Here is a 72,089-nt window from a genome sequence, read left to right on the forward strand (position 1 = left end):
CTGTGTTGGCTGAATTTCCCTTCAGCCTTTGCCATTCGCCATTTTAAATCTGGACTTGGCCAACTCAGGTGGCTACAATCCATCACCTTACAGCAGAGGGCAGTAGAGCGGAGCTGCTGATTGGCTGTTGCGGGGAAGATTTGCATCAGTGGATTGCGATCACCGTATCTTGAAGGTGATTTGTGGAGGAGCTGTTGGCAAATGACAGTTAAACCCGAAACACTCCTTCAGCATTTCCCTCCCTACCTCCTCCTCTAAACAAAAAGAAAAGACAATCACTGTAAGGATCCCAGCCGAGTAAAGATCAAGGGGGAGACTCGAGGGCAGGTAGAAGTAGAAAGAAGTTGAACCGTGATTACACAGCCTGCAGTGAAAGAGCACGAGGAGAGCGACGGGGATTCAGTGAAAGAGCGCGAGGAGAGCGGCGGAGACTCAGTGAAAGAGCGTGTGGAGAGCGGCAGAAACCCAGTGAAAGAGCTCGAGGAGAGCGGCGGGGACACAGGATAAAAGAGCCCGAGGAGAGCGGCGGGGACACAGTGAAAGAGCGCGAGAAGAGGGGCGGGGACACAGGATAAAGGAGCGCGAGGTGATCGGCGGGGACACAGCTGCCGGAGAAGCGGCCTTCAGATTTTCGGCGGGAACAGTGGCCAGGGGTCTATCGGCAGGGTAAGTTTTCCTCTTTGAAAACTTAAAAAACTTACCTTGAAGAGTGACGTCACAGCAAAGCAGTGACCTGATTGGCTGGTAAGGAAAGTGCTCCAATTAGCAGTAGCTGGGAGAAATTTAACTCTTCGTGTGTTGGTAAGTACCGTGATTGGGAAGTTTTAAAAAAATCTTTATTCCTTTCACTCATTCATTATTTGATATTATATTTGTAATCAGTTGAAGTAAAGTGTAAAAATGGCAGGAGATCCCAGACCAGTGTTATGCTCCTCGTGCTTAATGTGGGAGTTCAAGGTCGCAGCCGATGCCCCTGACTCCTTCATGTGCGGGAAGTACGTCCAGCTGCAGCTCCTGTTAGACTGCATGACAGCTCTGGAGCTGCGGATGTACTCACTTTGGAGCTTCCGCGATGCTGAGGAGGTCGTGGATAGCATGTTCAGTGAGTTGGTCACACCGCAGATTAGGATTGGTGAGGGAAACAGGGAATGGGTGACCAAAAGGCAGAGAACGAGCAGGAAGGCAGTGTAGGTGTCCCCTGCAGTCATCTCCCTCCAAAACAAGTATACCGTTTTGGATACTGTTGGGGGAGATGACTCACCAGGGGAAGGCAGTAGTAGCCAGGCTCATGGCACCGTGGCTGGCTCTGCTGCACAGAAGGACGGGAAGAAGACTGGCAGGGCTATTGTCAGAGGGGATTCAATCGTAAGGGGAGTAGACAGGCGTTTCTGTGGTCGAAAACGAGACTTCCGAATGGTATGTTGCCTCCCGGGTGCACGGGTCAAGGATGTCTCAGATCGGCTGCAGGACATACTAAAGGGAGAGGGTGAACAGCCAGTTGTCGTGGTGCATATAGGCACCAACGATATAGGTAAAAAATGGGATGAGGTCCTACAATCAGAATTTAGGGAGTTAGGAGATAAGTTAAAAAGTAGGACCTCAAAAGTAGTAATCTCAGGATTGCTACCAGTGCCACGAGACAGTCAGAGTAGAAGTTCAAGAATAGTCAGAATGAATACATGGCTTGAGAGATGGTGCAGGAGGGAGGGGTTCAGATTTTTTGGACATTGGAATCGGTTCTGGGGGCGGTGGGACCATTACAAATTGGATGGTCTACACCTGGGCAGGACTGGAACCAATGTCCTAGGGGGTGCTTTTGTTAACACTGTTGGGGAGGTTTTAAACTAATGTGGCAGGGGGATGGGAACCAGATTAGGAAGTTAGAGGTCAGTAAAGAGGCAGCAACTGAAGCCAGTAAGGTACTAGATAATAAACTCAGTGTGACTAAGGAGAAGGGTAGACAGGGAAGAGATGACGAACGCAAAGGGACAGGTGGTCTGAGGTGCATTTGTTTCAATGCGAGAAGTGTAGCAGGTAAGGCTAAGAATTTAGGGCTTCGATTAGTACCTGGGAAGATGATGTTATTGGTATTACTGAGACTTGGTTGAGGGAAGGGCAAGACTGGCAACTAAATATCCCAGGCTATAGATGCTTCAGGAGGGATAGAGAGGGAGGGAAAAGGGGTGGAGGAGTTGCATTACGGGTCAGAGATCATATCACAGCTGTGATTAAGGAGGGCACAATGGATGATTCAAGCACTGAGGCAATATGGGTAGAGCTAAGAAAAAGAAAGGGTGCAGTAACATTGTTGGAACTTTACTACAGGCCTCCCAAAAGCGAGCGTGAAGTAGAGGTACAAATATGTAGACAGATTATAGAAAAATGTAGGAGCAATAAGGTGGTCGTGATGGGAGATTTTAACTTCCCCAACATTGAATGGGACTCATGTAGTGTTGGAGGCGTAAATGGAGCAGAATTTATAAGGAGCCCAGGAGAGTTTTTTAGAGCAGAATGTAAATAGTCCAACTCGGGAAGGGGCCATACTGGACCTGGTATTGGGGAATAATCCCGGCCAGGTGGTTGAAGTTTCAGTCGGTGATTTATTTGGGAATAGCGATCACAATTCCGTAAGTTTTAGAATACTCATGGACAAAGATGAGAGTGGTCCTAAAGGAAGAGTGCTAAATTGGGGAAAGGCCAAGTATCACAAAATTTGGCAGGAGCTAGGGAATGTGGATTGGGAGCAGCTGTTTAAGGGTAAATCCACATTTGAAATGTGGAAGTTTTTCAAGGAAAGGTTGATTAGAGTTCAGGACAGACATGTCCCTGTGATAATGAGGGATAGAAATGGCAAGATTAGGGAACCATGGATGACGGGTGGAATTGGGAGACTGGCTAAGATGAAAAAGGAAGCATACATAAGATCTAGGTGACTTAAAACTGATGAAGCTTTGGGGGAATATCGGGAAAGTAGGACAAATCTCAAACGCACAATAAAGAGGGCTAAAAGGGGTCATGAAATATCTTTGGCTAACAGGGTTAAGGAAAATCCCAAAGCCTTTTATTCGTATATAAGGAGCAAGAGGGTAACTAGAGACAGGATTGGCCCACTCAAAGACAAAAGAGGGAATTTATGCGTGGAGTCAGAGGAAATGGGTGAGATTCTTAATGAGTACTTTGCATCGGTATTCACCAAGGAGAGGGACATGACGGATGTTGAGGCTAGGGATGGATGTTTAAATACTCTAGGTCAATTCGACATAAGGAAGGGGGAAGTTTTGGGTATTCTAAAAGGCATTAAGGTAGACAAGTCCCCAGGTCCGGATGGGATCTATCCCAGGTTTCTGAGGGAAGCGAGGGATGAAATAGCTGGGGCCTTAACAGATATCTGTGCAGCATCCTTGAGCATGGGTGAGGTCCCGGAGGACTGGAGAATTGCTAATGTTATCTCTTTGTTTAAGAAGGGTGGTAGGGATAATCCAGGGAATTATAGACCTGTGAGCTTGACGTCAGTGGTAGGCAAACTGTTGGAGAAGATACTGAGGGATAGGATCTATTCACATTTGGAAGAAAACAGACTTATCAGTGATAGACAGCATGGTTTTGTGCAGGGAAGGTCATGTCTTACAAATTTAATAGAATTCTTTGAGGAAGTGACTAAGTTAATTGATGAGGGAAGGGCTGTAGATGTCATATACATGGACTTCAGTAAGGTGTTTGATAAAGTTTCCCATAGCAGGTTGATGGATAAAGTGAAGTCATATGGGGTTCAGGGTGTACTAGCTAGATGGATAAAGAACTGGCTGGGCAACAGCAGACAGAGAGTAGTGGTGGAAGGGAGTGTCTCAAAATGGAGAAAGGTGAAGAGTGGTGTTCCACAGGGATCCGTGCTCGGACCACTGTTGTTTGCGATATATATAAATGATCTGGACGAAGGTATAGGTGGTCTGATTAGCAAGTTTGCAGATGATACTAAGATTGATGGAGTTGCAGATAGCGATGGGGACTGTCAGAGAATACAGCAAAATATAGATAGATTGGAGAGTTGGGCAGAGAAATGGCAGATGGAGTTCAATCCAGGCAAATGCGAGGTGATGCATTTTGGAAGATCTAATTCAAGAGCGGACTATACGGTCAATGGAAGTGGCCTGGGGAAAATTGATGTACAGAGAGATCTGGGAGTTCAGGTCCATTGTACCCTGAAGGTGGCAATGCAGGTTGAAAGAGTGGTCAAGAAGGCATACACCATGCTTGCCTTCATCGGACGGGGTTTTGAGTACAAGAGTCGGCAGGTCATGTTACAGTTGTATAGGACTTTGGTTAGGCCATATTTGGAATACTGCGTGCAGTTCTGGTCGCCACATCACCAGAAGGATGTGGATGCTTTAGAGAGGGTGCAGCGGAGGTTCACCAGGATGTTGCCTCGTATGGAGGGTGCTAGCTATGAAGAAAGGTTGAGTAGATTAGGATTGTTTTCGTTGGAAAGACAGAGGTTGAGGGGGGACCTGATTGAGGTCTATAAAATTATGAGAGGTATGGACAGGGTGGATAGCAACAAGCTTTTTCCAAGAGTGGGGGTGTCAATTACAAGGGGTCATGATTTCAAGGTGAGAGGGGGAAAGTTTAAGGGAGATGTGCGTGGAAAGTTTTTTACGCAGAGGGTGGTGGGTGCCTGGAACGCTTTGCCAGCGGAGGTGGTAGAGGCGGGCACGATAGCATCATTTAAGATCCATCTAGACAGATATATGAACGGGCGGGGAACAGAGGGATTAGATCCTTGGAAAATAGAAGACAGGTTTAGATAAAGGATCTGGATCGGCGCAGGCTGGGAGGGCCGAAGGGCCTGTTCCTGTGCTGTAATTTTTCGTTGTTCTCTTTGTTCTTACTCGCTCGGCCGTCGCCGCCCAGTGGTAGAATTGTAGGTTTGGGAGGGCTAGCCCTCCCCTTGATTTTGTTTTTTTGTAAGACCTTCTTTGTGATCCTAGCATTCTCCACCTCCACCCCCCCCCCCACCCCCCCACCACCCAATATGAACACCATGATTAGTTTGTCTACTGCTTGGAAAAAGGCCTTGGGGATGTAGATCGGGATGGCTCTGAATAGGAAGAGGGGGCCTTGCCATTAATGCCCAAATCTCATGAAAGGATACATTTTTTTAAACTGTCAGGGTGCTTGACATTAACCAGGTGGCATGTAGAGCAGTGATTAGCACTGCTGCCTCACGGCGCTCTGTTCGTGTGGAGTTTGTACATTTCCCCCGTGTCTGCGTGAGTCTCAACCCCACAACACAAGGATGTGCAGCATAGGTGGATTGGCCACCTTAATTGGGAAAAAAAGAATTGGGCACTTTAAATTTTTTTTTAAAAATATATATGATATTAATAAGTGGCAAAGTGCATTCCTTTCACAGTCTATGGTTGGAGTTTAACAGGCCCGTTCGGCAGGGGCACAAATCCTGTTATGGCCGCAAAATCCCACGAGAGGGATCTGGCGCGATCTTCCCCGCCGGCATGAACCTGATTAAATATGTTTTAATGTCATCAAACGGCTTTATGCCATAGCCCCAGCCACATTCAATCTTCAACCCCCACCCACCGGCGCCTGGCAGCAGCGTGACAACAAGCTGGCGCGAATCACTGCTGGTTTTCGAAAACGGGTGCAAAGGTGAGTGTCGCCCCTGGTGATGAGGGACATGGTTGGACAGTGCCAGGCACTGAAGCTTTGATTCTACACACTTATCTTTCATGCAGGACTTTGTAAATAGCCTTCTGAAAGTCCAAATACACCACATCCACTGGCTTCCCTTCATCGATTCTACTAATTACATCCTCGAAGAATTCCAGTAGATTTGTCAAGCATGATTTCCCCTTCATAAATCCATGCTGACTGTCTGATCCTGCCATTGTTTTCTATGTGCTCTGCTATAAAATCTTTGACAATGGATTCTAGAATTTTTCCCACAACTGACGTCAAGCTTACTGTTCTATAATTCCCTGCTTTCTCTCAAGCTCACTTTTTAAAAACATCTGTCTCCAGTTGAATTTTAAAAAGCATCCATCTCCAGTTGACCTCAAATGTTCCTCAGCTGATGTTAGAGAGGTGTCGGCCAACAGACTGTCTGGAAGGAGCCAAACCCATAGGAATTGAGAGCCCCGATCACCTATGTTTCTATTAACTAGGCCTTGGTGTGGTAGACTGAGTTTTTGGTCATCCAAGAGAATTTGGCAGAGATGTCCCATTGCTTTCTTTGTGAAGCACAACTTTTTGTGCACAGTTCCTCTCGCAGCGTCTTGCATAGCCTCTGGTGGGAATAAATAATCGTGAGTTTGATGCTGTGCCTGGCCATGGGGCCATATAGGCCATGTCTCCTCTTTTTGTCCTTTCATCAGGCCACCCTTGGTAATGAAAAACAGTAGAATGTCCCTTGAAGAGACCATTGAAATCCTTTCATCTTCTTGATGCATTGTGGGGGAGAGGGGGGTGGGGAGGATGCACTGTCGGGCATTTTGAAATGGATGACTGTGGATGGCAATACTGAGAGAGAATCTGGGAAGAAAATGGCAATTTCCGGACAGTGGGCTTGATGCTTCGCAGTTTTCTCAGTCCCTTTTTTGGCTTTCCAGGACAAGAGCCATATGAGGGGCATAAATCACTCAAAATTAATTTAATAATGTGGCAAGAAAATGTACATAAATTAGGAGATTTGCAGTCACAATTGACCAAAGGCAGGCCTTTGACAATGGACATTTCACTTTCAACAAGTGTAATAGTATGAGTTTCTCTGTTAATTATGGCACGGTGTAATCAATACCTTAATTCCTCTAACTTCAACATCTCAACAAGCAGGCACAGCCCATATGCAACATTACTATGCTATTAAAATATGCAGGCTCAAGCAGACTGCTGACTCGCTATCCTTTTCAAATTGGGAGAATTTGGTTAATATGTTTGCACCCATGTGAACACAACAGGGGCGTCATTCTCCGACCCCCCAGCGGGTCGGAGAATGGCCGTTGGCCGCCGTGAATCCCTCCCCCGCCGGTTGCCGAAGTCTCCGGTACCGGAGATTGGGCGGGGGCGGGAATCGGGCCGTGCCGGTTGGCGGGACCCCCCGCTGGATTCTCCGGCCCGGATGGGCCGAAGTCCCGCCGAGAAATTGCCTGTCCCGCCGGCGTAAATTAAAGTACCTATTTACCGGCGGGACAAGGCGGCATGGGCGGGCTCCGGGGTCCTGGGGGGGGGCGCGGGGCGATCTGGCCCCGGGGGGTGCCCCCACGGTGGCCTGGCCCGCGATCGGGGCCCACCGATCCGCGGGCGGGCCTGTGCCGTGGGGGCACTCTTTCCCTTCCGCCTCCGCAGCGGTCTCCACCATGGCGGAGGCGGAAGAGACTCTCCCCACTGCGCATGCGCGGGAAACTGTCAGCGGCCGCTGACGCTCTCGCGCATGCGCCGCCCCGAATGTCATTTCCGCGCCAGCTGGCGGGGCAACAAACGCCGTTTCCGCCAGCTGGCGGGGCGGAAATCCCTCCGGCGTCGGCCTAGCCCCTCAATGTCGGGGCTCGGCCCCCAAAGATGCGGAGCATTCCGCACCTTTGGGGCGGCGCGATGCCCGTCTGATTGGCGCCGTTTTGAGCGCCAGTCGGCGGACATCGCGCCGTTGGGGGAGAATTTCGCCCCAGGTTGTGAAGTTAGGATGCTTCTTTGGAAAATAATACAAGAGCTCACATTTATATAGTTCTATTATGGCAATAAAAAGTCCTAAGACGGTTCACAGGAGCAAAATCCGAAATAGAATTGACACAGTGACCAAAACAGAATGTAGGCTGTAAAGAACCTCGTAGAGAGAGAGAGAGAAAGAGAGAGGAGCTAGAGTGGTAAAGCCTGCAGAAGGGCCCAGAAAGGAGTAGTAAAGCCTGCTGATGGGCCCAGAGAGGAGTAGTAAAGCCCACAGATAGGCCTAGATAGTTTACAGAGTTAACTCTCTCTAATTTTGCTGATCAAACTTTTTTGATCGAAGTCCTGAAGTGCTCCACATGAGCCAAGTTCATTTTTCTGATTTTAAAAACACAAACACCTTGTTTACATTATTAACTTGCCTATTCAAACAGTAATGCACCATTGCCAACATTATAAACATCCAAATTGCTCTCGCTTCTGGTCAAAAATCAAGTTCTGCTAAACATACGGCCAAATCTTTTTCTAACAGTGTTATCACTTTTGAAAGTCGAACCTGTAAAACTTTCCCCGGCTATTTTTGTACAGCGATCGAGTGTGATTAATAATTAATAAACTGTGCAATGCCTCAAAGTACCAGAGCAGTTGACTTTAAATTCAGCAGCAGAAAGAAAATGGAAGGTGCACCCTTCAGTTTCCACTGTCCCTGTTGCTAAAAAGGTTTTTTCAAAAAAGAGAAATAATCCCTCTTTTGTCACACGCTTTGCACATACATGAATTTTGGCGAACATGTATTATTTAATCCATTTTATTTTAACCTGGAAGGTGGATTAACGTACATGCTTCCTTTTAACATGGTCAAAACTGACAGGAAAGAAAGCATGTCAGGCAATCTCATCCAGTGTTTCTGCTGGCGAGATGTCCAGGGGTTTATTAAAACCTTCTCCTCAACCCAGTAAGCGCAATGCTTTATTTACCTATTCAAAAATTTAGTGGCGTGTTTATATTTAAAGCAACTTACCTCCCAGATGATTTAAATGGTGTTATTTAGATATAATTAAGCCCCTGTTGTCACTTATTGTTTGTGTACCCAGTCCGCGATATGCTGATTATTTTCAGGCCTTTATATCCTTCTGCAACTTTTTAATATCTTTATTTCTTTTCCTGTTGGTTTTTAGTGTTGACTTAAAACTGTTTTATCGTCGTTTACTGATAGACTGTATTTTATTGGCCAATTTAATTGCAGAGGCTTTGGATTTGAACACATCGCAGTAATATATAAATATAAATATTTGAACAGTATATGACAGTCTGCAGCCGAGTTGCAACCAGAGCAAGGAGTAAAAATTGGAGATACCACTAGGTGGACTGTGGAGCCCTACTTGGACAATGCAGTGTTACAAACTGTGCCTTTTAAGCGTGGCAGAGAGCAGAGTATCTGAGCCAAAGGCTCCACATCACAAATTCACCTCTATTTAACTTCACTGTTCCCTGTGACCCTTATAAAATATCATCAAGAAATAGAGTGAGTGCCGCAAGATTTAAAATCTCCGCCACTTGTGTTTATGCCCTGGTCGTTGCGTCCCCAATGTTTGGTTAGGGGCAACAAAATTGTCCCGCTTGAGAAAAATAAATTTGTTTTCATCCCTGGGGTAAACACTTCAATGTATTCATTACTTCACCCGGGCCATCATGTGCATTGGGTCGCCAAACTTTGCATCTTCAAAGGAGCGTCTGTCTCTGCCCCACTTTTATTTTCAGGGGGTGGGGGGGGGAATTTTTTTCATTGTCCTTCTCAGCTGTGCGTGAATGAATGAAGTTGGGGTGGCGGGTGGGGGAGTGGGGGGTTACGCTGGTGGTGAGAGGCGTTGGACTTGAAATGTAAAATCGCCAGGAAGCAGAAAGGGAGGCAAACAGTGGAGCTAATTTAGCCAGGCATAGCTGCTGCTGTTTGTGGTTGTCCCTGACAGCACTGCTGACTCCAAAGCACCTGTGTTTGCTCACTAGCTTTCCTCAATCTGCTAGAAAATGGCCTCAGCATGTCACATGGTGGCGAGATAGTCCACGCACCATGGGAATACAAAAGCTTGGGCTTTTAGCACAGTTAATCATTAACACAGCTTTTTCTTTGTCCCATTGAAGAGTGCTGACAAGCTTTGATATTTCATATTTGCCATCAGGTTATTGCAGTTCGACGCAGGTACTTATTGAACAGATCGACTCCTGACGTGTAGCTAGCGACCTCACATATTGCCGGGTAGATTGTACTTTCCGGATGTGGGATATTATAAAGTTAATCTTTTCAGCTGCAGGTTGCATTTACCTGGAAATTTTTTTTTAAAGTAATAATGAAAGACAATAAAAGTGTCTCTTGTTTTTTTTAACGTGGTTCATTTTCTGCCGCCTTCAGCTCACAATTGCTGATAAGTCTCCACCGTCAAGCAAAATAGTACAAAGGTCACTGGACAAAGCAACTGTTGTTCATGTTTTTAAAAGACTGTATTGCCTCTGTCAAGATTAAGGAGAGCAGTGTCAGTCTTTTCATTACAATGTAACAATAATTTACAAACACGCAAAATATTTTTAAAATGTTACTCCAAATGTACACCCCTCCTCTTATCCTCCCCACTCTGCACCTCTTGCTCTTCTTTGCTCTCTGCGTCCCTCTCTACCTCACTCTCCACTCCTTTCCCCTGCCCGCTCTACTTTTCTTCATTTTTCCCTTCACCTCACTCCTTCCCACTTTTCTCCTCCTCTTGACACCACCCCCCCCTTCCTCCCAGTAGCCCTCTCTCCTCTTCTGAAGGTACTCATACACTGATTCTTAAAGGTCACACGCACTCTCCAATCTGTATGAACCCAACCAATGAGCAACAGAGGCTATTATCCACGCGGGGACATCTCAGCCAGACCGACCCTCCCTTGACATGGCCTTTGACCTTTGCCCTTCCAATGGGGCTCATTGACCAGCTGCTGGGAGTTGCAACTCCAGCTGAATCCCCAAACACTCCCCACTTCCCCACTCAGCGAGGAAGACCTTCAATTAACAATTTATACCAATGAGATCAGCTAACTTCTTGGGTGAGATTTGAACCCACTGAAACCCCATTAAAATTAGCCCCACTCTCCCCCCACCAGCCCCTGCCGCCAGCTTGCATGGCTTATCAACAACAGCCAACGGAGCTGCTGAGGAGCTATTTACATTTTTTAAAAGATGCAATTGATTTATTATGACATAGCTTCAATTTGCAATTTAAATTTTCTTCATGTCCAAGACCATGATATATTATGCCATTACATGTTATGAAAATTATTTCAAAAGAGATTTGAGTAAAACCTAATATTTTGACAGGCATGTAGAATCAAAGGGAAAATTGGATATTCATAACCAGTCAGCATAGAGGAACCAGATCCCATCTCACCATGTTAAAATCGGGGGGGGGGGGGAAACTAACTAATCACCAATTTTTTTTCCACGGGATGTGGGCATCGCTGACAAGACCGGCATTTGTTGCTCATCCCTAATTTCCCTTCAACAGTCATTTCAGAGGACAGTTAAGAGTCAACCAACTTGCTGTGGGCCTGGAATCACATGTAGGCCAGATCACATAAGGATGGCAGATTTCCTTCCCTAAAGGACATTAGTGAACCAGAAGGATTTTTACAACAATCAATGATGGTTTCATGGTCATCACCACCGAAACTTATATTCCAAATTTTATTAATTGAATTTAAATTCTACCAGCTGCCATGGTGGGATTTAAACTTGAATCAGGAATAAGAAACAATTCATCATCCAGCGAGACTACTTCGGCTCCACTATCTCCCCACTCATATATATATATATATATATATATATATATACACACACACAAAGGAAATATAACCAATGTAGTAAAATCAGTGGTTATGTCTCGAGACATGTAACATTGCCATTGTAAGTTCATGTGAAATTGAATTTGATTCAATGGCGCAGATCACTGACAAATTGGTTTTAAAAATCCAATTAGTTCACTGATGTTCAGAAATCTACCACCCCTAACTAACTTAATATACGTGTCACTGCATTCCCACATAGTCCAGTTGGCTCTACATGTTCTCCGGGTAACTGGGCTTAAGTAATGAAGTACTGTTTGCCTAAATTTGAAGAGGAACCATACTAATATGGCTGGACCTTTCAAAGGGGCATTAAAAAAATTAATCAAGCGCTCGGGTGTGAAAAATTGTTCTGGCATAAATTGCAGTAAACGGATTCATTGAATCATTTACAAGTTGTGACAAAATTGGCACAATCTCTGAATGCCCAAACAATCTGCGGGATCCTCCGCCCACCAGCAGTGCACTCACGCTCTTGTGTTTCCCGACGGTGTGGCGTGGGCGTGAAGGAAGAACCCGCTGCCAGCGGGGGCACACCGTGCTGGAAAACGGGGATGACGGGACGGAGAATCCCACCCAATACGTTTACCAAGCATTTACTTATGAAGTCAGGGATTCTCTGCAATGGGGGAATGGAGGGTCCCGGGGTGGAAGATATCACTGGTTGTCAGTCTCACACCCTCTTCAATCCCTTACAGGTATTACATGGGATGGATGATATCTTAGACCCTCGGAGGCTGCCCTCCCGATGCTGCTGGCAGGCCAGGCGACCAGTTGTTGGAGAAAGCAGAGACTCGAGGTGGCAACCCATGTGCAGGGCCTCGCCCCACACCCTGAGGACGAGGCTGCCCCCAAGGCAGGGACGGACCCAGCGAGGGAGGGCAGCGACGGCCCAAGGTGTACAAGCGTCGCTGGTCTTTTGAACAGATGAAGGACAGCGGGTGGCGCAAAGGGCTTCGCCTCAACCAGGGGATGATTGTGGAGAAGGAGGATACTCGGTGGCCATCAAGGTCACCGCAGCCCATTTTTTAATGCTGTACATATGCACCCCCAACTGTCCCTAGCCCCTGATGGTGCCGCCCCATCTTCTCCACCCCTCCCGACACTTACCCCCACCCCTTCCCCCTCACCCCACCCTCCCCCCCCCCCGTACCCCCAGTGATCCTCCACCTGCTTAGCCTTCCATGCTCTACCACTGCATCTAGGTGTTTCCCCAGGATACTTTTCAGAGGTGGAGGCAGCCTGCTGCCTACCAGGTCCCATGATCTTTGATGCCCCCGGCGGGCGTCCTCTCAGAGCCTGGGGCTGGAGGGACCCGGCCCACTTACCTGCGGTACATGCAGTGCTGTGCTGGGTGCTGATTCCGAGACTCGCTGTTGTCAGGGGGTTGGAACTCGGGGGAGCTGGTGGCCGCCCTCGTCAGTCCGTAGGGTGGCCCCGGGTTGGCAGCCAGCACCCCCTCCTCCTGGTCAGTGCCATAGGGCCCTGGGTCACCTTGGGACGAAGAGGCAACTGGATTGAACCCTGTTTGCTCCTGCGTCACCAGGCTCTACCAGCCCTGGCGGCTCCCCAATGTCTGCAGCATGGTGTCGAGGCCCTCGGTGATGCTCCTCATAGAATTTACAGTGCAGAAAGAGGCCATTCAGCCCATCGAGTCTGCACCCGCCCCTGGAAAGAGCAAGAGCATCCCACTGAAGCCCACACCTCCACCCTAACCCAGTAAGCCCACTTAATTTATTTTGGACACTAAGGGCAATTTAGTATGGCCAATCCACCTAACCTGCACATCTTTGGACTGTGGGAGGAAACTGGATCACCCGGAGAAAACCCACGCAGACATGGGGAGAACATGCAGACTCCGCACAGACAGTGACCCAAGCCAGGAATCGAACCTGGGGCACTGGAGCTGTGAAGCAACTGTGCTAACCACTGTGCTACCTTGCTCAGACTGGGACATGGTCTGGAGTGCCACTGCGATGCCCACCTGTGACTGGGACATGCTCCGCAGCACCTCATCAAAGTTCACCTGGGACTGGGACACGCCTCCCAGCAGGTCGGACATTCTACTGAAGCTCTCAGTCATGGCCGTCACTGACTGAGCCACGCTTGGGCGCCTCCACTCATGCTGCCGACATCGTGCACCAGGCTCTCCACTGCGGCGGCCACCCTCGCAGTGTTGGCCTCGTTGCCACACATTGCCGGTGCCATCTCCTGAGCCTGTAGCGTCCAGGACTCCTCCAATCGGCAATGGATCTGCTGGAGGGTCGCTGACATCCCCCTTGGATATCACGGGCGCACCCTATTGACTGCATCAGCTGCGGGTAAATCTGGTTCAGAGGCTCAGCATCTGACTGGGACCGAGCTGGGTCCTGGGATCCAGCAGACCTCTGACTGCTGCCTCGCCTGGGGGTTCCTGCCTCCACCTGATGCACATCAGTAACTGTGAGGTGATCACCAGAAAGTGCCACTGAAGTCTGACTACTACCATTACCCACCGATATGTGTGTCTCTGCACTGGTGGAGGATGGGGATGACTGCTGTGCTGCGGATACGGTGGCCTCCTCAGATCTCCCCTCCAAGGTACTCTCATGGCAATTCCCACCCGCTAGCACACTTAGAAACATTTCTATTAAATCTCGTCCTAGGCCTCAATGAGGTTGCCTCTCATTCTTCTAAACTCCAATGAGTACAGACCCAGCCTAAGAAAATTCTCATAAGAAAATCCCTCCATACCCAGGATTAACTGAGTGAACCTTCTCTGGACTGCCTCCAATGTCAGCAAATTTTTCTTTATATACACGGCCCAAAACTTTTCACAGTATTCCAGGTGTGATCTAATTAGTGCTTTGTATAGTTCAAGCCAGAGTTCCCTGGGCTGGATTCTCCGCACCCCGATGCCGAAATCGCATCTGGCGCCAAGGCGGAGAATCCATTTCCACGCATGGAATTGGGACCGGCGCAGGTTCCTCGAATCTTCGGTCCCCGAAAAACAGTGTACCCGGGAAGTACGCCGCGCCGCGTATCACCCACCTGCGGCCATTGCCAGAGCCTCGCCCCGCTATTCTCCACCCCCAACCGGCCGAAATCCAGACGGCGTAGATCTAATCTGGTCCTGCCTGTTAGAGTACTCGCGTAGCGGCTGCGGACTCAGTCCGCGGCCGCCATTGTCGGGGACGGGCCGATCAGAAGGCAGGGGGGCCTCATACGGGACCGGGCTATTTTTGAGCGGGTGTTCCGGGACGGGCACGCGGCCGATCGGGGGTACTATTTACGCGGTCCAGCTCTGTGCTCTGAGTCCGCCATGGAGCACGGCGTGGCCATTGCCGGCCGCTGCCTTGCGCATGCGGGGTCTCTGACCTGGAAGTGCGGGGTCCCGTATCTGCAGCTGGAGATGCGGATTTCATGATGGGTCCCTGCTAGCCCCCTGCAGGGCTGTGAATATGAGGCCTTTTGTCGCCAGTTTTTCTGGCGTAAAAGGCCACAGTTTTCACGACTGCGTGGGGACATAGTCCCTGAAACGGAGAATCCAGCCCCCTATTTTCATACTTCATTCCCTTTTAAATAAAGGTGAACAATCCATTTGCCTTCCCTATTACCTGCTGAACTTGCATGGTAGCTTTTTGTTAGCTATGCACAAGAACCTCCAAAATCTTCTGTGCTGCAGTTTTCTGAAGTCTTTCGCCATTTAAATAATATTCAATCCTTTATTCAAGTTCAGCAGGTGCAAAGTGCATGGACTGGATTCTCTGCTCCCCGACGCCATAATCCTGAGAATCGGAGAATCCGTTTTGCCGCCGAAATCGGGACTCTTGATCACGGCTTCAGAGAACAGCGTCTATTCCCCTAACTATGCTATCCTCTCGGATCCCTCTACCTGCCTCACTTGTAGTAGTAATAATAATAACAATAATAATAATTAATAATAATCTTTATTCTTGTCAAAAAAGGCTTACATTAACACTGCAATGAAGTTACTGTGAAAATCCCCTGGCCGCCACACTACAGTGCCTGTTCGGGTACACAGAGGGAGAATTCAGAATGTCCAATTCAGCTAGCAAGCACATCTTTTGGGAGGAAACCAGAGCACCGGAGGAAACCCACGCAGACACGGGGAGAACCTGCAGCCTCCGCACAGGTCACTAGTGCTGTGAAGCAACAGTACTAGCCACTGTGCCACCATGCCGCCCTCCTGAAGTCACATCCTCCTGTCTTTGATCACTGATCGAATTCAAGATAGTTGATCTAAGGGGTGTGACTGCCTCCTGAAGCATCGTGTCCAGGTAACTCTCCCTCTCCCTGACGTGTCACAATGTCCAAAGCTCAGACTCCAGTGGCTGGATTCTCCCAAAATGGGACTATGTCCCCATGGCAGCGCAAAACACTGGAGTTTTACTCCAGAGATTCCTGGTAAAAAGTGCAGCTAATTCAATGCCCTGCAGGGAGCTAGCAGGGACCCGCAGTAATTCACGCAGCTTTTGCTGCAGTTACGGGCCCCTGCACTTCCGGTTTCGAGTCCGCGCATGTGCACGGCGACGGCCGCCAGCTCCATGGCAGACTCAGACTACGGAGACAAACATAAAAATTAGACCCCCCCCCCCCCCCCGATCAGTTGTGCGCCCGAGCATCTGACAGCACGGATCTAACCCCCGGCCGCCTACAAGGCCCCCCGGGTGTCCAATCCCCCCCGCCCCCAACAGGGCGGCCGAGGACTGAGTCCACAACCGCCACGCCAGCATCCCGACTGGCAATACCAGGTTAGTTCCACGCCGTCGGGAACTCGGCCGGTCGGGGGTGGAGGATCGCTGGGTTGGCCTCTGTCAATGGGCCCCAGTCGCGCGGCGTACTCCACGATCATGATGATTCTCGGGTCCCGGAGAATCGCTAGATCGGCACCGGGCCTGATTCTGGCGTGAAATTGGGTTCTCCGCCCCTGCGCCGAACGTGATTTCTCCGCGGGGCTGCGGAGAATCCAACCCCAGATCATTAACTCTGAGCCGAAGTTCCTTGAGAAAGCAACACTTGCTATAAAGGCGGTTGCTATAATAATCTTTATTGTCACAAGTAGGCTTACATTAGCACTGCAATGAAGTTACTGTGAAAAGCCCCTAGTCGCCACATTCCGGCACCTGCTCGGGTACACAGACCTAACAGCACGTCTTTCCGGACCTGTGGGAGGACACCGGAGCACCCGGAGGAAACCCACGCAGACACAGGGAGAACATGCAGACTCCACACAGACAATGACCCAAGCCGGGAATCAAACCTGGGGCCCTGGCACTGTGAAGCAACGGTGCGAACCACTGTGCCACCAGATGGGATCCACCAGCTCCCAAATTCTGCAGCCACGACACATCGCCTGGCCCTGCATCGCTATTTTATTTAATTAAGTTTTCAATTTGCTTTTAATTTTACTACTCATATTTAGTTTTCACACTAACTTTTTTCTCCCGAACCTCCAATCTCAAAGCAAGTCCGAAAAGGTCGAAGAGAAAAATACTCAACGACCAAACACTTACCTGTAATATTACACGGGCATGTTCATCGATGTTGTAGGACTTCTCCCAGATGTCCGGCCTTAGTCTGCTCCTGCTCCCACTGACCTGTGGACGTAGTAAGGGAAACAAGACAAAGCAATACCTCCCTCTCCCAACAAAGAACAAAGAAATGCACAACACAGGAACAGGCCCTTCGGCCCTCCAAGCCCTTGCCGACCATGCTGCCCGACTAAACTACAATCTTCTACACTTCCTGGGTCCGTATCCCTCTATTCCCATCCTATTCATGTATTTGTCAAGATGCCCCTTAAATGTCACTATCGTCCCTGCTTCCACCACCTCCTCCGGTAGCGAGTTCCAGGCACCCACTACCCTCTGCGTAAAAAACTTGCCTCGTACATCTACTCTAAACCTTGCCCCTCTCACCTTAAACCTATGCCCACTAGTAATTGACCCCTCTACCCTGGGGAAAAGCCTCTGACTATCCACCCTGTCTATGCCCCTCATAATTTTGTAGACCTCTATCAGGTCTCCCCTCAACCTCCTTCGTTCCAGTGAGAACAAACCGAGTTTATTCAACCGCTCCTCACAGCTAATGCCCTCCATACCAGGCAACATTCTGGTAAATCTCTTCTGCACCCTCTCTAAAGCCTCCACATCCTTCTGGTAGTGTGGCGACCAGAATTGAACACTATACTCCAAGTGTGGCCTAACTAAGGTTCTATACAGCTGCAACATGACTTGCCAATTCTTATACTCAATGCCCCGACCAATGAAGGCAAGCATGCCGTATGCCTTCTTGACTACCTTCTCCACCTGTGTTGCCCCTTTCAATGACCTGTGGACCTGTACTCCTAGATCTCTTTGACTTTCAATACTCTTGAGGGTTCTACCATTCACTGTATATTCCCTACCTGCATTAGACCTTCCAAAATGCATTACCTCACATTTGTCCGGATTAAACTCCATCTGCCATCTCTCTGCCCAAGTCTCCAAACAATCTAAATCCTGCTGTATCCTCTGACAGTCCTCATCGCTATCCGCAATTCCACCAACCTTTGTGTCGTCTGCAAACTTACTAATCAGACCAGTTACATTTTCCTCCAAATCATTTATATATACTACAAAGAGCAAAGGTCCCAGCACTGATCCCTGTGGAACACCACTGGTCACAGCCCTCCAATTAGAAAAGCATCCTTCCATTGCTACTCTCTGCCTTCTATGACCTAGCCAGTTCTGTATCCACCTTGCCAGCTCACCCCTGATCCCATGTGACTTCACCTTTTGTACTAGTCTACCATGAGGGACCTTGTCAAAGGCCTTACTGAAGTCCATATAGACAACATCCACTGCCCTACCTGCATCAATCATCTTTGTGACCTCCTCGAAAAACTCTATCAAGTTAGTGAGACACGACCTCCCCTTCACAAAACCATGCTGCCTCTCACTAACACGTCCATTTGCTTCCAAATGGGAGTAGATCCTGTCTCGAAGAATTCTCTCCAGTAATTTCCCTACCACTGAAGTAAGGCTCACCGGCCTGTAGTTCCCTGGATTATCCTTGCTACCCTTCTTAAACAGAGGAAGAACATTGGCTATTCTCCAGTCCTCCGGGACATCCCCTGAAGACAGTGAGGATCCAAAGATTTCTGTCAAGGCCTCAGCAATTTCCTCTCCAGCCTCCTTCAGTATTCTTGGGTAGATCCCATCAGGCCCTGGGGACTTATCTACCTTAATATTTTTTAAGACACCCAACACCTCGTCTTTTTGGATCTCAATGTGACCCAGGCTATCTACACATCCTTCTCCAGACTCAACATCGACCAATTTCTTCTCTTTGGTGAATACCGATGCAAAGTATTCATTTAGTACCTCGCCCATTTCCTCTGGCTCCACACATAGATTCCCTTGCCTATCCTTCAGTGGGCCAACCCTTTCCCTGGCTACCCTCTTGCCTTTTATGTACGTGTAAAAAGCCTTGGGATTTTCCTTAATCCTATTTGCCAATGACTTTTCATGACCCCTTCTAGCCCTCCGGACTCCTTGCTTAAGTTCCTTCCTACTTTCCTTATATTCCACGCAGGCTTCGTCTGTTCCCAGCCTTTTAGCCCTGACAAATGCCTCCTTTTTCTTTTTGACGAGGCCTACAATATCTCTCGTTATCCAAGGCTCCCCAAAATTGCCGTATTTATCCTTCTTCCTGGCAGGAACATGCCGGTCCTGAATTCCTTTCAACTGACACTTGAAAGCCTCCCACATGTCAGATGTTGATTTGCCCTCAAACATCCGCCCCCAATCTATGTTCTTCAGTTCCTGCCTAATATTGTTATAATTAGCCTTCCCCCAATTTAGCACATTCATCCGAGGACCACTCTTATCCTTGTCCACCAGTACTTTAAAACTTACTGAATTGTGGTCACTGTTACCGAAATGCTCCCCTACTGAAACATCTACCACCTGGCCGGGCTCATTCCCCAATACCAGGTCCAGTACCGCCCCTTCCCTAGTTGGACTGCCTACATATTGTTTTAAGACGCCCTCCTGGATGCTCCTTACAAACTCCACCCCGCCGAAGCCCCTGGCACGAAGTGAGTCCCAGTCAATATTGGGAAAGTTGAAGTCTCCCATCACCACAACCCTGTTGTTTTTACTCTTTTCCAAAATCTGTCTACCTATCTGCTCCTCTATCTCCCGCTGGCTGTTGGGAGGCCTGTAGTAAACCCCCAACATTGTGACTGCACCCTTCTTATTCCTGATCTCTACCCATTTAGCTTCACTGCCCTCTGAGGTGTCCTCCCGCAGTATAGCTGTGATATTCTCCTGAACCAGTAGCGCAACTCCGCCTCCCCTTTTACATCCCCCTCTATCCCGCCTGAAACATCTAAATTCTGGAACGTTTAGCTGCCAATCCGGCCCTTCCCTCAACCAGGTCTCTGTAATGGCAACAACATCATAGTTCCAAGTACTAATCCAAGCTCTAAGTTCATCTGCCTTACCCGTAATACTTCCACTTCTCTAAAATCCCATACATACCTCCACTCCAGAAGTTCACTCTCTGCAGCTAGCACTTGACACCATCCAGCATAAAACAGTCCACTTGAATGGCATTCCATCCACCACAATAAACATTCACTCCCTCCATCACCAACGGACAGTGTCAGCAGTGTGTACCATCTGTAGGATGGTACTCCTTCTGCGGCACCTTTCAAACCACAACCTCTACCATCCAGAAGAGCAGTGGTAGCACATGCATGGGAACACCGCCATCTGCAATTTCCCCTCCAGGTTACACACCATCCTGATTTGGAACAATACCGTCCTTTCTTCATTGTCGCTGAGTCCAAATCCTGGAACTCCCTCCCTAACAACACTTTGGGTGTTTCCCACAACACATGGACTGCAGGGGTAAAGAAGGCTCACCATCACCTCCTCAAAGGCAAACAGGGACAGGTAATAAATGCTGACTTAGCCAGTCATACCCAAATTGCATGAAGGAAAAGAAAATCTCTAGAAATTTCATTAATTATGCATCATTCTGTAGGCAGGTTAGGGAAGCAGAATGATTCCAGAAAACAACTAAATAACATAAGCTAGATGTTGGTTCAACAGGATCAGAACTTTGGTGAAACCTTTAATATTTTTCTCCTTTCCAATCCTTCCATGTTCAGGCCACTGTTATAGACAGGAGAGAGAGGCAAAACACAACTCCTTTTTTCCTTTGGCCACCTGTCTCTTAGCAGGGTTTCCTTATTTTAAAGAGAGATTGGTGCTTATTCCAAAAACCCCTTTGTTGGTGTCGTCAATTTTTAAAGTGACTCGCAGTAAACTCTCTTTGGATTAAATCAGACATTTAATTTATTCACACATTCAAACCCAGGCGGTATGATCACACTCACAAGTATGCAGTAAGGGATAGGAAAAAGAGGTTTTGCAACAATGAATAACTTAACAGTACAATAGAACCACAGAAATGGATATCAGTTCATGTGATTGCCAGTATGCAGAAGGTCCAAATTCAGAAGAGCTTCCCTCACGGAGAAGTTCCAATTTAAGCTGAAGGCAGGAGTGCAGAATCCCTTTGAAGATGATGGTGGTGCAATAAGACGAGGTTGATATTCAGAGACTTGTTCTGCTAGAGAGGTGATGTCCAGAAACCTCCAGTGAAACAGGCTATGAAGAGGATCAGAATGATAGCAGGCTACTTGGTCAGAATGGTAGCAGGCTGCTTGGTCAGCCTGGAGTCCAGCTTTTGATGTTTTCCGGTTGGAGTTCAATCAGGCCCTTGCTTCTGATTTCCTGACTGTTTACAGAAATTTCAAAATGGTCACTCCGGTCATTTTGAATTTGGATTTGATTTGTAACCGAGGTACAGTGAAAGGTATTATTCTGCTACAGTCCAGACAGATCATTCCATACATGAAATAACACAGGACATACGATAAGTACACAATGTAAATACATAGGCACAGGCATCAGGTGAAGCATATCGACTGTAGTACTACTCAGTAGAGAAGATGTGTGAAGAGATCAGTTCAGTCCATTAGAGGGTCACTCAGTAGTCTGGTAACAGTGGGGCAGAAGCTGTTTTTGAATGTGTTAGTGCGTGTTCTCAGTCTTTTGTATCTCCTGCCCGATGGAAGAAGTTAGAAGAGAGAATAACCCGGATGGGAAAGGTCTTTGATTATGCTGCCCGCTTTCCCAAGGCAGCAGGAGGTGTAGATAGAGTCAATGGATGGGAGGCGGGTTCACGTGATGGACTGGGCTATGTTCAAAACTCTCTGTAGTTTCTTACAGTTTTGGCTGAGCAGTTGTCATACCAACCTGTGATGCAGCCAGATAGGATGCTTTCTATGTTTCATCTGTAAAAATTGGGAAGAATCAATGTGGACATGCTGAATTTCCTTAGTTTCCTGGGGAAGTATAGGCGCTGTTGTGCTTTCTACTTCCTTTCTGCTTGTGACCTATTCCCTCCACAATGATTTTGTAAAAGGATGTTTACCTGTGGCTGGATCTGACTTTTGCATCATTATTTATAATGTCCCACTGATTAACCTATGAAAGTGCCATTATCAATATTGATGACCCTGTTCTTTCTTGGTGCTTTCTTGGTCGACACTCAGACTCTGTTAGCGGGGTAAGCTTATAAAGATGCGAATGACCCCCGAACCCACAAGGCCTGCAACAGAAACCTCTAAAGGAAGGGTGGGAGGAAAGGGGAGAACAGGAGCTCTGGGACAGAACACCCAGAACGAAAGAGGGGGATGCCAAGGAGGGGTCAGGGAGGGGGAAGAGGAAACATCCTAAAAGATTGTATGTACATAACAACTCCATAAACTGTAAATATCGGATGCAAAGTTTAATTACGTAAAATTGAAAATGCCAATAAAAGTATTCAAAAAAATAAAAAATAAAGATTCAAATGGCGACCATTTCCTGTCAACAGTTTATTTTTGAAATGGACCTTCACAGTCTCAGGTATGAGAGTCCATGAGCAATACGTCAGTGCATGTCTCCAGTGCAATCATATTGAAGTAAAGTCGCCATAGTCCCAGATAACTATCGGCTGCTTTTCATCTTTGAGGGGAAGAGCTGACTGGTGGGGACTTAACCTGAGGACTACCACACTTCAGATGAGGGGCAAGGATGAAAAGGCAGGTCTCCATGAATAACCTCAGCCGGTAAAGGAAGCGAACCGGCGTTGTTGGCATTGCTCTGCATTACAAACTGGCTATCCAGCCAACTGAGCTAAATCAGCCCCACATAATGCTTGGTGGTCACCTTCCAATTCCAGACATCAGGTGACTTGTGGTGGCCATCATTTCATTCAACAAAGTTAATTCCAAAATAAGCAAAAAAAGAATACATTTTGACTTACCTAGTTTACAATCTCTTCCATGCCTTATTGACATGTCACTACCCAGCTTGTTTGGGTAGTCAAGCCAATGATATCTACACTTGCCAATATCACTATTTGTTTAACCACAGAAAACAGGCCAAGAGTGCTGCCTGAAGAAACGTCAGTTTTGCCTGACTCTTCCATCGCAGCAGGTCAAGGTGTGACCTCCTGTCTCCAGAGAATTACTTTGAGGAAATCTACAGGAATATTGTGTGTGGGAGGGGGTGGGAGGGGGTGGGAAGTGGAAAAGGGAGGGTTACTGGCACTTGTGATCAGGCATGAGAGAAGAAGTAACTCCTTGTGCCTTGCTGGGGAGGGATTTGGGACAGGGCCTGCATGATTGCGTAGCATGGAGGGAAGTGTCAGGAATAAGCTCTATTATGATCCTGGACCAGACTCCAACATTTGCTGGGATACCAGACAGGAACCCCAATACATTTTTTTTAAATTTGTAAAACTGTGAGGAAAGGATATTTCACTCCAAAAATGGTTCCATGCAAAAGTATATTAAAACAAACTAGTATTAATGCAGTATTAAACTACTTTAACATTACAGAAATATAGCTGACAAGTACTAGTTAAATAATGCTTAACAATAAAAAGAAACACTTTAATTGATACCTTCTTTTATCTCCAATCAAGCAAAATCCATCACAGGTCAAGAAACACTTTTAAAAAGAGTTAGATCTTTCGAGAGTGCTTGAAGAGAGAGAAAGTTCCCGTCAGATGAACACAATCTCTGACAGCCTTCTGCAAAAGTTGCTGTTCAGTTCATGGACAAAACCAAACTCAAACTCTGCCTGCTACAGCCCTGGCTCCTCCCATTAATTACATTACCCCCATTTCCACTCAAATCCCATGACCTATTTGCTTCAGTTTAAACACAATAGGCTGGATTCTCTGTTTGGGAGACTGGGTTGGATTCTTAGTTTGGGAGACTTCTCCCACCAGAGAGGAATTGCAACTGATTCCGATCCCCCTGGTAGTGCAAATCGGTGTGCCCCCCTATATCCCTTGCCATGCAAATTCATGCATGGCAAGGAAAACAAGGGATTCCAGAGGGAATCCCGCTATCGGGCCGCCATTTTGAGCAGACAGCCTGATAGCAAAGACCGGTGGCGGGCAATCCCCCGCACTGCAAAGCAGGTCCCAACTCCCAGATTACCTGGGTGCCCCCCCTGCTTTGTGCAAGTGCGGGGGTGACCCACTCCGCCCCATGCCCCAGGACTCCCTAATGATGGTAATCCCCCAGGGACCCCTGTAATAGGGTGTCCCTCTCCATGGACCCCTGTAATAGGGAGACTGCACCAGGGACCCGTATAATAGGGAAACCTCCAGAGGCCCCTGTTATAGGGAGACCCCCAGAGGCCCGCTAACTGAAGGAACCCCCACAGAGACCCCCTTACTAAAGAGATGTCCCCCAACAGAACCCTCCCCTATTGGTGAGCTGTGATTGACAGCTTCCACAAACCACCTGCAGTCTTGGTTCATTCATCTTCATTCATGGATGAGTGACTCTAAGTGCTGAAATCCAAATGTTCACAAACATAAACCACATCAAAGAATGTTACGTGCTTTGCAATCACATGATTGAGTGATTGGAATGCAATTTGTGTTTGTAAACATTGAGGTTTCAACACTTAGAGTCACTCATCCATGAAGGGAGATGAATGAACCAAGTCTGCAGTTGGTTTGTGGAAGCTGACAATCATAGAATTTAAAGTGCAGAAGGAGGCTATTTGGCCTATCGTATCTGCACCGGCCCTTGGAAAGAGCACCCTACTTAAGTCCACATCTCCACCCTACCCCCCCGTAACCCCACCTAACCTTTTTGGACACCAAGGGCAATTTAGCATGGCCAATCCACCTAACCTGCATATCTTGGATTGTAGGAGGAAACCAGAGCACCCGGAAGAAACCAACGCAGACAAGGGGGGAAATTGCAAACTCCACACAGACTGTCACCCGAGGCCGGAATTGAACCCTGTTCCTTCGAACTGTGAGGCAGCAGTGCTAACCACTGTGCCACCCCCACAGCCCACGACAAGAAATTGATGAATGGCGTGATGGTAATGGACCTGAGGGGTTGAAACACAAGTCACAGCTCCTCTCCTTTGAGGAATAGACACATGGAGCCTCGAAGTAAGTGGTACAGCTGTAATTATTTGCACTGCCCCTGTCTGGACTGCTCTCTAACTTCCAGACATGGGTCTCTTTTCTGGGGAGCGGAGGGTCTGTGGGGGTGTCTCTTTAGTCAGGGGTTCCCTGTGGGGAGGCTCCTTCAGTTACGAGGTCTCTGTCGAGGGTCCCTTTAGTTTGGGGGTCTTTGTGGAGGGGGGGGGTTCTTTCAGTTTGGAGGCCCAGAAGGGTCTCCTGATCAAGGGGGTCCTGGGTGCTCACCCTATTAAGAGGGTCCCTGGGAGGGGGGGTTCCCCATTAATGGGGTCCCTGGGATCAGTCTCGATATTAAGGGGGTCCTATGGGGTTTCCTTATTAAAGGGATGCATTGAGGGGGTCTGGTAGAGCAGTGGTGGGCAAGTAGTGCAATGTGGGGGGTGAGGGTGTGAGGGTGGCCCTTGGATCGCCTTTTGGGCAACTCCCCGAAGAAGTTACCCCCTTGGCCCACCACGAGGTTTACCACATCAGGGCCACGCTGGTAAATACCAGAAGTGATCTACGCTCATGTGATTCCCAGCCCAGGGGACCGGATAATCACAGAGGGCTGGAGAATAGGCTGCTGAGCATACTAAATACATGCAAATGTGTCAGTAGGACTCATTTACATCTTCCCGCTGGCAAGCGTTCGTGAACCTCAATCCCGCCTCCAGCGAGGGTCCAGCGTTAATCCTAATTTTCCCCTGATGCCCAATTCTCTGTCCCTTCAATAAACGCACTTTGGGCATCGCGGGATGGAGCTTCAAGCCAAATGTTTCTCATTATCTACTCCCTTTGGAACCCCAGAAATCATGACAAGAACCCATTAGGCCCCCCTTTATGAACATATACAGGATGGAAAGGAGGGTGATCACCCTTTTATGACATCTTAATTGCACCTTTTGTAGACACCAAGTCTGGCTGTCTTTCAAACTAGGATTTAAACAAATGACTGTAGCAGATACATATAATACAATATATATACCAATTTCTTCCATTCATCATAGGTCCTATATGGCAATTAAGTTTCTGAATATGTGTGTGCTCATAAAGGTTCATGGTGGAGCATAGCCCTTCATCTCCTGAATTTATTGGCCAATTTGCACATCAATTCCTGAGCTATTAACATGTCATTAATTTTCCAACAAGACTCACCCATTTTTGTAAAAATTATTGCATGCTATTTGCAATAGACACAAGTGGACGTGCTGCCAGAGAAGGGGGCAAGGATAGCGGAAGTGCCAGCTCGCTAGTGGGTGAGGTCTCACCTATGCGCTGCTATAGAGGAATGAGATAAAGACACCGATGAGCCAGGCTACAGAAGAATACTGATGGGTTTGCACAACAAATTTCACGATGTATTGGGAAGCTTGACAGCAAGCCTCCATGCAACGTCAAGGTACAAGGAGGAGCCTGGCACAACTTGATGTAGCGACTTGTACAGTGATTGAAACACATCCTTTTCTTCCCTTGGGTACCCAAGCATGATGCAGCGACTTTTTCACACAGTGAGTGGTTAGGTTCTGGAATGTACTGCCTGAGAGTATGGTGGAGACAGGTTCAATTGAAACATTCCTGAAGAAATTAGACTGTTATTGAAAAAGGAACAATGTGCAGGGTTACGGGGCAAAGGCAGGAGAATGGGACTTGGTGAAATGCTCATTCAGAGAGCAGACATGATGGGCCGAATGGCCTCCTTCTGTGCTTTAACAATTCTGTGATATTTCAATACCATTCTGTTCCATTATAATTAATGAATTCATAGGATTGCCATAATGTACACAGCTCCAGGACTCTGAATAAACTCAGGTGGCAAAGGCAGATCTTTATCTGTGAGGCAGTCCTGGCATGCCATCGAATATTTTAACATATGAGGCTAACACCAAACCGTGCTGGAGACTTGTAAAGATGCACTTTAACAGACTTCATTGACAAACACAAAAGGTATTTACTAATAAGAATTGTACAGCAGCCTCATGGCTGTAGCTAGCTCCCAAAATGTCTCTGGCAAGGTGCCTTTCTCACCATGGGGTGATTCCACACTCTGAGTCCCGATTCATCGCACAGGCCATGTAACCCTTACTCTGCTGTGTTGGTCTTAAAGGGACATCACCACAGGACTGTACTCATTTTCGTGTCCTCCCATCAATGCACCGAATTACATCAACTTATCCTCAATAACAGGATATTCAATCATGTTCTCCAGTTGATTTAGGGGTCTGAACTCATGATCTTAAGATTCAGGTTAAAATTTCACCACAGCAGGTATAAGTAAATACACAGTACAATTTAAATTCAATTCATTGATAAATCTGGAATAACAGTTACACTCAGTAATGGTGGCAGCAAAAGTTTTGAATTGTTTTAAAAGCACATCTCGTTCACTGGATGAAAGAAATCTGCCATCTTTACTTGGCCTGGCCTATGTATGATTCCAGGCCCACAGCAACAATGTAGACTATTAACTGCTCTCTGAAAAGGCCCAGCAAGCCTTTCAGTTTGGAGGTGGTCCACCACCACAATGTCAAGAGCGATTAGGGATGGGTAACATATGTCTTCACGTCCCATGAAAGAATAAAATTAAGCCACCTAAGGGCAGCAAAAAGGAATTTTGCAATCAATTCTTTGACCAAGGTTTTTGTCTATCCTAATATCTCCTTGTGCGGGATTCACCGACCCCCCGCCGGGTCGGAGAATTGCCGGGGGCTGGCGTGAATCCCGCCCCTGCCGGTTGCCGAATTCTCCGGCACCGAATATTCGGCGGGGGTGGGAATCGCGCCACGCCAGTTGGCGGGCCCCCCCCGGCGATTCTCCGGCCCGCGATGGGCCGAGTTCCCGCTGCTGGAATGCCTGTCCCGCCGGCGAGAATCAAACCACCTCTCTTACCGGCGAGACAAGGCGGCGCGGGCGGGCTCCGGGGTCCTGGGGGGGGCAAGGGGCGATCTGGTCCCGGGGGGTGCCCTCACGGTGGCCTGGCCCGTGATCGGGGCCCACCAATCCGTGGGCGGGCCTATGCCGTGGGGGCACTCTTTTCCTTCCGCCTTCGCCATGGTCTCCATGCGCCGCATGGCAAAGTCATTTCCGCGCCAGCTGGCGGGGCACCAAAGGCCTTTCCCACCAGCTGGCGGGGCGGAAATCAGTCCGGCGCGGGCCTAGCCCCTCAAGGTGAGGGCTCAGCCCCTCAAGGTGCGGAGAATTCCGCACCTTTGGGGCGGCGCGATGCCGGACTGATTTGTGCCGTTTTTGGCGCCAGTCGGCGGACATCGTGCCGATTGCAGAGAATCCCGCCCCTTGTGTGGCTTTGTGTCAACGCTTCTCCAATAATGGGCGGTACGGCTGTGCAGTGGTTAGCATTGCTGCATCACAGCGCAAGGGACCTGGGTTCAATGCTGGCCTTGAGTGACTGTCTGTGTAGTTTGCAGGCTCCCCCTGTGTCTGCATGAGTTTCCTTCGGGTGCTTCAGTTTCCTCCCACAGTCCAAACATGTGCATGTTAGGTGGATGAGCCTGATAAAATTGCCCCTTAATGCCCAGGGACGTGGAGGCTAGGTTACTGGATTAGGGCAGGGTGGGCTGTGGAGATGGCCCAGGTAGAGTGTTCTTTCGGAGGGGTCGAATAGTTTCCTTCTGCACTGTATGGATTCTGTCATTCTATGATAATGCTCGCATGAAGCTTCTTGGAATGTTTATTATTTTAAAGACCCTTTTTAAATAAATGCAAGTCATTGTGATAATCTTTCTCCTGAAACAAAATTAATGATTGGTCCATCTGTTATTGAGACATAGATTTGTTCAGGCTCAAAAGGAGGCCATTTGGCCCATCAAATCCATGCCAGCTCTCTGCAGAGCAATCCAGTCAGTCCCATTCCCCCACTCTATTCCCATAGCCCTGCAAGTTTATTCCGCTCAAGTGCCCATCCAATGTTGCTGAATGTGTTCCTGTTGAAACCTGTGTAAAAGCACCTAGGTGCATACATTAAAGGTCAGTGGATAATGCGTATCAGTCACGTGACATGGCTGCTTTGTTATAATTGACTTTTAATTACATCATGGTTTATAACCTGAAAACACTGGACAGGTGGTTGCAACTGCATATTGTTCACATGAACCAGGATATACAGTGATCAAATTAACTGTGGTCTGTGAATAAATAAATAACCAAAAAATTGCAACTAAATTGTTTAAAATGAAAATAATTCAGAATAAATTGGTCTGAATCAAGGTAGCTACATATGGCTTCACATTTTCACTTTAAATGTAAATATAAAATAGGCTTTATTATGAATTTAATATGGTGGTGATAAGGAGATTAATCTCCTTGATAACAGACTGCAAATAAGCCTAATGGGTCCGTGGTTCAAACAAGGGTTTCTGTTTATTGGGAACAGGCAAGAGATGAATGGCTTGTTAAACATTGCCAACATACTTGCTTGGTGCCATTCAACGGTCACAGCAAGTGGAAACAAGGACCTTGCGCTGTATATCCATTTGCTAATTCAGACCAACTTTGTTTCTCTATCTTATCTCTTCACCTTCCTTACCTCAGTGTGATTGCATACTTTTAATGCTCTTTGTCTCTGCTGAGTGCCTCCTGCTCTGACCAGTGTAAAAATACATGCCCGCGTGGGTTTAAAAGCTTTCATGAGCTGATTGTTTCACTACGTTTGCCTGTTATAAAATTATATGATTGTGGACATTTAACCTGTTACCCACTGTAAGTGGCAGGAGTTTCCACTCTGATATTACAAAATGAAAGCATATGTCTGACAAAAGCTTTCCCAATCCAACAGAAGTGAACAGGCGGCACATTGACACTGTGGTTAGGCCAGTGGTTTGCCTCACAGCGACAAAGACCCAGGTTCAATTCCAGCTTTGGGGGATCCCTTCTGCACTGTAGGGATCCTGTGGATTGTTATCTTGTTTCAACGCGAAGTGGCCAAGGGAAGACCATGAATCCACATTAGCCATTCAGCCCATCGGGTCTGCACTGGGCCTCCGAAAGAGCACCCCAACTAGGCCCACTTCTTAATCCTAACCCCATAACCTACACATCTTTGGACACTAAGGGACAATTGAGCATGGCCAATCCATCTAACCTACACATCTTTGGGCTGTGGGAGGAAACCAGAGCACCCGGAGGAAACCCACGCAAACAAAGGGAGAAAGTGCAAACTCCACACAGTCACCCAAAGCTGGAATTGAACCTGGGTCTTTGTCGCTGTGAGGCAAACCACTGTGTCAATGTGCCACCTGTTCACTTCTGTTGGATTGGGAAGACTTTAGGAACTTTTGTCAGACATATGCTTTCATTTTGTTATGTTTGTCATTATTATCAATGGATTACAACATAAATAGGGCAGACACAAATTTCAAAATTTGATGAGATCCAATTAGGGTTAAACTGGGGTTATTACGTTAAGATTAATACACTGGGACCCCATTATAATACAGTCCATATTCTGAGGTCCGGAGTCGTCTTCTCCCATGCCCTTGCCAGCGGGTTCAATGGCATGACCGGGGGGGGGGGGACTCATCGGGAGGCCCAAAAATCGGTTTTACGCCGGTATGCTGTCCATCATGGCAGATCAGGAGGTCCGCTGGTGGCTGGTGGGAAACTGATTTGCATCCCGCTAATGGGGCTCAGTTAAAGGCCTGATTGGACGATTCTCCGCAACGTAAAACCGTGCCGGTCCGGATCACATCTGGAAGAACGTGGTGCGCAGAAGTCAGGACTTACCTGGAAAATGCATGCAGTTACTTCTGGAGTTCGGAGTGAAGGCCACCAGCAACCCTGGAACACCACAGCAGTGGGTGGGGGGGCGTATCTATCAGGTGGATCATCCAGCTTCAGGTGTCATTGGGAAGGTCCAGCTTCCAGTCCCTCAGTGTTCCCGGAGGTCCATCTTCTTTCTTCAATGGTGAGGCAGTGATGTTGGGCACCTTTTAAACAAATATGGGAACAGATATGACAGCAGCATGTAAACCATCAAGTCTGCTCCTCCACGGAATATGGTGCTAAATCACCGTTATGGGTGAGACCACATTATTGATGCCTCACACTCAGGCTTGGGCCACCTCTGCCAGGCCCAATATTGCCTGTATGTCCTTACAGATTGCAGTCCTCATGCTCCAAAAGAAACAAATAAAGCAAGTGGAGTGTAAAATCAACCCAATAATTAAATGGCTCTTTCCTTTTTAACGTGGATGGCTGTGTTTGTAGTCGGGTGGCCAACTGTGATTGGACATATTCCGGAAGAGATAGGTGGAAGTGACATTACGGAAATCCGGCAGCAAGGTGTGAGTGAGTTCTTATGGAGGGCGAGAGAGGAAAGGATATTGAGGCCTCTGTCAAACGCACTGCAAAAACCCATTTCATATAAGCTAAAATTTCCTGTATTAATCTCAACAATTTGCGAGCAAGCTTCATTTTTTCCAAAAAAAATCAACTCGGACTGAATCCACCTCTATAACGTTCAACATACATCTTGCTAGCAGTCACTTGTGTCATTTTTCTTGCAGCAGGGCTTGCTCCTTTACCTCTTCAAGTCGATCAGTGGGAAAAACAAGGAACAACGTTCATGAGCACATTACACGTGTGCGTCAGTACTAATTTACGTTTTGTGGCATCGCCTGCCAAGTGCGCAATTAGATCATCATTTTACAGCGAGTGGTGAGCTTCAATACAAATTATGCACATTATACTAATTTATTTGCTTAAAATATCATTTTAAAATCTCCTGGACAGTTTTCAATGGCCACTGGGAGATTGATGCCGATTCTGGTAGAAAGCTGGCCATACTGGGAGAGTTGGAGATGGCTTATGGCCACATTTGGAGCTTGATAATTCTGGGGTCCTGCGTTACATCGTGTTCCATGCTATAGTGGGGCTCTGGTGTACAAATATTATTCGTTGGCTTGTCTTTTAAAAAGCAACATGGTGAAGTGTGCCTGATGTCCTCACTTAGGTCAATCTTAGCACAATGGCAGTATTCTCACCTCTGAATCAGATGATCAAAGACTCAAGTCCCAGTCTAGTGACTTGAGTACAGCATCGAAGGAGTGCTGCACTGCCTGGCGATCTGTTTTTTAGAGGTGACATTAAACTGAGGTCTTATTTACCTTTTCAGATGGATGCAAAAGATTTTGTGGCATTTTGAAGGATTTGTTTTTGCAAAAATATAAGTTATTCACAAAATATCTGAAAGAACATTACAAACATTTCAAAATGGCCATCGCACAAAGTGCAATGATATTCAAGTTTTCTACATACATCATGTTGCACTCTGAGATGTTTCAATACAGTCAAAAAAAATGACAGACATTTCAAAATGGGCGTAACAAATGATATAATGGGGCGCGATTCTCTGACCCCCCAGCGTAAATCCCACCCGGCCGCCCCGCGATATTCTCCGGTCCCCCAAAAATCCCGTCGTCGTGAATCGCGCCGCGCGCCTCGGAGAATGTTGAGGACCGGCGCAACGCAACGTGCCCTGGAGCCACCCCAATTCTCCGGGCCGGATGGGCTGAAGTCCCGCCGACGTGACCACGGGTCACGCCGGCGTAATTCAAACCACCTATTTAACGACGTCAACCAGTCATGATGGTTGACGCTGGCCAGCGCGGAGGTGGGGGTCGGCGTGGGGCGGCCACCGGAGAAGTTACAGCATGGCCGCAGGTGGTGCGGGGGGGGTCGCAGGAGCTGGTGGATTGAGCGTGCCGGGGGGGCGAGGAGCTGGGGGGGAGGGAGGGCCTGGGGGGAGGGCGGGGCTGGGGGAGGAAGGGGGAGTGGCAGGGGGAGGAGCTGGGGGGAGAGACGGAGGAGGGGGCGTTGGGGTGGTGTGTGCCGGGGAGGAGAGGGGGGGAGCCAGGGAGGGCAAGTGATGGAGATGGTGCATGCAGGAGAGGAGGGGGGTGGGGGTTTGGGGGGGGGGGGCGTTGGGGAGGGTGCGTGCCCGGGAGGAGAGGGGGTTGCTGGGGAGGGTGCGTGCCGGGGAGGAGATGTGGGGGCTGAGGAGGGTGCGTGCCGGGGAGGGGGGGGTGTCCGCCTGGCCGTGCGCCAGCTGGCAACAGTCGCGACCATTCAGCCCATGGCACCTGGCTGCGGGGGGGGGGGGGGGGGGGGGGGGGGGGGGGCAATGGTGACATGTCGTCTATCTCACCCCCACCCCCTGCAGGCCGTTATGTTTAGTCATCACCCAGCGATATTGGCCGCCATGGCGGGAACCGCACTTCTACATGTTGCCCTGTGGGAGCTGGAGCAGGAGAGTGCCGTAGGGAGGCAGGTGGCAGCCGCCCAGGCTGGAGGGCAGCCCGCACGACAGGACGAGGAGGAGGAGGAAGTGGTGGTGCCGCCACGGCAACGGAGACGCCCGATGAGGCCCCGTGTGTACTGGCCCCGCTCGTCGTACCAGGATCTCACGGACCGGGCATGCAGGAGGAGACTCTAGACGAACCGGGAAAACGTGGCACACATCTGCCACCTGATGGCACACCTGGCACCGCATGGCACTAGGGGAGGAGACCCTCTCCCCGTGGCCGTCAAGGTTACGGTGGCCATGAATGTCTATGCCACGGGGCCATTCCAGGCGCCGAGTGGGGACATGTCCGGCATCTCGCAGGCATCGGTGCACCGGTGCATCCTATATGACACCCTATATGACATTGCGGACCGCTACATCCAGTTCCCTGTGGACCTGGCCAGCCAGGATGCCAGGGCTGTGGGCGCTATCGATGGGATGAACGTGGCCGTGCGGCCACATGCGGATAACAGGGCCGTGTTCTCGAATAGGAAGGGGACCTATTCCATGAACATTCTGGTGGTCTGCGATCACTGCATGATGATCCTGCACATCTGTGCCCGGTACCCGGGCAGTGTTCATGACTCATTCGTATTGGCGCTATCTTTCAATTCCACCATGTTCGAGTGTGCCCCCCCCCCCCCGGCTGAGGGGCTGGTTGCTGGGCGACAGGGGTTACCTGTTGCAGTTGTGGCTGATGACGCCTATACGGAGGCCACAGACTGACATGGAGAACCACTACAACGATGCCCATGCAGCGACCAGGGGTGTGATAGGGAGGTGCTTTGGGCTGCTAAAGATGTGCTTCAGGTGCCTGGACCATACGCACCCTGGCTGCCCTGACAAGGTCATTGATCTTCTTGTGACACTGGACGCCTATCCTTGCTGTCACGGCCACAGCGCTGACGGCCTCTGCCACCTCCCTCCATAGGTGCCGGCTGAGGCATGGTGCGACCCTGCGGCCGTGTCCGGGGTACAGGGCCTCCGCCCTCTGCTCCACTGCGTCCAGGAGCGCCTCGATGTCCCGCTTCTGGAACTTCGGCGCTGCGCGGTGGGCAACCATTTTGACGGGACTCCGGGGGGCGGGGGGGGGCGTCTTTTGTGCTGCGACGTGGGGGAGGGGGGCATCTTTTGTGCTGCGATACGGGGGTGGGGGGGTGGGGGGGGGGGTCTGTCCTTTGTGCTGCAACGCCGCACGGCATCACTGACGGCCCACGCGTCCATGACGGGTGACGCCATCACGAATGGCGTCACGTCGCTGCTAGCCCTTTACGGGCCAGATAATTTGCGATGTTTCAGGGGGCCTGACACCGGAGTGATATGGGGGAAGGGGGATATGGGGATATGAGGGAAGGGGGATATGGGGGAAATGGGGGAAGGTGGATAAGGGAGATATGGGGGAAGGGGGAAAGGGGGGCAGGCAGTGGGGGGTCTCACTTGGTGGTGCGAAGATGTGAAAGGTGTTCCAATGCAAGTCCATTTATAAAAAGGAATAGACTTACTTTTAAATATGCCACCTATCACATCCTCAAGGCCCCTCGAAGATCCTGTTAGATTCATTCCACACAGTGGTTTGGCGTGAAGAAGCAACTGTTGTGCACTTGCCTTTTAAATAAAAATTGGTGGCCTGATAAGAAACATATGTTTCTAAGCACAGCTGGCTAAAGCACAACCCTTGGTTGGTCCAGTCGAGTTAGGAACTTTGCAGTTTTATAACAGTGCATCTCTCCATTGTTTAATTATCGACTGAGAAGGGTGAAGGTCAGCCTTCTGATTGTGGTAGTTCCATCAGTCCCATGGCTGTTCGTTGAGAATGTTGGACAGCTTTATGCTACAGCACTCATTCGATCGATGGCGATCTGTTGGGACAAGGCCTTATGATAACAATGGGCGACGTCGAATTGACCATCCCTTTTAGGTGCTGTAAAACGGGCTGTTGAATCCCTGACAGCCCATTTCTCAACAATTCCGACTCCACCCACCCGGAATTTATGTTCAAGCTTTGGGCCGTCTACGTGCTTCAACACCAAACCTGTTAAATGTGAAGCAGGCCTGTGAATGTCATTGGCTGCCTCAAAGCTATGGTGCATTCGTCAGATGCCCATCATGTTGCATTCCTGTGGGAGAGTGGAGGGATGGGTTTCCAAAACATTGGCTGGGTTGAGGGTCTGCGTGCGGGAACCTGCTCCCATCATTGCTGGGGTGTTTCCAGACATCATGGCACTGGAATTGAAGAAGCGCAGTGGGAATTAATTGGCCATTGGTCCACATCCCGGCAGGTGCTGCAACTTTCCATACCACCTGCTAGGTTAGTACACAAAAGGAAAAACATAATGACATGATCAATCGTGCAATAACACCATTGCATCATGCATCACAGCTGCTATTAAATTTGTCCAACATTTATTTTATTAAAGAGACTCTAGAACAGAAAATATTACGAAACGTCATAGCCCAGACAAAATGGACAACCTGCTGGTTAAAATTCCAACCAAGCCAACTTGGGAGTAAACTGTGCCAGCAAAAAACTGCATCTGAATTCCCTCTTAACCTTTTCCTGGCTTCATGCATTTGTAGTTTAGATGTTTCCTGTGGGATTATCACTGTTGTTTGTTGTAGCCTAAGTATCATACTTTTTTTAATATAAGCTGCTCAGTGACGTTTTTTTTAAATCTATTTGCTTCTGGTGCAACGTATGTACAATAACCTGGACAGGTTTTATAACCAGAAGCGAGAATTAGTGAATAAGTAGCATCAAAGCCAAGCACCAGGTGCAGAATCAATAAAATGGGAAACATTACTTGCATCTGAGTTTAAATCTTGCCAGGTGCACCTTGCTTCTTTTCTCTTCAGCTCTGCTCGGTTCCCGAAGCAAGGTCGCTGTGCAATGTGGTGCCTTCCTGGTTTTTGTGGGCCCTGTCCCTCTCAGGCATCTGTTTACAATTTAATCAGAAACATGAAAGGCTTTCTGTCAGCTCTATCTAATAACAGTTGATTTCCTCCCTCCCCTCCCCCACACACTTTACCTGATCATCAGATATTGTACATCCCCAAAAATCCTTCCGTCTTTTGGCTTTAAGTACTATTGTTACGCCACCCTGGCCAAGTGCACGGTCAATTCCAGCCCCACATGTCCCGGAGTCACAACACAAATTAATTAACCAATAATTCTTACAAAAAAGAGACCATGCCTTTAGCCCTTGGCTGCCCACTAATTACAGCCACCAGTTGTAAGTTGAAACATGATTACTGTGTACCTCCACAATGGAACTTAACAAAGCTGGTGAAGGAGGCCAGGGAGGATCTTAAGAGGTGGGATACACTGCACTTAACGCTGGCAGGGAGGATCCAAGTGGTGAAAATTAATATTCTGCCGAGGTTATTGTTTATCTTTCAAGCTCTCCTGATCTTTATACCAAAGGTCTTTTTTCAGAAAGTGAACACGATCATTTCTGACTTTGTATGGGCGGGGAAGGTGCCGAGGGTGGGGAGGACCCTGCTACAGAGGCAGAGACAGCAGGGGAGTTGCCGTTGCCGAACTTGCTTCATTATTATTAGGCGGCAAATGTGGACAAGGTGCGGCGGTGGTGGGAAGGAGAAGGGGTAGAGTGGGTTAGGATGGAGGAGGAATCTTGTAAGGGGTCTAGTTTGAGGGCTATGGTGACGGCAGCATTGCCAATGGCTCTGAGTAGGTATTTGGGGTGCCCAGTGGTGCAGTCCACGGTGAAGATATGGAATCAGTTGAGGAGGCATTTTAGGGTGGAAGGGATGTTGGTGCTAACGCCGCTGTGCGAGAATCATGAGTTTGAGCCGGGGGGGATGGATTGTGTATACAGGAGGTGGAGGGGGGAAGTGGGGCTGGTCAAGGTGAGGGATTTGTATTTGTAGGAAGGGTTCGCCAGTCTGGAGGAGCTAAGGGAGAGGGTAGAGCTGCCGAGGGGGAGTGAGTTCAGGTATCTGCAGGTTAGGGACTTTGCGCGAAAGGTCTGGAGGGGGTTCCCTAGGTTGCCAGGATACACCCTGCTGGAGCGACTGTTGCTTCCGGATGTGGAAGGGGAGGGAAGAATTGGGGATATATGCAAGTGGCTGGGGGAGCAGGGAGGCGAGGGGGTGGTGAAGATCAAGGAGAAATGGGAAGCGAAGTTTGGAGGGGAGATCAATTGGGGAGCATGGAGTGAGGCACTGCGTAGGGTAAATGTGACTTGCTCATGTGCAATGATGAGCCTGGGCGAGAATGAGTGGGTTCTTACAGGGGGTAGCAGATGAGTGTGAGAGGTGTGGGTGGGGGCCAGCGAAGGACGCGCACATGTTTTGGGGTTGCGAAAAATTGGGAAGATTCTGGGAGGGAGTGTTCGCGGTCTTAGCCAGGATAATGGAGGAGGAGGTGGACCCGGACCCTTTGGCGGTGATATTTAGGGTTTCAGAGAATCCGGAGCTCATGGAGAGGAGGAAGGCCGATGTATTGGCCTTCGCCTCTCTGATTGCACGGCGGCGAATTCTGCTGGAGTGGCGGTTGGCATTGTCACCGGGGGTAGTGGCTTGGTTGGGTGACCTGTACGACTTGCTGCGATCAGCAAGATAACGTATGAGTTAAGGGGGCTCAGCAGGGGAGTTTGAGAAAAGGTCGGGGATGTTTGTGACCATGTTTGAGGGGCTGTTCGTCGTGGGGGAGGGGGGGTGAAAAAGAGGAAATATCTGTACAGACTGTATAGTTGATTGTAGGGAAGCATGGTTTGTTTGCTGGGTGTTTGTTCACTGTAACCTGTTTTGATACATGTTTGTAATACATAACATTAAAACATTTTTTTTAACTGCTTATTTATATCAAGAACTATCATGAAATATGCAGTAAATGCAACTGTATAACAACAAGCTATAAACCCAACACCCCCTTTAACTGTCTCACCCTCTACCCACACACACACGACAGACAAACACAGAGAGTTGGAAGGGGTAAAAATAATACGGGTGATGTTCAAAAGATAAGAGCCTTTGCCTCAAATGGTGGTTCTTTAGCACACCTTCCTCACAGCACACTTGCTGACCAAAGTTTCTGGTTTTCAGCTAGTAATGGTCTTCTTTGCAGAATCATTCATTCAAGGCCCCGCAGGCTAGAACAAACTGTACTTACAGGTAGCCGGCTTTCTGGAGAGGAGGTTTACTTCCTAACAAACTGGGCCTTCAGCTCAAGGTTCACATTCAGGCCTATATCTATCTGTATAGACACTTTATACCACAAAAAACCTTGCTTTTAGCTCATGGTTTGACTTCCGGCCTTTGCAGTCTCAAGAGAGTGACACCCAGTCATGCCAGAGAGAGAGTCAGCCCTCACAGTGGTCTTCTGTAGAGGTTTAGTTAGATATTTTTTGGAGAGAGTTAGCTACATCCCTCCATGTTGCAGAATCAAAATGGAACCTCGTGACTCTGAAAATATTCCAGTGAGATAACATCCAATCACTACCTGTTACTGGGCAGAGCACAATCTTTTGGGCTCATTCATTGGCCATCAGCCAAATTAATCAAACCAAGTCATCACTGACACTGGCCAGTGTGCATTCACCAGTCTAAATTAGAACAGCCTTCTGGATCCTGTTATTTGAAATAAAGGCAAAGGCCACTACTTCCTTCTGCTTGAAATAAAGAAACAGGCTGCCTTCAAGACACATGTCCATAAATCGTCCGTGGAAAAATAAAAGAAAGGGGAAATAAGGAAATAGACAGGGAATAAACAAGAAGGATCCTTCCACTATTAAATAAAATTGGGTAACATTTCTTCATTCCAGACAATTATGTATTTTGCTCGGGTTAAATACATTTTATGCTGGTTGGCTGCTGTCACAAGACAGAATAGACTGCCCCCACGGCACAGGCCCGCCCGCGGATCGGGTTGGCGTGGCTGCAACCACTCCGGTGCCGGCCTAGCCCCTGAAGGTGTGGAGGATTCCGCACCTATGGGGCGGCCCGACGCCGGAGTGGTTCACGCCACTCCTTCGCGCTGGAGTTGCCCACCCCACCGGTTTTCGAAGAATCCCGCCCAATGTCTTCAAAATTAAAACGGGGGATCTGGCCCCGGGGGTTCCCCCCCATGGTGGCCTGGCCTGACCCGGGCGGCACGAGTTGGCGCATGCACGGGAGCGCCAGCGTGTGCTGGCGTCATCCCAGCACATGCGCAGGGGGGTTCATCTTCGCACCGGCCATCGCGGACCGTTACACCGGCCAGCGCGGAGGAATAGAGTGCCCCAACGGCACAGGCCCGCCCGCGGATAGGTGGGCTGCAATCGCGGGCCAGGCCACCATGGAGGGACCCCCCCGGGGCCAGATCCCCCCATGCCCCCCCCCCGAGGACTCGGAGGCCATCCGCGGAGCCAGGTCCCGCCGGTAAGTACCTGTCGTAACATGCGCCAGTGGGACCAGCTGAAAACGGGCGACCATTCGTCCCATCGTGGGCCGGAGAATCGCCGGGGAGGGGGGGGCGATGCGAGTGGCCGCCGACTGGCGCTCCGCGATTCCTGCCCCCGCCAAATCACCGGCGCCGGAGAATTCGGCAGCCGGCAGGGGCGGGATTCATCCCCCCCCCTGCCGATTCTCCGTGGGGGGTTGGAGAATCCCGCCCATTATTTCATAACATTTCAACTGATTGGAAATTTGGCAATTTGAAAAGAGACAGAACAAATTACTTAAAAATGTAAGGCCACCTTCCAAAGTAAAGGTGAAAAACAAACAAGTCACCCTCTTGTTCATTCAAAGACCCATCACAATGATCACTGTGCAAGGAAGAGACATTAAAATGCAAAGTGTTTGATACTGAGACAATAGCTACCACAGACAGACCCACACAAAACCTTTTGGGAATACACATTGGGTGAAGTATAACAGGCCAGGCTGCAGCCAGGACAGAGAGATTGAAAGAAAGTTTACAACAGAGGAAAGGGGCTGAAAGCTGGGCTCTCTCCCACCCTCTCCTTTTGGAACAAGTGTATCACCTGATTCAGACATCAACATTACTAGAGAGAGGATACCAATAGGCCAGGTTCCCAAAAGCTTGGTCAAAGAGGAAGGTTTTAAGGAGTGCCTTAATGGAGGAAAGTGAGATAGAAATGTGGAGAGGTGTACAAAGAACAAAGAAATGTACAGCACAGGAACAGGCCCTTCGGCCCTCCAAGCCCGTGCCGACCATGCTGCCCGACTAAACTACAATCTTCTACACTTCCTGGGTCCGTATCCCTCTATTCCCATCCTATTCATGTATTTGTCAAGATGCCCCTTAAATGTTACTATCGTCCCTGCTTCCAGCACCTCCTCCGGTAGCGCGTTCCTGGCACCCACTAACCTCTGCGTAAAAAACTTGCCTCGTACATCTATTCTAAACCTTGCCCCTCTCACCTTAAACCTATGCCCCCTAGTAATTGACCCCTCTACCCTGGGGAAAAGCCTATGACTATCCACTCTATGCCCCTCATAATTTTGTAGACCTCTATCAGGTCGCCCCTCAACCTCCGTCGTTCCAGTGAGAAGAAACCGAGTTTATTCAACCCCTCCTCATAGCGAATGCCCTCCACAACAGGCAACATTCTGATAAATCTCTTCTGCACCCTCTCTAAAGCCTCCACATCCTTCTGGTAGTGTGGCGACCAGAATTGAACACTATACTCCAAGTGTGGCCTAACTAAGGTTCTATACAGCTGCAACATGACTTGCCAATTCTTATACTCAATGCCCCGGCCAATGAAGGCAAGCATGCCGTATGCCTTCTTGACTACCTTCTCCACCTGTGTTGCTCCTTTCAGGGACCTGTGGACCTGTACTCCTAGATCTCTCTGACTTTCAGTACTCTTGAGGGTTCTACCATTCACTGTATATTCCCTACCTGCATTAGACCTTCCAAAATGAATTACCTCACATTTGTCCGGATTAAACTCCATCTGCCATCTCTCCGCCCAAGTCTCCAAACAATCTAAATCCTGCTGTATCCTCTGACAGTCCTCATCGCTATCCGCAATTCCACTAACCTTTGTGTCGTCTGCAAACTTACTAATCAGACCAGTAAAATTTTCCTCCAAATCATTTATATATACAACAAACAGCAACGGTCCCAGCACTGATCCCTGTGGAACACCACTGGTCACAGCCCTCTAATTAGAAAAGCATCCTTCCATTGCTACTCTCTGCCTTCTATGACCTAGCCAGTTCTGTATCCACTTTGCCAGCTCACCCCTGATCCCGTGTGACTTCATCTTTTGTACTAGTCTACCATGAGGGACCTCGTCAAAGGCCTTACTGAAGTCCATATAGACAACATCCACTGCCCTACCTGCATCAATCATCTTTGTGACCTCCTCGAAAAACTCTAGTGAAGGGAATGCAGAGCTTTGGTCCTGGGAAACTAAAGGCATGGCCACAAATGGAGGAGTGATTAAAAATGAAGTTACTCAACAGGGAATCTTCAGGAAAAGAAGAATGAAATGTGAAGAAATTTGGTAAATCTTAGAGATTAATCATGGATTTAATTGGTGGCACTATGACCTCTGGATTGAATCATAGTTGGATTTGATCTAGGATGCTCATGGCAGAGGGTTTTGCAATACCCAGGTGCCAGTCTTGAGATGAAACATTAAGCCAAAGTCCTTTCTGTCTGTTCCAGTGGCTCAACTGAACACTAACAATCCCATGGCATAATGCTCCATCATGTTGTGTGGCACTGCGACTGTGCAAAATGGGACAGATTTTTAACCCAAGACTGGGTAAACAGCAAAATTTTACTCAGCCACAATCTGTAACCTCTTGGCCTGGCATTTCCCCAATCTACCATTGCCACCAAGCCGGGAGATCAACCCTGGTTGAATGAAACGTGCGGGAGGACATGCCAGAAGCAACATCAGGCATACCTAAAAATGAGGGGCAGAATTCTCCGACCCCCTGCTGGGTCGGAGAATCGGCACCGCGCCGTGTGAATCGCGCCACGCCGCGCAGACACCGGACGCAATTCTCCGCAGTGCGGAGAATCGGCACCATCGCCGCCGGCGTGATCGGCACGGTGCCGATCGGGGTATGCGCCAACTCTCCGGCACGGGCTAGCGCGCCAATTCTCCGGCCCAGGTGGCCCGAGTGGCAGTCAACAAAAAGCCGAGTCCCGACGGCGTCGTTCTAACATCCTCCGCGCCGGCTCCTGTAGCCCTGCGCCATTTGGCGTTGGGACGAGCGCGGGGAAAATGGACACTGCGCATGCGCTTCGGCCCAACTGCGCATGCGCTAGTTGCCGCCGGCCCAACTGCGCATGCGCGGACCCCACGGCGCCGGGTTCAGGCCGGGATCGGGATCGGCAGCTGGCCGCTCCAGCGCCGTCCTAGCCCCCTGTGGGCCGCAGAATGGGGTACCGGAACGGCCACCGATCCCACCCGAGGTGTCAACCTGGTGAAGCTACAAGACGGGACTATTTGCATGCCAAACAGCATAAGTAGTAAGTGATAGACAGAGCTAAGTGATTTCACAACTAATGGATTAGATCTAACCTTTACAGTCCTGCCACATCCTGTCATGAATGGTGGTGGACAATTAAATAACTCACTATAAAATATGAAGTGGGATTGATGAAGTAAACATAGACCTTGTGGAGAAATCTAAAATGAGAGGTCACAGATATAGGTTGAGAGTCGGTAGATTTAGTACTGAGATGAGGAGGAACTACTTGCCACAGAAGGTGGTGACTTTGTGGAACTCGCTGTCCCATAGTGAGGTGGAGTCTGAATCATTAAATGGCTTCAAGAAGGGGAGAGGTATATTTCTGATTTAAAATGGGTTAAAGGGATATGGGAAACAGGCAGGGAGGTGGATTTGAGACCAGGAAGAACATAGAACATAATACATAGAAAATACAGCACAGAACAGGCCCTTCGGCCCACGATGTTGTGCCGAACCTTTGTCCTATATTAATCATGGATTATCATTGAATTTACAGTGCAGAAGGAGGCCATTCGGCCCTTTGAGTCTGCACCAGCTCCTGGAAAGAGCACCCTACCCAAACTCAACACCTCCACCCAACACCAAGGGCAATTTTGGACATTAAGGGCAATTTATCATTGGCCAATTCACCTAACCTGCACATCTTTGGACTGTGGGAGGAAACCGGAGCACCCGGAGGAAACCCACGCAGACACGGGGAGGACGTGCAGACTCCGCACAGACAGTGACCCAAGCCGGAATCGAACCTGGGACCCTGGAGCTGTGAAGCATTGTGCTATCCACAATGCTACCGTGCTGCCCTTAAGAATAAATAAATCTACACTATATCATTTTACCGTAATCCATGTACCTATCCAATAGCTGCTTGAAGGTCCCTAATGTTTCCGACTCAACTACTTCCACAGGCCGTGCATTCCATGCCCCCACTACTCTCTGGGTAAAGAACCTACCTCTGATATCCCTCCTATATCTTCCACTTTTCACCTTAAATTTATGTCCCCTTGTAATGGTTTGTTCCACCCGGGGAAAAAGTCTCTGACTGTCTACTCTATCTATTCCCCTGATCATCTTATAAACCTCTATCAAGTCGCCCCTCATCCTTCTCCGTTCTAATGCGAAAAGGCCTAGCACCCTCAACCTTTCCTCGTAAGACCGACTCTCCATTCCAGGCAACATCCTGGTAAATCTTCTTTGCACCTTTTCCAAAGCTTCCACATCCTTCCTAAAATGAGGCGACCAGAACTGTACACAGTACTCCAAATGTGGCCTTACCAAAGTTTTGTACAGCTGCATAATCACCTCACGGCTCTTAAATTCAATCCCTCTGTTAATGAACGCGAGCACACCATAGGCCTTCTTCACAGCTCTATCCACTTGAGTGGCAACTTTCAAAGATGTATGAACATAGACCCCAAGATCTCTCTGCTCCTCCACATTGCCAAGAACTCTACCGTTAACCCTGTATTCCACATTCATATTTGTCCTTCCAAAATGGACAACCTCACACTTTTCAGGGTTAAACTCCATCTGCCACTTCTCAGCCCAGCTCTGCATCCTATCTATGTCTCTTTGCAGCCGACAACAGCCCTCCTCACTATCCACAACTCCACCAATCTTCGTATCGTCTGCAAATTTACTGACCCACCCTTCAACTCCCTCATCCAAGTCATTAATGAAAATCACAAACAGCAGAGGACCCAGAACTGATCCCTGCGGTACGCCACTGGTAACTGGGATCCAGGCTGAATATTTACCATCCACCACCACTCTCTGACTTCTATCGGTTAGCCAGTTCGTTATCCAACTGGCCAAATTTCCCGCTATCCCATGCCTCCTTACTTTCTGCAGAAGCCTACCATGGGGAACCTTATCAAATGCCTTACTAAAATCCATGTACACTACATCCACTGCTTTACCTTCATCCACATGCTTGGTCACCTCCTCAAAGAATGCAATAAGACTTGTAAGGCAAGACCTACCCCTCACAAATCCGTGCTGACTATCCCTAATCAAGCAGTGTCTTTCCAGATGCTCAGAAATCCTATCCTTCAGTACCCTTTCCATTACTTTGCCTACCACCGAAGTAAGACTAACTGGCCTGTAATTCCCAGGGTTATCCCGAGTCCCTTTTTTGAACAGGGGCACGACATTCGCCACTCTCCAATCCCCTGGTACCACCCCTGTTGACAGGACGAAAAGATCATTGCCAACGGCTCTGCAATTTCATCTCTTGCTTCCCATAGAATCCTTGGATATATCCCGTCAGGCCCAGGGGACTTGTCTATCCTCAAGTTTTTCAAAATGCCCAACCCATCTTCCTTCCTACCAAGTATTTCCTCGAGCTTACCAATCTGTTTCACACTGTCCTCTCCAACAATATCGCCCCTCTCATTTGTAAATACAGAAGAAAAGTACTCGTTCAAGACCTCTCCTATCTCTTCAGACTCAATACACAATCTCCCGCTACTGTCCTTGATCGGACCTACCCTCGCTCTAGTCATTCTCATATTTCTCACATATGTGTAAAAGGCCTTGTGATTTTCCTTGATCCTACCCGCCAAAGATTGTTCATGCCCTCTCTTAGCTCTCCTAATCCCTTTCTTCAGTTCCCTCCTGGCTATCTTGTATCCCTCCAATGCCCTGTCTGAACCTTGTTTCCTCAGCCTTACATAAGTCTCCTTTTTCCTCTTAACAAGACATTCAACCTCTCTTGTCAACCATGGTTCCCTCACTCGACCATCTCTTCCCTGCCTGACAGGGACATACATATCAAGGACACGTAGCACCTGTTCCTTGAACAAGTTCCACATTTCACTTGTGTCCTTCCCTGACAGCCTATGTTCCCAACTTATGCACTTCAATTCTTGTCTGACAACATCGTATTTACCCTTCCCCCAATTGTAAACCTTGCCCTGTTGCACGTACCTATCCCTCTCCATTACTAAAGTGAAAGTCACAGAATTGTGGTCACTATCTCCAAAATGCTCCCCCACTAACAAATCTATCACTTGCCCTGGTTCATTACCCAGTACTAAATCCAATATTGCCCCTCCTCTGGTCAGACAATCTACATACTGTGTTAGAAAAGCTTCCTGGACACACTGCACAAACACCACCCCATCCAAACTATTTGATCTAAAGAGTTTCCACTCAATATTTGGGAAGTTAAAGTCGCCCATGACTACTACCCTATGACTTCTGCACCTTTCCAAAATCTGTTTCCCAATCTGTTCCTCCACATCTCTGCTACTATTGGGCGGCCTATAGAAAACTCCTAACAAGGTGACTGCTCCTTTCCTATTTCTGACTTCAACCCATACTACCTCAATAGGGTGATACTCCTCGAACTGCCTTTCTGCAGCTGTTATACTATCTCTAATTAATAATGCCACCCCCCCCCCTCTTTTACCACCCTCCCTAATCTTATTGAAACATCTATAACCAGGGACCTCCAACAGCCATTTCTGCCCCTCTTCTATCCAAGTTTCCGTGATGGCCACCACATCGTAGTCCCAAGTACCGATCCATGCCTTAAGTTCACCCACCTTATTCCTGATGTTCTTGCGTTGAAGTATACACACTTCAACCCATCTCCGTGCCTGCAAGTACTCTCGTTTGTCAGTGTTCCCTTCCCCACTGCCTCACTACACGCTTTGGCGTCCTGAATATCGGCTACCTTAGTTGCTGGACTACAAATCCGGTTCCCATTCCCCTGCCAAATTAGTTTAAACCCTCCCGAAGAGTACTAGAAAACCTCCCTCCCAGGATATTGGTGCCCCTCTGGTTCAGGTGCAACCCGTCCTGCTTGTACAGGTCCCACCTTCCCCAGAATGCGCTCCAATTATCCAAATGCCTGAAGCCCTCCCTCCTACACCATTCCTGCAGCCACATGTTCAGCTGCACTCTCTCCCTATTCCTAGCCTCGCTATCACGTGGCACCGGCAACAAACCAGAGATGACAACTCTGTCTGTCCTGGCTTTTAACTTCCAGCCTAACTCCCTAAACTTGTTTATTACCTCCACACCCCTTTTCCTACCTATGTCGTTGGTACCAATGTGCACCACGACTTCTGGCTGCTCACCCTCCCCCTTAAGGATTCTGAAGACACGATCCGAGACATCCCTGGCCCTGGCACCCGGGAGGCAACATACCTTCCGGGAGTCTCGCTCGCGACCACAGAATCTCCTATCTATTCCCCTAACCATTGAATCTCCTACAACTATTGCTTTTCTATTCTCCCCCCTTCCCTTCTGAGCCCCAGAGCCAGACTCAGTGCCAGAGACCTGGCCGCTAGGGCCTTCCCCCGATAGGTCATCCCCCCCAACAGCATCCAAAACGGTATACTTGTTTTGAAGGGGAACGGCCACGAGGGATCCCTGCACTGTCTGCCTGTTTGTTTTTTTCCCCCTGACTGTAACCCAGCTATTCTTGTCCTGTACCTTGGGTGTGGTTACCTCCTTGTAACTCTTCTCAATCACCCCCTCTGCCTCCCGGATGATCCGAAGTTCATCCAGCTTCAGCTCCAGTTCCCTAACACGGTCTTTGAGGAGCTGAAGTTGGGTGCACTTCCCGCAGGTATAGTCAGCGGGGACACCGGTGGTATCCCTCACCACCCACATCCTACAGGAGGAGCATGCAACTGGCCTAGCCTCCATCCCTTCTTACCTGACAGAATATAGCTGCCCTGTGGACTAACTAGATCTCCGCCCTCCGACTCTGCTCCCAGTCAGCTACACTTTCTGTAAACTCCTGGCTCTCTTCTCACTCTTTGCGGAAATGTCGGAAACAAAATGAAAGCAGCACCTTACTCCCTCCTCACCTAACTCCCTCAGTCACCAAACTCTTACTATAGCACTCAAAAAGCACCAAATTCATCACTCAGTGCAAACAAAGTCTGCACTGTAGGGGATCACTTTTATACTGTGAATCTAGCCTCTGAATACTGGCCTAATCCAATTAACTAATTAACAAGCTCCAGCTGCAAGTGCCTACAAGTAGAAGCCTGTTTAAAGCTTATTGAAAATTCACCTTCTTCTAAACCAAACAGCAACTTTTAAGTTAATTAACTAAATAAAAGAAAGACTAAACTTTAGATAAAAATGAAGCCTTATACTCCCTCGGTCACCAAACTCTCACTATCGCACTCAAATGCACCAAATTCAGCACTCAGTGCAAAACTGAGATCAGCCATGATCTGATTGAATGACGGAGCAGACTCGAAGGGCTGAATTGTCTACTTACTATGTTCCTACGTTCACTGGAGAGGAGGTTCCACAAATATCCCCATCCCCAATGATGGTGGAGCCCAGCACATCCGTGCAAAAGATAAGGATGAACTATTTGCAACAATTTTCAGCCATAAGTGCCGAGTGGATGATCCATCTTCACCTCCTCCGGTGGCCCCCAGCATCACAAATGCCAGTTTTCAGCCAATTTGATTCACCCCACATGATATCAAGGAATGGCTGCAGACACTGGATACAGCAAAGGCCCTGACAATATTCCAGCAATCGTACTGAAGACTTAAGCTCCAGAACTTGCTGCACCCCTAGCCAAGCTGTTCCAGTACAGCTACAACACTGACATCTACCCTGCAATGTAGAAGATTGTCCAGGTATACCCTGTACACTAATCAAACCCGGCCAATTACTGCCCCATCAGTAAAGTCATGGAAGGGGTAATCAACAGTGCTATCAACCTTAGCAATAACCTGCTCACTGACACTGAGTTTGGGTTCCGCCAGGGCCACTCAGCTCCTGACCTCAGTACAGCCTTGGTTCAAACATGGACAAAAGAACGGAACTCCAGACGTAAGGTGGGAGTGACTGCCCTTGACATCAAGGCCTGGCAAAACTGGAATCAATGGGAATCAGGAGGGATACACTCCGTTTGTTGGAGTCATGTCTTGCACAAAGGAAGATGTTAGTGGTTGTTGGGGGTTAAGAGTTCCAGGATATTCATGCATCTTCAGCTGCTTCTCCTGCCTTCATAATAATGTCAAAAATAGGGGTGTTTGCTGATGATTGCAAATGGTTCCTCAGAAAATTAAGCAGTCCATGTTCACGCGCAGAAAGACATGGACAAGATCCCGGCTTGGGCAGACCAGTATGCAGGTAAAATTCAGGCCACACAAATGCCAGGAAAATGTAACCAATGCCACTTGACATTCAATGGCACTACCACTCCTGAATTCCATACTGTTAACATTTTGTGGGTTACAATTGACTGAAAACTTAACTGGGCTAGCCATATAAATACCTAGGCGACAAGAGCAGGACAGAGCCCAGGAATTCTGAGGCGAGTAACTCACCTCCTGACTCCCCAAACCCTATCGACCATCTACAAGGCACAAGTCAGGAATGTGATGAAATACTCTCCACTTGCCTGGATGAGTGCAGCTCCAACAACACTCAAGAAGCTGTACACCATCCAAGAAAAAGTGGCCCATTGATTGGCACCCACCTACATTCACTCAGTCAAACACCAACACACAGTAGCAGCAGTGTGTGCCACCTACAAGATCCACTGCAGGAACTCAACAAGGTTCCTTAGATAATACCTTCCAAACCCACGACCACTATCATCTAGAAGGACAACTACAGTAGATACATGGGAATCCCACCAGCATGCAGACTTGGAAATATATCGCCGTTCCTTCACTGTCGCTGGGTAAAAATCCTGGCACACCCTCCTCAACAGCACAGTGGGTGTACCTACACCACATAGAACATAGAACATTACAGCGCAGTACAGGCCCTTCGGCCCTCAATGTTGCGCCGACCTGTGAAACCAATCTAAAGCCCATCTACACGATTCCCTTATCATCCATATGTTTATCCAATGACCATTTAAATGCCCTTAATGTTGGCGAGTCCACTACTGTTGCAGGCAGGGCATTCCATGCCCTTACTACTCTCTGAGTAAAGAACCTACCTCTGACATCTGTCCTATATCTATCTCCCCTCAATTTAAAGCTATGTCCCCTCGTGCTAACCATCACATCCGAGGAAAATGGCTCTCACTGTCCACCCTATCTAATCCTCTGATCATCTTGTATGCCTCAATTAAGTCACCTCTTAACCTTCTTCTCTCTAACGAAAACAGCCTTAAGTCCCTCAGCCTTTCCTCATAAGATCTTCCCTCCATACCAGGCAACATCCTGGTAAATCTCCTCTGCACCCTTTCCAATGCTTCCACATCCTTCCTATAATGCGGCGACCAGAATTTCACGCAATACTCCAAATGCGGCCGCACCAGAGTTTTGTACAGCTGCAACATGACCTCATGGCACCGAAACTTAATCCCTCTACAATAAAAGCTAACACACCATATGCCTTCGTAACAACCCTCTCAACCTGGGTGGCAACTTTCAGGGATCTATGTACATGGACACCGAGATCTCTCTGCTCATCCACACTACCAAGAATCTTACCATTAGCCCAGTACTCTGTATTCCTGTTACTCCTTCCAAAATGAATCACCTCACACTTTTTTGCATTAAACCCCATTTGCCACCTCTCAGCCCAGCACTGCAGCTTATCTATGTCCCTCTGTAACCTGCAACATCTTTCCACACTGTCCACAACTCCACCGACTTTAGTGTCATCTGCAAATTTACACACCAGTCCTTCTATGCCCTCCTCCAGGTCATTTATAAAAATGATAAATAGCAGTGGCCCCAAAACAGATCCTTGTGGTGCACCACTAGTAACTGAAGTCCAGGCTGAACATTTCCCATCAACCACCACCCTCTGTCTTCTTCCAGCTAGCCAATTTCTGATCCAAACTGCTAAATTACCCTGAATCCCATGCCTCTATATTTTCTGCAATAGCCGACCGTGGGGAACCTTATCAAACGCTTTACTGAAATCCATATACACCACATCAACTGCTTTACCCTCATCCACCTGTTCGGTCACCTTCTCAAAAAACTCACTAAGGTTTGTGAGGCACAACCTACCCTTCACAAAACCGTGTTGACTATCCCTAATCAAATTATTTCTTTCTAGATGATTATAAATCCTATCTCTTATAAACCTTTCCTAGACTTTGCTCACAACAGAAGTAAGGCTCACTGGTCTATAGTTACCGGGGTTGTCTCTACTCTCCTTCTTGAACAAGGGGACAACATTTGCTATCCCCCAGTCTTCTGGCACTATTCCTGTCGACAATGACGACATAAAGATCAAAGCCAAAGGCTCAGCAATCTCCTCCCTAGCTTCCCAGAGAATCCTAGGATAAATCCCATCCGGCCCTGGGGACTTATCTATTTTCACACTTTCCAGAATTGCTAACACCTCCTCCTTATGAACCTCAAGCCCTTCAAGTCTAGTAGCCTGTATCTCAGTGATCTCCTCGACAACATTGTCCATTTCCTGTGTGAATACTGACAAAAAATATTCATTTAGCACCTCTCCCATCTCCCCAGACTCCACGCACAACTTCCTGAAATGAAATGAAATGAAAATCGCTTATTGTCACAAGTAGCCTTCAAATGAAGTTACTGTGAAAAGCCCCTAGTCGCCACATTCCGGTGCCTGTTCGGGGAGGCTGGTACGGGAATTGAACCGTGCTGCTGGCCTGCCTTGGTCTGCTTTAAAAGCCAGCGATTTAGCCCAGTGTGCTAAACCAGCCCCTTCCTTCTACTGTCCTTGACTGGCCCTACTCTTACCCGAGTCATTCTTTTATTCCTGACATACCTATAGAAAGCTTTAGGGTTATCCTTGATCCTACCTGCCAAAGACGTCTCATGCCCCCTCCTGGCTCTTCTTAGCTCTCTCTTTAGGTCCTTCCTAGCTAACTTGTAACTCTTGAGCGCCCGAACTGAACCTTCACGTCTCATCTTTGCATAAGCCTCCTTCTTCCTCTTGACAAGTGATTCAGCAACTTTCGTAAACCACGGTTCCCTCGCTTGACCACTTCCTACCTGCCTGACAGGTACATACTTATCAAGGACACGCAGTAGCTGTTCCTTGAACAAGCTCCACATTTCAATTGTGCCCATCCCCTGCAGTTTCCTTCCCCATCCTATGCATCCTAAGTCTTTCATCATCGCATCATACTTGCCTTGCCCCAGATAGAACTCTTGCCCTGCAGTATATACCTGTCCCTTTCCATCGCTAAAGTAAATGTAACTGAATTGTGGTCACTATCACCAAAGTGCTCACCGACCTCCAAATCTAACACCTGTCCTGGTTCACTACCCAGTAATGAACCAGGCCTTGTTGGCCTTGTTGGCCTATCTACATACTGTGTCAGGAAACCCTCAAGAACAAAGAACAAAGAAATGTACAGCCCAGGAACAGGCCCTTCGGCCCTCCAAGCCCGTGCCGACCATGCTGCCCGACTAAACTACAATCTTCTACACTTCCTGGGTCCGTATCCTTCTATTCCCATCCTATTCATATATTTGTCAAGATGCTCCTTAAATGTCCCTATCGTCCCTGCTTCCACTACCTCCTCCGGTAGCGAGTTCCAGGCACCCACTACCCTTTGCGTAAAAAACTTGCCTCGTACATCTACTCTAAACCTTGCCCCTCTCACCTTAAACCTATGCCCCCTAGTAATTGACCCCTCCACCCTGGGGAAAAGCCTCTGACTATCCACTCTGTCTATGCCCCTCATAATTGTGTATACCTCTATCAGGTCTGCCCTCAAACTCCTTCGTTCCAGTGAGAACAAACCGAGTTTATTCAATCGCTCCTCATAGCTAATGCCCTCCATACCAGGCAACATTCTGGTAAATCTCTTCTGCACCCTCTCTAAAGCCTCCACATCCTTCTGGTAGTGTGGCGACCAGAATTGAACACTATACTCCAAGTGTGGCCTAACTAAGGTTCTATACAGCTGCAACATGACTTGCCAATTCTTATACTCAATGCCCCGGCCAATGAAGGCAAGCATGCCGTATGCCTTCTTGACTACCTTCTCCACCTGTGTTGCCCCTTTCAATGACCTGTGGACCTGTACTCCTAGATCTCTTTGACTTTCAATACTCTTGAGGGTTCTACCATTCACTGTATATTCCCTACCTGCATTAGACCTTCCAAAATGCATTATCTCGCATTTGTCCGGATTAAACTCCATCTGCCATCTCTCCGCCCAAGTCTCCAGACAATCTAAATCCTGCTGTATCCTCCGACAGTCCTCATCGCTATCCGCAATTCCACCAACCTTTGTGTCGTCTGCAAACTTACTAATCAGACCAGTTACATTTTCCTCCAAATCATTTATATATACTACAAAGAGCAAAGGTCCCAGCACTGATCCCTGTGGAACACCACTGGTCACAGCCCTCCAATTAGAAAAGCATCCCTCCATTGCTACTCTCTGCCTTCTATGGCCTAGCCAGTTCTGTATCCACCTTGCCAGCTCACCCCTGATCCCGTGTGACTTCACCTTTTGTACTAGTCTACCATGAGGGACCTTGTCAAAGGCCTTACTGAAGTCCATATAGACAACATCTACTGCCCTACCTGCATCAATCATCTTAGTGACCTCCTCGAAAAACTCTATCAAGTTAGTGAGACACGACCTCCCCTTCACAAAACCGTGCTGCCTCTCACTAATACGTCCATTTGCTTCCAAATGGGAGTAGATCCTGTCTCGAAGAATTCTCTCCAGTAATTTGCCTACCACTGAAGTAAGGCTCACCAGCCTGTAGTTCCCGGGATTATCCTTGCTACCCTTCTTAAACAGAGGAACAACATTGGCTATTCTCCAGTCCTCCGGGACATCCCCTGAAGACAGCGAGGATCCAAAGATTTCTGTCAAGGCCTCGGCAATTTCCTCTCCAGCCTCCTTCAGTATTCTGGGGTAGATCCCATCAGGTCCTGGGGACTTATCTACCTTAATATTTTTTAAGACACCCAACACCTCGTCTTTTTGGATCACAATGTGACCCAGGCTATCTACACCCCCTTCTCCAGACTCAACATCTACCAATTCCTTCTCTTTGGTGAATATTGATGCAAAGTATTCATTTAGTACCTCGCCCATTTCCTCTGGCTCCACACATAGATTCCCTTGCCTATCCTTCAGTGGGCCAACCCTTTCCCTGGCTACCCTCTTGCCTTTTATGTACGTGTAAAAAGCCTTGGGATTTTCCTTAACCCTATTTGCCAATGACTTTTCGTGACCCCTTCTAGCCCTCCTGACTCCTTGCTTAAGTTCCTTCCTACTTTCCTTATATTCCACGCAGGCTTCGTCTGTTCCCAGCCTTTTAGCCCTGACAAATGCCTCCTTTTTCTTTTTGACGAGGCCTACAATATCACTCGTCATCCAAGGTTCCCGAAAATTGCCGTATTTATCTTTCTTCCTCACAGGAACATGCCGGTCCTGAATTCCTTTCAACTGACACTTGAAAGCCTCCCACATGTCAGATGTTGATTTGCCCTCAAACATCCGCCCCCAATCTATGTTCTTCAGTTCCTGCCTAATATTGTTATAATTAGCCTTCCCCCAATTTAGCACATTCATCCTCGGACCACTCTTATCCTTGTCCACCAGTACTTTAAAACTTACTGAATTGTGGTCACTGTTACCGAAATGCTCTCCTACTGAAACATCTACCACCTGGCCGGGCTCATTCCCCAATACCAGGTCCAGTACCGCCCCTTCCCTAGTTGGACTGTCTACATATTGTTTTAAGAAGCCCTCCTGGATGCTCCTTACAAACTCCGCCCCGTCTAAGCCCCTGGCACTAAGTGAGTCCCAGTCAATATTGGGGAAGTTGAAGTCTCCCATCACCACAACCCTGTTGTTTTTACTCTTTTCCAAAATCTGTCTACCTATCTGCTCCTCTATCTCCCGCTGGCTGTTGGGAGGCCTGTAGTATACCCACAACATTGTGACTGCACCCTTCTTATTCCTGATCTCTACCCATATAGCCTCACTGCCCTCTGAGGTGTCCTCTCGCAGTACAGCTGTGATATTCTCCCGAACAAGTAGCGCAACTCCGCCTCCCCTTTTACATCCCCCTCTATCCCGCCTGAAACATCTAAATCCTGGAACGTTTAGCTGCCAATCCTGCGCTTCCCTCAACCAGGTCTCTGTAATGGCAACAACATCATAGTTCCAAGTACTAATCCAAGCTCTAAGTTCATCTGCCTTACCCGTAATGCTCCTTGCATTAAAACATATGCACTTCAGGCCACCAGACCCGCTGTGTTCAGCAACTTCTCCCCGTCTGCTCTGCCTCAGAGTCACACTGTCCCTATTCCCTAGTTCTCCCTCAATGCTCTCACCTTCTGACCTATTGCTCCCGTGCCCACCTGCACACATTGGACAAAAACGGATCCATCTAAAGTACTCGAACTATAGCATTTCCAGTCAATATTTGGAAAGTGCCATAACAACTACCCTGTTACTTTTGCTCCTATCCAAAATCATCTTTGCAATCGTTTCCTCTACATCTCTGGAACTTTTCAGAGGCCTATAGAAAACCCCCAACAGGGTGACCTCTCCTTTCCTGTTTCTAACCTCAGCCCATACTACCTCAGTCGACGAGTCCTGATAAAATGTCCTTTCTGCCACCGTAATACTGTCCTTGACTAACAATGCCACCCCTCCCCCTCTTTTACCACCTTCCCTGAGCTTACTAAAATATCTAAACCTCAGAACCTGCAACAACCATTCCTGTCCCTGCTCTATCCATGTCTCTGAAATGGCCACAACATCGAAGTCCCACCAACCCATGCAGCAAGTTCACCCACCTTATTCCGGATGCTCCTGGCATTGAAGTAGACACACTTTAAACCACCTTACTGCCTGCCTCCTGCAACCTTGAAACCTTACTCATGACCTCACTACTCTCAACCGCCTGTATACTGGAACTACAATTCAGGTTCCCAACCCCCTGCCGAACCCTCCCAAAGACCATTAGCAAATTTCCCCCCCAGGATATTGGTCCCCCTCTTGTCCAGGTGCAGACCATCCCATTTGTAGAGGTCCCACCGACCCCAGAATGAGCCCCAATTAACCTGGTATCTGAAAACCGTCCCTCCTGCACCATGGACTGCACTGGTTCAAGAAGGCAGCTCACCACCACCTTCTCAGGGCAATTAGGGATGGGCAATAAATGCTGGCCTAGCCAGCGAAGCCCACATCCCAAGAATGAATGAAAAATAAAACCTGCTTCCTCAAGCAACAGCAACAAAAAAGAGAGTGCAGTGCAAAATTTAGGACTGCCTTATTCATCAGTTGACTTTCTTTTACCGGCATTCAACTTTTTCAATCAGGTAAGTTGATTGCAGATGGTGATTTATTTGCTGTTTCTTTCAAAGTAGTCCCTTACAATTGCTTGGTGTTTTTGTTCATGTACTTGTTCAGAATAGATGGAGTTTGTGGGATTCCCTCAATGTATGAAATGAGTGCTCAATTGCCTAAGCAGTAATAGCTACTGTATTTTAAAGTGATTCTTTATATGGGGAGTGTTTTGAGATATTCCCGCGTGAGGTAGCAAAGCCTTTTATGACATAAATTCGCAGGTGTGAACATTTGAATTGGCTTTTCCACGAGGGACTTTGCATATTGAGAGATGTTCCAACAATTTTTATTGGCAGCGCGAAACTGGTTGACGGAGTGTTGGACTAGGTATTTATCTTTCTGTTTATTGACGAGATTTAGTCAAGAAAGGAAAACATCAACCACTTGACACAAATGGGCCCAATGTGTGCCAATGGTTTTGAATTGTATACACTAAAAAATTTGCATTGGTATTTACAATCACCACATAATTCAACATCATCAAAAGTCAATTGCACTGAAACAAGAATTCTTCCACCAAAAAATATAAAAGCTGAGAGTCATTGTAAACTACATCTATTCCAATAATTCTGCTTGCCATACCCTTCATACTCTACCAGCCATAAACTGAGTAAGTCAGCATTTGGCCTACTTTATTGTGGCGAGATTGCTTTGTTTAAGGCAGTCTCTGAGTCCAGAATCACTTTAAAGCTTTCAATTATGTTGTAAATAAACATACAACTTAAAGCTTATTGATATAAGGCATCTTTTACTGCATGGATAAAAGGTTTGTTTTCTGTCACTAATTCGAGATTTAAACAGTTATCTGTTGTTTGGCTATACCTGGAATATACTTGTTAAAACTAGACTGTCTAATGCATTTTTGAGCATTGTGACATTTATGGGTTTCCCCCTCCCTGACCTTCTCACATACCACTGTGTCTTCTTGTGTTACCTGATCTCCTTCAGACTGACACTAAGTTTAAGCAATCGTCAAGGAAGGGCCTTGAACTGAGCCATTGAGTGACCCTTTCTCCACTCTTCTCTCCTCCTGAAGGTTAAAATTGCGCATAACTACAGATGCACACTTTTGAGATGACGGTCACTGAGTAACAATCGGGACTCGGAAACCTGACGACCTTTCCGTTCGTCTACCCTTGTGATAGTAATGTCAATTGTCGCACCCAAACAGACATTCAGCACAAAGCAGGCACTGAACCTGGATCCTTTATGATTCATATTGCTCAGTACCATTTATGCTTCAATTATCCACATTTTTAATACATATACTAAAATCTTCATTTAGTAGGGTACCTCCTATATTCCACTACTTCACTCTCAATGCGTGAGGATTGTATTTACAGCTCCATTCTCATAATTGACAGTGTGACAACACAAAACTTGGTGGAACTGTGAGTGGTGAGGAGGATGTTAAGAAGTTCCAAGTGAGTGGGTGGGCAAATATATGGCAGCTGCCGAATAATGTGGATAAGTTATCCACTTCTGATGGAGAAACAGAATGGCAGAGTATTATTTAAATAGTGAAAGATTGGGAATTGTTGATGTACAAATGGACCTAGTCCTAGTGCACCAGTCACTGAAAACAAGCATGCAGGTACAGCAAACACTTAGGAAGGCAAGTGGTGAGACTTCCATTGGCGGCCATGAGATGAGCGGCCGCGTGAAAGGTGGCTCTCATATGAAATCCTCAAATACGACATTTTGCCTCTAGTAAACAGACACCAAAAATATCCACAACCTCCCAGCCTAATCTCGGCAACCCGCATCAACAAGAAATAGGAGGAAGAAATGGGAAAGTGCCTACCACCCAGCAGGAAAGCCAGCAAGGAAGAGGGAAGCCTCAGCCTCAGAGCCATCAGCCGTACAAGGTGGCAGGGGGCCTGGAAGGGCCAGCCCCACAGAGTTCGCAGCACAGACCCAAGTGCTGACAGACAAGCATGTGGGTTTCATCACCTCCATGCTCCAAAGGCACAGGGAGGAGCTGAAGAGAGACCTCTGGAACCATTGAGACAGCAATGGAGGTGATGATGATCCATGAGCAAGCTGGAGCGGGGGCTTGAGGCCCAACAGCTGACTGTGAGGGACATCGAGAAGGCCGCAATAGACCACGGGGACTGGATCACGGCACTCGAAGCCGAGATGGCGAACTGATCAAGTCTCAGAAGGGCCAAAGGAAAAACGTCAATGACTAATAGAACAGGTCACAATGCCAGAACTTAAGAATCATAAGGCTGCCAGAAGGAATAGAGTGGAGAAACCCCACGGAGTATAGAGTGGTGATGCTCAGGAAACTGGTCAGCGAAGAGGACTTCGCCAAACCCCCGGAGGTCGACTGCAAGTTGCTTCAGCAACGGATGATAATTGTGAAGATCTATAAATATCAGGACAAAGTGCGGATCCTAAGGTGGATGAAAGTCATGAGACAGTGCAAGTGGGAAGGACATTCCATCCGCTTGTACCAAGACATTGGGGTTGATCTGGCCAAGCGCCAGGCCAAATTTAACAGTGCCAAACCCGCCCTATACAAAAACAAGGTGCAGTTTGGCATGCTTTACCCTGCCAAGTTATGGGTCACTTACCAGGGGAAACAGTGCTATTTTGAAGCCCAGGTTCATTCAGAATAAAGGTCTGGGCAGTGACAGCACACAAGGACTAGAACGTGAATTGCAAGAGCCGAGAGGGGCAGGAACGAAAGCAGCAAAGATACAGTGATGGCGGGAGCAGGGTAGAGAGGCAGACAGGGTTAAATAGGGGAACCTGACCAAGACAGGAGCCTCTGCACTAGCGAGTAAGTTGGTGTACTGGGGTACAGTGAAGGAGGAGGCTGCGGCGCGCCTCTCGGGAGGGAGGGTGCATCTGGCAGAAGGATGGGAAAAGACAGAAATTCAGGGGAAACCAAGGGCAAAAGAAGGGGGCAGGGTTGCAGAGGGGGAGGGTAAGGCCAAAATGGAAGGGGGGACCAGGAGGGAGAAGCACAAGGTAGGCGAAAAGGGGGGGGGGGGGGGAAAGAAACAGAGAGGGGGAGGGGGAGGGTAAAGCACTGGATGCAACAGACAACATGTGGAGATGGCAAAAAAGTAGTCGGTGGCCATTTTGAATGGCACGTGAGCAATGCAGGCCCGATCGGACAGAGCCATGCCCACAAGGTGAGTTGATTAACCCAACAGGAGGGGGGGGGGGGGAACACCAATCTCTCCCCTCCCCCATCCAGTTAGTTATTTGCGGGGGGGGGGGGGGGGGCGGGGGTTGACCCATGGAAGTTTCACCACCCGAGCGAAAAATAATTCTTCTTCTTCTCCCACGTGCATAAGGCTTACTCATGGATAGACATTTTTGTTCAAGGGAAGGCTGCTTCCAGGGGTAAGTAAGGAGGAATATTTGGCGATTGTAATCTTTGACCACGCGCTGCATTATATTGATGTGTGGTCGGAAAAGGGCCACGACCAACGCCCCAATGGAAGCTGCATGCAGCTCTCCTCGCCAATAAGAAATTCTGCACCAAACTATCCCAAGCCATCGCAATTATGTATACTGCAATCAGAATGGGCAAGTCTCACGCTGCACATTCTGGGAGGCACCAAAGGTGGTGATCAGGGATGAAATCATAGCTAATAGGGCGCTCAGTGACAGGAAGGAAAGGGAAGCCAAGCACCGGTTGATCGACTCCATACTGTAGGGGGATCGGCAGTACTCCACGGACCCAACTGTGGAACCGCTGGCAGAAAGGAAAAGGCTGCAAATCAAATTTGACCTGCTCTCCACACGAAAGGCAGTCCACCAACTCTGCCAGGCACGGAGGGACTTTTACGAACATGGAGACAAGACCAGCCGCATGCTGGCTCACCAGCTGAGAAAACAGGCGGTCGTGAAAGAGATAGCACAAGTTAGGGACAGTAACAGCAGGATGGTAGCGGAATCAAACAAGGTCAATAAGGTCTTTACAAACTTTTACCAAGGGCTATACACCTCCGGCGCCCCGGAGGGGGTCTCGGGGATGGAACAGTTCCTCAATAGACTGGATATACCAGTGGTGGGGAAGGACAAGAAACAGGCTTGCTGGAAGCACCACTAGAGTTGGGCGAAATCACCAAGTGCATCTACTCCATGCAATCAGGGAAAGCGCTGGAACTGGATGGGTTCCCGGTAGACTTTCAGTAGTGCTGGCCCCACACTTGCGGGAGCTGGTCAACAACTCACTGTCGAAGGGGGTCCTGCTGCCCATGTTGGCATAGGCCTCGATCGCATTGATCCCCAAGAAGAACAGAGATCCAACAGAGTGTGTGGATCATACAAACCCATCTCTCTCTTAAATATTGACCCGAAAACTTTAGGGAAAGCACTGGCGAGACAACTGGAGATTTCCTGCCACAATTGATCACAGAAGATCAAACCGGGTTCGAAAATATGTTAGTGCAGATCACTTTCCTCAGCCCAACCTACCCCTGAAATTGCCTCCCGCCCTATGTCTTTCCTGCCACGAGCCATCCAGCCACACCACCCACCCACAAAACCCTGGCACAGCCTTCAGCCATGTTGACTCAACTAAGCGCCTGGGGTGAGGGGTTAACCATATTTATCGTTCCAGTAGAAAATATCCACACTACTGAGGTGTTCGGTGCTCTGAGGTACAGACGAACCAACACGGTTGCGATTGGTACAATGCAGTTTTATTCCAACTAACTATTTACACATCTGACTTGGTACTCAGCACGTTGTGACTGTGTGAGTGTCTTGCTAATGAGGTCCTGGCCCTGTGCTGTCTCCAGATGGACTGCCCAGGAAGTGTCGTGTTTCTTGCCTTATACTGTGTCTGCTCTTGTCTGTGATTGGCTGTCGTGTTATGTGTGCTAATTGGTCTGTTGGTCTGTCTATCATTATGTATGTGTTATGATGTATGTTTGAATATCATGACATCCCTTTTTACAAGATTATGTGCCTGCGTGGTTTCAATATAAATGTGTCCTGAGTGCAGCTAAAGGTGTGTGTGCGTAATATTTACATCATGTACATGGGGCTTAACTATATACAAGGGGCGATGTCAGGTGTGACATGCTAACGAGGTTGTACCATAACAAAAGAATAACAACGTTGAAATTTGGAACGATCAAACGGGGTCTGGAACGATAAAACAGTGACATGTTACAAAACAGTAGTTGCTAAAGTTTGACGTGTGAACAGTCTCATAAGTCCAGTCTAGTAGGTGGGCGACGAATTTGGGTTGAGCGCCTCAAGGGTGGGTCGAGAACCACCGGCTGAGGTGCAAGCCTGGCCATGGGCGGCGACAGAAGGGGCATGATATATGGCAGCTCCACGAAGTCGCTATCAGGAACCAGTGGAGGACACGGCGTCTGTGTAGGGTCCCGTTGCGAGCGTGGAAGTAAGCGAAGGGCTCGGCGATTGCGCCGACGCATGGATCCATCCGGCATGCGTACCAGGAATGAGCGGGGAGCCACGCGTCGGAGAACTTCGGCAGGTGCTGACCAGCCACCGTCTGGTAGGTGGATGCGGACGCTGTCTCCAGGGGCCAGGGAGGGAAGATCGGTCGCCCGTATGTCGTACGATCTCTTCTGGCGATCGCGCTGCAGTTGCATCCTATGCAGTACCGGAGCATGGTCTATTGTTGGTGCCAGGATGGAAGGCACAGTGGTTCTGAGGGCGCGACCCATCAGCAGCTGTGCTGGTGAGAGACCAGTGGCTTTTGGGGCTGAGCGATAGGCCAGCAGGGCGAGGTAGAAGTCCGACCCGGCAGCAGCAGCCTTGCAGAGGAGCCGCTTGGCAATGTGAACGCCCTTCTCCGCCTTTCCATTGGACTGGGGATGCAGAGGGCTGGACGTCACGTGTGTGAAGCCATACGAAGCAGCAAAGGACGACCATTCATGGCTGGCAAAACAGGGCCCATTGTCCGACATGACAGTCATCGGAATGCTGTGGCGAGCAAAGGTGTCTTTGCAGGCCCTGATGACAGCAGACGACGTCAAACCGTGCAGGCGTATGACTTCTGGGTAGTTTGACAAGTAGTCAACTATGATGACATAGTCCATGCCGAGCGCGTGAAATAGGTCGACACCCACCTTCGCCCAGGGGGGCGTCACCAGCTCATGGGGCAGAAGCGTCTCAGGAGGTTGCGCCGGTTGAAACCTTTGGCAGGTTGTACAGTTGAGCACTATGTTGGCAATATCGTCACTGATGCCCGGCCAGTATACCGCCTCTCGGGCCCTCCGTCTGCACTTCTCGACCCCCAAGTGGCCTTTGTGTAGTTGATCGAGAACCAGCTGGCGCATGCTGTGCGGAATCACAATCCAGTCCAGCTTCAGAAGGACACCATCAATGATGGCTAGGTCATCTCGTACATTGTAGAACTGCGGGCATTGCCCTTTGAGCCATCCTCCCGTCATGTGGCGCATCACTCGCTGCAGAAGGGGGTCGGCCACAGTCTCTCGGCGGATACGGGCCAGACTGGAGTCGTCAGCCGGCAGATTTGCCGCTGTAAAAGCCACCTGTGCCTCGACCTGACATACGAACCCCTCCGCATCTGGCGGCGTGCTCACTGCTCTGGATAGGGCATCCGCCACAATCAAGTCCTTCCCTGGAGTGTAGACCAGTTGGAAGTCGTACCTCCTGAGTTTAAGTAGGATGCGCTGGAGGCGAGGGGTCATCTCGTTCAGGTCCTTGTTTATTATGCTGACCAGGGGGCGGTGGTCAGTTTCGACCGTGAACCGTGGAAGACCATAGATGTAATCGTGGAACTTGTCTAAACCGGTTAGCAAGCCCAGGCATTCTTTTTCGATTTGCGCGTAGCGCTGCTCTGTGGGGGTCATGGCCCGCGATGCATAGGCCACTGGGGCCCATGATGTTGTGTCATCCCTCTGCAGGAGCACTGCTCCAATGCCGGACTGGCTGGCATCAGTTGAGATTTTGGTGGCACGAGACGTGTCAAAAAACGCCAACACTGGTGCCGTAGTGAGTTTGCGTTTGAGCTCCTCCCGTTCCAGCTGGTGTGTGTGTTGCCACTGGAACTCTGTGGATTTTCTGACGAGGTGGGGCAGAGTCGTCATGTGGGAGGCAAGGTTCGGAATGAGCTTTCCCAGGAAGTTGACCATGCCGAGGAAGCGTAGGACAGCCTTCTTGTCGGCCGGCTGCGGCATGGCTGTGATGGCGCTCACCTTGTCTGCATCCGGACGGACCCCTGACCGGGAGATATGGTCCCCCAGGAACTTCAACTCGGTCTGGCCAAAGGAGCACTTGGCTCGGTTGAGGCGCCGGCCGTTTTCCCGTATGCGAGCAAAAACGCGTTGGAGACGATGTATGTGCTCCTGCGGTGTGGTGGACGAAATGGTGACATCGTCCACAGATACGCGCACCCCTTCGATGCCTTCCATAATCTGCTCCATGATTCTATGGAAGACCTCGGATGCCGAGATGATGCCAAATGGCATCCGGTTGTAGCAGAACCTGCTGAAAGGGGTGTTGAAGGTACATAGCTTTCGGCTGGACGGGTCCAGTTGGATCTGCCAAAATCCTTTAGAAGCATCCAGTTTAGTGAATATCTTCACCTGGGCCATTTCACTGGTGATCTCCTCCCGTTTGGATATGGGATAATGTTCCCTCATAATATTATTATTGAGGTCTTTGGGGTCTATACAGATGCGGAGCTCGCCAGAGGGCTTCTTGACGCACACCATAGAGCTGACCCATGGCGTGGGCTCCGTGACCCTGGATAGGACCCCTTGGTCCTGGAGATCCTGCAGCTGCTGCTTGAGGCGGTCTTTAAGTGGCGCAGGAACCCTGCGAGGTGCGTGAACGACCGGGATGGCGTCCGGTTTGAGGCGAATTCGGTAGGTGTATGGCAGTGTTCCCATGCCTTCGAATGCCTCCTGGTTGTGGGCGAGGAACGATTGCTGCTGTGCGTAGAACTCTGCATCCGGGAAGTCAGACGTGCCGTCTGGAGAGAGAGAGAATTTGTGGCACAAGGTGGAGAGTCTTACATGCCTGTGCGCCCAGCAGAGAGTCCTTCGATGAGCCAACTATCTCGAACGAGAGTGTGGCCGTGTGTGTTTTGTGTGTCACCTGGAGCTGGCAGGATCCCATGGCTGGGATAACATTCCCGTTGTAGTCGATCATCTTGCACCGGGATGGCTGGATTGAAGGTCTGACCTTCATGGCATAGAAGGCTGACCATGCTATGAGGTTGGCGGAGGCGCCAGTGTCCAGGCGGAAAGTGATCGGCGATCGGTTGGCCGTTCGGGTGGCACTCCATTCATCGCCCGGATTGATGGTGTTGACCCGGTTCGCATCAATGACCGCAACACGGAAGGCGTCTTGGTCATCTTTGTCGTCGGTTTGGATGTCGTGATGTGGAGGCTGAATGGTCCACACGTTCCTGCGAGGTTGTCGGAGATGTGGAAGATCAACAGGTTGAGCCGCTCGACAGTAGGCTGCGTAGTGGCCCATCTTGCCACAGCGTAGGCATTGTCGGGTTTTTGCAGGACATTGCCCTTTTAAATGTGCAGCTCTACAGTTGCCGCACGTCATGACGTCATGGCGTTCGTTACGTCACTGCGCATGCGCTGTTCAGTCTTGCGTCGGGCGCGCCTGCGCAGCACGTCCCTCAGTGTTGCCGTAGGTTTTGGCGCGCACAAACGCGGGAGGCCTTAAAAAGCGCGCGAAACAGCCGCCCTCATCTGGGCCGCGGGCCGGGAGAAACTCGATTGCCTGGATGCGTTCGGCCTCGTGGGCGGCCTGGCTTGCTGATTCGATCGCGTGGGACCCCCTCCGTGCCGATTCGGTCGCCTGAAATTGGGCTTAGCGGCTGGTCGCATTTTCATGCAGGACACAGGCTTCAACTGCAGATGTTAAGGTCAGGCCTTTAATTTTTAGAAGCTGCTGGTGTAGGCCACTGGAGGCAATGCCAAAAACGATCTGGTCCCGGATCATGGACTCTGAGGTGGTGTCGTAACCGCAGGACTGCGCGAGTATGTGGAGGTGCGTCTGGAAGGACTGAAAGAGCTCATCCTTACCTTGCAGGCGCTGCTGAAAGACATACCTCTCAAAGCTTTCATTGACCTCAACGTTGAAGTGCTTGTCGAGCTTGAGGAGGACCGTGTCATACTTAGATTTGTTCTCGCCTTCCGCGAACACCAAGGAGTTGTATACGTCGATGGCGTGCTGACCTGCGGTAGTGAGGAGCATGGCAATCTTTGTTTCGTCCGAGGCGCCCTGTTTTTCATTGGCTTTCATGAACAGTTCGAATCGCTGCATGAAGAGCTTCCAATTTGTGCCCAGGTTCCCAGCGACTTGCAACGGCTGCGGTTTGTTGCGGGTGTCCATGGCTCAGGATGGCAGATTTGCCGGTAGGTATCGATTCACTCACTGGTACCATGAGGTGTTGGGTGCTCTGAGGTGCAGACGAACCAACACGGTTGCGATTGGTACAATGCAGTTTTATTCCAACTAACTATTTACACATCTGACTTGGTACTCAGCACGTTGTGACTGTGTGAGTGTCTTGCTAATGAGGTCCTGGCCCTGTGCTGTCTCCAGATGGACTGCCCAGGAAATGTTGTGTTTCTTGTCTTATACTGTGTCTGCTCTTGTCTGTGATTGGCTGTCTTGTTATATGTGCTAATTGGTCCGTTGGTCTGTCTATCATTATGTATGTGTTATGATGTATGTTTGAATATCATGACAACTACCAGGGTGGGAATTGGGAGCATCTACCACTGAAGGCCAGAAAGCTCCACACCCACTGAAACAAGATGATGATGATCCCAACTATTCCTTTATCAGTGTTTTTTTTTAGTTGTGATCTTATTTAAGGCGCCTCAATACAGCTGTTTCTCTGATCTCACTGGGTGTAACTGTATTGACAAGATTCTGTAAAGGCTCAAGTCACAGGAAGCCCTGGTGCAGAGATTCACTGCTCCTGATCTCACCACTTGCAATGATGTCCATGCTTGGGATAGGTAGAAGCCCCCAGATGGTTGTGAATTTATTTGTTCATTGTCGCCATAGCCTTAGTTGGAGCATTGACATCACCTTGCTTATTCTCTGACTTTCTTCAAGTCTCCTTCAGTCTTCATCTCAATGTTATCCACTCATCCAATTTTTCTTCTTCCTCTTCACTTTTTACCCTCAATCTCTACTTCAGTTGTTGCCAGGACAAGGTTTGGCAACCAGGTCAGGTCTTGTTTCTGTTGAATCTGCGCAAAGTAGAATGCATAGACGACAGTAGAAATTACGAACAAGGTTTATCTCAATACAATTATAATACTCCTCCACTCCTCTAAGTGTTTCCTTCCCTGACCTGCATCTAGGCCGAGTTTTTTTTAAACTCATTTGCGGGATGCGGCACGGTAGCACAGTGGTTAGCACTGTTGCTTCACAAGTCCAGGGTCCCAGGTTCGATTCTCAGTTTGGGCACTGTGTGTGCAGAGTCTGCATATTCTCCCCATGCCTGCCTGGGTTTCCTCCGGGTGCTCCGGTTTCCTCCCACAAGTCCCGAAAGCTGTGCTGTTCGGCGAATTGGACATTCTGAATTCTCCCTCTGTGCACCCAAACAGGCACCGGAATGTGGCGACTAGGGGATTTTCACAATAACTTAATTGCAGTGTTACTGTAAGCTCACTTGTGACACTAATAAAGATGATGATGTGGGCATCACTGGTTAAGCCAGCATTTATTGCCCATTCCTAGTTGCCATTCAGAAGGTGGTGGTGAATTGCCTTCTTGAACCGCTGCAGTCCTTGAGGTGCAGGCACACCCACTGTGTTGTTAGGAAGAGAGTTCCAGGATGTTTCCCCAGCGACAGTGAAGGAACGGCGATATATTTCCAAGTCAGGATGGTGCGTGATTTAGAGGGGAACCTCCAGGTGGTGGTGAACCTAGGTATCTGCTGCTCTTGTTCTTCTAGATGGTATGGTCGTGGGGTTGGAAGGTGCTGTTGAAGGAATCTTGGTGAGTTCCTGCAGTGCATCTTGTAGATGGTACACATGGCTGCCAATGTTGGTGGTGGAGGGTTTGAATGTTTTTGGAAGGGGGAGCAATCAAGCGGGCTACTTTGTCCTGGATGGTGTTGAGCTTCTTGAGTGTTGTTGGAGCTGCACTCACCCAGGCAAGTGGAGAGTTTGCCATTACACTCCTGACTTGTGCCTTGTAGATGTGGACAGGCTTTGGGGGTCAGGAGGTGAGTTACTCGCCGTAGGATTCCTAACCTTTGACCTGCCCTGATAGCCACAGTATTAATATGGCGAGTCCAGTTCAGTTTCTGATCAATGGTAACCCCAGGATGTTGATTGTGGGGGATTCAGCAATGGTAATGCCATTGAATGTCATGGGTCAGTGGTTAGATCCTCACTTGTAGGAGATGGTCATTGCCTGGCACTTGTGTGGCGTGAATGTAACTTGCCACTTGTCATCCCAAGCCTGGATATTGTCCAGATCTTGCTGCATTTGGACATGGACTGCTTCATTATCTGAGGAGTCACGAATGGTGCTGAACATTGTGCAGTCATCCGCAAACATCCCCACTTCTGACCTTATGATGGAAGGGAGGTCATTGATGAAGCAGCTGAAGATGGTTGGGCCGAGGACACTACCCTGAGGCACTCCTGCAGTGATGTCCTGGAGTTGAAATGATTGACCTCCAACCACCACGACCATCTTCCTATGTGCCAGATATGACTCCAACCAGCGGGGAGTTTTCCCCTTGATTCCCATTGACTCCAGTTTATCTAGGACACCTTGATGCCATACTCTGTCAAATGCTGCCTTGATGTCAAAGGCAGTCACTCTCACCTCAACTCTGGCATTCAGCTCTTTTGCCCATCTTTGACCCAAGGCAGTAATGAGGTCAGGAGCTTAGTGACCCTGGCTGAACCCAAACTGAGGTCTGTGAACAGGTTATTGCTGAGTAAGTGCCACTTGATAACACTGTTGATGATTCCTTCCATCACTTTGCTGATGATCATAGTTTATCATAGAATTTACAGTGCAGAAGGAGGCCATTTGGCCCATCGAGTCTGCACCGACCCTTGGAAACAGCACCCTACTTAGGCACCCTATCCCCGTAACCCAGTAACCCCACCTAACCATTTTTTTTGACACTAACGGCAATTTAGTATGGCCAATCCACCTAACCCGCACATCTTTGGACTGTGGGAGGAAACCGGAGCACCCGGAGGAAACCCACGCACACACGGGGAGAACGTGCAGACTCCGCACAGTCAGTGAGCCAAGCCGGGAATCGAACCTGGGACACTGGCGCTGTGAAGCAACCGTGCTAACCACTGTGCTACAGTGCTGCCCAAATGGAGAGTAGACTGATAGGGCGGTAATTGGCTGGGCTGCATTTACCATGTTGTGTACAGGACATACCTGGGCAACTTTCCACATTGCCGGATAGATGCCAGTGTTGTAGCTGTACTGGATAAGCTGACTAGGGGTGCGGCAATTTCTGGAGCACAAGTCTTCAGTTCTAATGCTGGAATATTGTCAGGGCCCATAGCCTTTGCAGCATCCAGTGACTTAACCCGTTTCTTGATATCACATGGAGTGAATTGTATTGGCTGAAGACTGACATCTGTGATGCTGGGGACATCTGGACGAGACCGAGTCTGATCATCTACTCGGCACTTTGGGCTGAAGATTGTTGCGAATGCCTCAGCCTTGTCTTTTGCACGTATGTGCTGGGCTCGTCCATCATTGAGGATGGGGATATTTGTGGAACCTCCTCCGCCAATGAGCTGTTTAATTGTCCACCACCATAAACGGCTGGATGTGGCAGGACTACAGAGCTTAGATCTGGGGCGGGATTCTCCGACCCCACGCCAGGTCGGAGACTCGCCAGGTGGGGGGGGGGGCACATCACGTGACACCACTCCGACACCAGTCCGCCGATTCACCGGCGACCAGAGAATCAGCGCCAATGGCGCAGCGGTCGCCGCGCCGCCGGTAAGGGGCCATCAACGCGGCCCCCCGCCCCCAGCGATTCTCCGAGCTCGACGGGCCGAATGCCCGCTGAGTTCGGCCGAGTCCCGTCGGTGCCGTTGACGTGTGGTCCTACCCAGCGAGACCTTGCCGTTCATGCTGTGGAGGCCGTCCTGCTGTGGGGGAGGGGGGGGATCTGACTCGGGGGGGGGGGGGGGGGGGGGGGGGGGGGGGGCACCACGGTGGCCAGGCCCGTGATCAGGGCCTACCGATCGGCGGGCATGCTTATCCCGGGGGGGGCCTGTTTTTCTCCGCGCCGGGCCCTTGTAGGGCACCGGCATGTTGCCCGTGGGCTGGCGCGGAGAAGGCAACCCACGCGCATGCGCAAACTCATTCCGGCAGTGGCGCATATGCGCGAACTCGCGCCGGCGTGCCCGACGCAAGACCGAACTGCGCATGCGCAGTGGCGTAACGAACGCCATGACGTCATGACGTGCGGCAACTGTGGAGCTGCACATTTAAAAGGGCAATGTCCTGCAAAAACCCGATAATGCCTACGCTGTGGCAAGATGGGCCACTACGCTGCCGACTGTCGAGCGTCTCAACCTGTTGATCTTCACCATCTCCGACAACCTCACAGGAACGTGCAGACCATTCAGCCTCCACATCACGACATCTAAACCGACGACACAGATGACCAAGACGCCTTCCGGTTTGCGGTCATTGATGCGAACCAGGTCAACACCATCAATCTGGGCGATGAATGGAGTGCCACCCTAACGGTCAACCGATCGCTGATCACTTTCCGCCTGGACACTGGCGCCTCCGACAACCTCACAGCATGGTCAGCCTTCTATGCCATGAAGGTCAGACCACCAATCCAGCCATCCCAAGCTGGTCGACGACAACGGGAACGTTATCCCGGCCATGGGATCCTGCCAGCTCCAGGTGACACACAAAACACACACGGCCACACTCTCGTTCGAGATAGTTGGCTCATCGAAGGACTCCCTGCTGGGCGCACAGGCATGTAAGGCTCTCCACCTTGTGCAACGAATCCACTCTCTCTCTCCAGATGGCACGTCTGACTTCCCGGATGCAGAGTTCTACGCACAGCTCCAATCGCACCTCGCCCACAACCAGGAGGCATTCAAAGGCATGGGAACACTGCCATACACCTTCCGAATTTGCCTCAAACCGGACGCCATCCTGGTCGTTCACGCACCTCGCAGGGTTCCTGCGCCACTTAAAGACCGCCTCAAGCAGCAGCTGCAGGATCTCCAGGACCAAGGGGTCCTATCCAGGGTCACGGAGCCCACGCCATGGGTCAGCTCTATGGTGTGCGTCAAGAAGCCCTCTGGCGAGCTCCGCATCTGGATAGACCCCAAAGACCTCAATAATAATATTATGAGGGAACATTATCCCATACCCAAACGGGAGGAGATCACCAGTGAAATGGCCCAGGCGAAGATATTCACGAAACTGGATGCTTCTAAAGGATTTTGGCAGATCCAACTTGACCCGTCCAGCCGAAAGCTATGTACCTTCAACACCCCTTTCGGCAGGTTCTGCTACAACCGGATGCCATTTGGCATCATCTCGGCATCCGAGGTCTTCCATAGAATCATGGAGCAATGATGGAAGGCATCGAAGGGGTACGCGTACATGTGGACGATGTCATCATCTGGTCCACCACACAGCAGGAGCACATACATCGTCTCCAACGCGTTTTTGCCCGCATACGGGAAAACGGCCTGCACCTCAACCGAGCCAAGTGCTCCTTTGGCCAGACCGAGTTGAAGTTCCTGGGGGACCATATCTCCCGGTCAGGGGTCCGTCCGGATGCAGACAAGGTGAGCGCCATCACAGCCATGCCGCAGCCGGCCGACAAGAAGGCTGTCCTACGCTTCCTCGGCATGGTCAACTTCCTGGGGAAGTTCATTCCGAACCTTACCTCCCACACGGCGACTCTGCGCCACCTCGTCAGAAAATCCACAGAGTTCCAGTGGCAACACACATACCAGCTGGAATGGGAGGAGCTCAAACGCAAACTCACTACGGCACCAGTGTTGGCGTTTTTTGACACGTCTTGTGCCACCAAAATCTCAACTGATGCCAGCCAATCCGGCATTGGAGCAGTGCTCCTGCAGAAAGATGACACGACATCATGGGCCCCAGTGGCCTATGCATCGCGGGCCATGACCCCCACAGAGCAGCGCTATGCGCAAATCGAAAAAGAATGCCTGGGCTTGCTAACCGGTTTAGACAAGTTCCACAATTACGTCTATGGTCTTCCACGGTTCACGGTCGAAACTGACCACCGCCCCCTGGTCAACATAATAAACAAGGACCTGAACGAGATGACCCCTCACCTCCAGCACATCCTACTTAAACTCAGAAGGTACGACTTCCAACTGGTCTACACTCCAGGGAAGGGCCTCATCGTGGCGGATGCCCTATCCAGAGCAGTGAGCACGCCTCCAGATGCGGAGGGGTTCGTATGTCAGGTCGAGGCACAAGTGGCTTTTACAGCGGCAAATCTGCCGGCTGACGACTCCAGTCTGGCCCTTATCCGCCGAGAGACTGCGGCCGACCCCCTTCTGCAGCGAGTGATGCGCCACATGACGGGAGGATGGCTCAAAGGGCAGTGCCCGCAGTTCTACAATGTACGAGACGACCTAGCCATCATTGATGGTGTCCTTCTGAAGCTGGACCGGATTGTGATTCCGCACAGCATGCGCCAGCTGGTTCTCGATAAACTACACGAAGGCCACTTGGGGGTCGAGAAGTGCAGACGGAGGGCCCGAGAGGCGGTATATTGGCCGGGCATCAGTGACGATATTGCCAACATGGTGCTCAACTGTACAACCAGCCAAAGCTTTCAGCCGGCGCAACCTCCTGAGACGCTTCTGCCCCATGAGCTGGTGACGTCCCCCTGGGCGAAGGTGGGTATCGACCTATTTCACGCGCTCGGCATGGACTATGTCATCATAGTTGACTACTTCTCAAACTACCCAGAAGTCATATGCCTGCACGATTTGACGTCGT

At 49.2% G+C, this 72,089-nt stretch overlaps 1 long non-coding RNA gene across 1 annotated transcript; it reads right to left on the reverse strand.

Annotated features, from left to right (window-relative positions):
• Nucleotides 1-20,891: 20,891 nt before the first annotated feature.
• LOC140425067 (uncharacterized) lies at nt 20,892-36,245 on the reverse strand. The gene is made up of 3 exons (XR_011947796.1): nt 36,193-36,245; nt 30,832-31,034; nt 20,892-21,345 (listed from the first exon to the last, which is right to left on the reverse strand). It is a non-coding gene; the product is annotated as an uncharacterized lncRNA (long non-coding RNA).
• Between the last annotated feature and the right edge of the window lie 35,844 nt (nt 36,246-72,089).

This window comes from Scyliorhinus torazame, chromosome 1 (assembly GCF_047496885.1).
Source record: "Scyliorhinus torazame isolate Kashiwa2021f chromosome 1, sScyTor2.1, whole genome shotgun sequence".
Lineage (NCBI taxonomy): Eukaryota > Metazoa > Chordata > Chondrichthyes > Carcharhiniformes > Scyliorhinidae > Scyliorhinus > Scyliorhinus torazame.